The following is a 58,196-nucleotide window of genomic DNA, read 5'->3' on the forward strand; positions in this document are numbered from 1 at the left end:
AAATTAACCTACCGAAAGAATACAAAAGAAAGATCCGGCCACTGCTGTCTGACCTATTTTCACTTATTGATGTGCCCGAAATCTTAATTCCTTATGCAGCGTCCATTTTCTGAAGTAGTTACATTCTGAATATTGAAGAGTGAGACTCTGTAAAGCATTGGCCTGCTTTTCAGTGTCTGGTTGCCTCTTGTTTGCACGTGTGTGCAATGTCTGTTCACTGAGGCATGTGTGTGTGCATGCATTGAAATCTGCACACTCAGCACCGAAGCTCAGAAAGCCCTGAAAAATAGTAGAGCCACGGCCTGCGAAACGAATCCATGATCCTTCTGATTGGTAAAAGTCCATGAAGAACAACTATGCCCATTACTAATGGAAATAATCAGTGCCTCCTTCAGAGAAGCACAACTACCAAACCCTTTGAAAAACACAATATTTTCCCCAGTTCTCAAGAAGCCATCATTTGCCCTGAAGATCTCTTTTCCTACTGTCTTATCTCCATCCTCCCATTCTTGAGCAAAATAATTGTGATCATAACCAACAGGTGACATCAGCGACAATCGGGGATGCTTCACAGCACAAAAATGGCTCTGAAGGCATTAAAATAAAACCTTTCTGAAAAAAACCTCCACCATAAGCATAACACTAACACCCCCTCTAATCAAGAAACACCCAAACAAGAAAGGGAGAAGGAAATTAGTAAAATCTGAAAAAAAAAAAAAAAAAAAAAAAAAAAGGCAACCCCCCTGCTCCAATCAGTTTTTATCCCCAACAGATATCAGAGACTCCATGAAGTCCACTAGGGACTTTGCTGTTGAATTTACATGGAAAGCACACAGCTAGTACAAATGGGCGGCACTATAAACCTATGTTAGAAAGGCATCTGTGCATTGAGGTCTGTGCACTGAGATTTGTACGTGCAGGTGTTAGAATTTACTTACAATGGGATTTGTTAGTCCACATATGAGAATCTGTGTCCTGCACACGTGCACATTAATGTAGCGATATTACACACGCAGATGCAAGTGAACTCCTGGTTGAAGCCCCCACTGATAATCAGGCTCTTGGTCTGTTGAGGATTGTTTAGTTTCCCTGCTTTGCCAGTGGGGCCGTAGGAAAGCAGAGTGATGAAAACTTAACTTTAGCTGCAATGGTTTGTGCTCAGTGGATTCCACTGGACAAATCAAATAATGCTCACACCATTGTTTATTGTATGGAAAAAACGTGTTCTCTGTGGTGTATATTCTTAAGGTGAACTGCAAAGAAATATCAGTGCCATTTGCTTGTTCTTTTATGCTGTCTGAAGATGGTCTCATGAGTGTGCTCCCCGTACCCCGGTACATTCCCCCCCCCCCTCCTTTCTTACATTGGCAGAAATATTGGATTCTGATTTGGGGTGATTCCAGCCAGATCTTTGTGTAGGACCTGGATGTCGGCCTTCCATCCAGCTAAAATGTGATCTGCAGCTCTTCCGGCTGTACGTGGGACAAAGGGATGCTGAGTCATGCTCACTGTGAGACACAGCTAGTTTAAAAACAAATCAGAAACATAGCTGGCAGAAATGCTGGCTAATCTAAAAGCATTTTTCAGTCTGTTTTGAAATATGTAGGTTTTTTCATTTTCTGAATTTTCCAAGGAAATTGTTTAAAATAAGTTTTCCATTTTGGGAAAGAAAAAACAACCACCACCATGTAACTACATTGACAAATGAAAATTGGTGAAACAGAGAAACAAAAAAATATTTTGAAACATGACAAATGGGCTTTTTTTTTCTTTTTTTGTTTGTTTTTGTTTTGTTTTGTAAGACTTTCCATCCAAGTTTTGAGAGAGAAAAGTTTCAAAACGAATTGTAGTGTATTTGCAACAGATTCTGGCCTTGATAAATGACCAAATCTTGCCCAAGGGAAAAAACTTTTGATAGAATTTTTGTTTACCAGCTGCAGATTTGTATTCAGCATCCCTCATAGCCGTGATGTTTAGTTCACCAACTACTTTGAGGTCCTCAAATGAATGATGCTATGGAAGAATCAAATACTCTTTTATCCTACCTTTTAGTATTAGCTATATCCCTATAGTTGTATATTAGCTACCTGTATTAAAAAAAAAAAAAAAAAAAAAAAAAGGCTAAGGAGGGAATTGGCCTAGAAAGACTTGACTCAGAAATAATTTTTTTAGGGGCATTAAGGGGAAGACTTCTCACATCCCAATTTTATAAGAGCATCCTTTCAGAAACAATCATTAATTATAAATACTTCTATTTTGAAAACCCTTATGAGCTGTACAAACATATAATAATTCTTTTGGGCAGAGACTTTTTTTTTTTTTTTAACAATCTCAGCTGAAGGTGGGAGACAACCTGTGAATAGGACAGACAGGCAGAGGAATCCATGACAGAGAAGGGGTTCGCTTTTGTTGATACTACAGCGAAGGTGAAGCCTTTCCAGATCTGAAACTTTCCAACAAGAAGAGAGAATGGTTTCATGAAATTTTTGTGCACCCTCAAAAAAAAAAATCCACCCCCCCATTTTTTTTAAAACAAGGACTAGTTGATGTGGATCTGATTGTATAACCGTTTCCCTTGCCATTTTCTAAAGTGTATCATTTGTTGCGATTTCATACTGAGAGGGTGACTAGTTGCCTGAGATATCAAGGTTTTAATAGTTTAAGGGAGACTAATGCACATGCTTAACTCTGGGTCTATTCGTTTCCATGAGGTCAAACTCATTCATAAATCTTTACAGGATCAGGGCCTTAGTGCTAGTTCTAAGATAGCAATAATCAATGAATTCTGAAGTCCGTTTGTAAATCCTACCATTTCTCCAAATCAGCTGCTGCAGATTTAAATAAATAAATAAATAAAAGTTCCAAATAGGTACTTGATGTGCATATCCAGAAGGTAAAGGATACATATTTGCTAGGTTATTACAGTGCCATCTGTTAAGTAGGATAGAGGAACAAAGTCCCTGTCTTGTTTGTTCATGGTCTCTGCCCCCTCCCTTCTCCCACACAAACTCTGGGGAATCATACAAATGGCATCTTCCTGGGGATTGTTTTATTGAGCCTATGTGGTCTAATGAAGTGTTTCTCAACCTTTATGAAATCAGGGACCAGCTTTCTGCCTTCCTGAACTGTGTTAGGCAGATCTTAGGGACTGGCGCCACTCCATGGACCGGTTGTTGAGAAACACTGGTCAAGTGGCCAGGGTAACAGTTCTCGGGTCCAGAGAGAGAGAGAGACTCCCAAATTAGCCAAGGCCCAGTGTCACTTGCCTGCGATATGGGATTATGATTCAGACCAGGGACTTGGTATTCCTGGGTCTCCCATATGCCTGGTGAGTACCCTAATAACCTGGCTATTCTGTGGTGGCAGTGCAGGTGTCTGGTTTTTTTTCATGAAAATTTTCAAAAGGTCTAATTGATCCCATGGAGAACTGAAAATAAATATTGAGACCTCAGAGTTTTTCACAAAACTGAGTTCTTGTTTTCTAAACTATCCTAAATACAAATAATATTTAATAAAATAACATAGCTAATGTGATGCAGTAGGAACTGTCTGTGTGGGGAGTGGGAGAGCAGGGGAGGACTTTAGGGGATGGACGATGCCAGGGCCTGTAACCTGAGCTAGGTAAGGGAGGGGAAAGGTTAACACCTTTGCCCGGGAAGGGGACAAAGGAAGCGAGTGGCAGGAGGGAAGCAGTTTGAGTTTGGGCTTGGGGCTGTGTGGGCGGAATTCAGGGTATCCTAGCTAGGATCCAAGCAACCTGAAAGCCCAGAAGGACTTGGTGGAGGGGTCCTGACTGTGCCTGCAAGCTCTGCTGTAACCTGTGTTCCTGTTGTCTAATAAACCTTCTGTTTTACTGGCTGGCTAAGAGTCACTGTGGGTTCCAGGAAGAGGGGTGCAGGACCGGACTCCCCCACACTCCGTAACAGCTAAAACAAGACTAGCTGAGAAAATCCTTTTTAGTTTTAAGTACAGATTCCTTGTCCCTCCTTCCCAGCTCTGCCATCTGTATTACACATATTTTAGGGTGAAAAAAGACGTTTTCATAAGTGTGAAGGATTTGATCAGACAAATGAACTGTTAAGGTATATAGGATGGATTTAAGTGTATGTGTGTATTTTATAACATGTATAATTTAACCCGTTAATAAATCCTGAGTATTGTATAACATTGTCTCTTTCCATTATGTGAAAGTCCTCTAGAAATTAATAAGAATGAATAGGGATTTATAGAATTTACTCTAAGGCCCTATAAAATGTAATAGAGAATGGGATTTTTCTAGAGCCTTTTTGAGCCATCCTATAGACTTCTATAGCAGAGTTAGAATTCTCTGTTAAAATCTGTAGGAGAGTTCAGAAAGCTTGACAGGAAAATAATGATTTTTGGAGGGCTAGCCAAACAAAAAAACCACTCATCTGAAACTTACAAAATAAACCCAACTGAAAAGTATCTTTTTGTTTTTCAGTATTGGGGAAAGATGGATTTGAAAGCCTCGTTATTGATCAGAATTCTTATGGTACCTAAAGGCAGCTGGATCAAGGGACGTGTGCGGTCATTCTGTTTAGTTCAGCTGAAGGACTGTGTGTTCCCGTAGTTATGCAACACAAATGACTCTGAGGCCCCGCCTTCCTTCTGCCACGGTGGGTTGATAATCCCACCCTATCATTCGCACAGGCTTTCATCTAAGGAAGTGAAACAGGAAACCTTGAAAAAGTAGAAGTATGTCTGTAATTGGGATTAATCTATTTTTAGCTTATCAGCAAACTATATGGTGCCTTGTCCATTTCCCAGCTGAGGTGTTGCTTTAAGTCTGTTTAGCTTGACTCTGCCTCTGCAGATGCACCAACAAGCATGATAATTGCCTTGTCCTTTTAAAGTTTGTTTTTAGGTAAGAATTGGCTTTAAACATGTAAAATGGAAATCCTATTTTATGCAAGAATATACAGCAAGAGAGTAACATAGAGCTTGTCTGTATCAGAAAAGCTGCCTGGCTGTTACTAAATCAGTTTAAAACCAGTCTAATGACATCAGTGGGACTTTTCCAGTGTAGATCAGGCTATGGGTTACATATATAATCTGCAAGAACAATACATTCATTATTAACACAGTATAGCACCAAAGTTGGTTAGATTCTTTAGACAGATAAAGAAACATGGGGTCTGATTCCCCTACCCCCATTCCCTGATTCCCATTGACTTTAATTGTGTGTGTTGGATCTCTTTTTGGATCTGTAAATTGAGGCCCAAAGGGTTTATTGTTGTTGAAGGGGCACACTTTATACTAAATGTCCATTTATACATGGTTAATAGATGTCGTCATAAACATGTTACAGACATGAGTAGTAAGTAGACTTGGGCTAATAATTGATGTTTCAGTTTGTTGGCAATTGTGAAAAGTTGAGGGGGAGGGATTGATTTCAGGTTGGACCAATGAAATTTTTTAAAATTTTCAGCAAATTGAAAAACTTTGATTTTGAGCATTCTTAAATGGTTTTTAACTTTATAAAAAAATAACAGGGAAATTTTGAAATGCTTTGAACTGAAAAATGGAAATACTTTGATTTTGTGGGGGAAATTTTATAAACAAAAAAATTCTGTGAAATCAACAGGTGCTTGTGAAATTTTTTGGTGTTGCTAAGTTTGCATTTTTTCAGTGAAAAAATGTTTTGGTCAAAAATACTTTCCCAGCTCTAATTGTAAGCACATAAGGTGTTTATAGGTGGTTATAAGCTATGGCAATAAGCAACCTATTGACCTCTTGGTCATGCAAACAATTGATTAACCGTGTATTAAAACATTTATTACCTATGTGTTAGCACTTAATATTAAGATTCCGTTTACAAATATGTTATAAAGTGTGACCAGTAGAGGGTTAGCAGACAGGAGGCAATGGAAACTAAAGTGGATTGAACATGGATAAGGACTTGTTAGTCCTGAGGTGGTGGTTTGGTATGTTTTACTTCCTGGTAATATTTAGTTGTTTGCAATATAGCTTAGAGGACTAGGTCCTTTCCAGTGCTTGTGAAAGGCAGAGGGTTTAGGGAGAGAGTGCTGGACTGGGTGAGGAAGGGCTGTGGGTCTCAGTTCTTACTTACATTGAATGTTGTTTGGGATCCATTCCAAACAAGTCTGCCAGAGCTCTGTTTGTGGGTGAAAAGATCTGTTTCTCTCTGCAGGGGAGGCTTGAGCAGGGCTAGCTTCCTTGGTGTGGGAGGGGCAGGCCCAGTCAGATTCATGTGCTTCCCATCCTCAGTGCTGGAACAGTGAGAAGAGAGAGAGCTGGTGAAAAAATGGTGTTTCCTTCCATGGAAAATGTTGACTAAAACAAATTAATTTTTGTCTAAATTTTCTGTGGAAAATTTTGATTTGGGGCAGAAATCCAATAATTAGTCTCTTTTTTTGTTTGATAATACTGCCACTGTGCTTCATGGGAGTTGAAGTTTGAGTACCTCAAGTTACTATTCTCCTTTATGGGCCAGACTCTCTGGTGGGACTACATCTCCCATGATACACCATAGTTTTCCCTCTTGGATGGGGGAGGCAGTATATACCATTCCCTGGCCATGGGGCATCATGGGAGATGTAGTCCAGCCACAACAGGCAATCAAGCTACAGTTCCCATTGAGGTACTGCAGCAGTATTTTCAAATCAAAATATTTGGGTTTTCTGGCCTTTGGCTTTTCAACAAAAGATCAGATTTTCCATGGAAAACAGTCACTTCTCATGAAAAATTTTGTTTGGTCAGAAACTCATTTTTTCAGCCCCCTTAAGCTTCTTTTCAGGGCTTGGAGAGGGTCAGTTCTTGAACTGCCTCCACTTCTCTTCTGTGTAGCAGGGTATACGGGGGGCAATTTCTTTTCTGCCCACTTCACTCCATCAGTGGGAGGAAGGACAGGTCCACCATACCTCCAGAGGTGAGGAACGTGCATGGCTGGGTAGTATGAATGAGCTGGGTATATCTGCAGTAGACATCTCCCTTGGGAGAACTGTTATGTCCTGTGGAGCAGGGACAGTGCACGGTGGAGGTGGGAATTTCATGGCGAGAGGAGGTATGTCAGTGCTCCCATACTTTTTGTTATAGGAGAGGTGTTTCCCTAGTGGAAAGCAGGCTCCCAGCACAATCCTGCTGCCTCACTGACCCTCAACCCTCACCACAGAGTCCAGCCCAGTGACACATGCTGTCTGGTTTGTGTATGTCCCTTTTGTATGTCAGTGACTTGTGAACCTGCTGAGTGCAGAGAATGACTATTTCTGTGCTTCCACTGCAACTCCTGCTACTTGCAACTGTGCTAGCAGTGCAACTCAGTTGCTCAGAGCACCTCCATGGGCTCTATTCTTAGCAGCTAATAGCTGAAATAATTATGTTTGTCTCAGCACCATTTGCTCCTGAGATTTGGAAGTTAGCATACCCTCCTGCTCAGGAAGGCTTTCTGCTTCCTTTCATTGTCCCGTGGAGTGTGAAGTGGTCCTGGGTACTCTAGGGCCACACATGCCTACATCTTGGCAGGGCTTCCTTTACTGACTGCTGCAGAGTACAAAACACTGCTAGGTGTGAAGTGGAATGATGAACAGGGCTATTATCTTGAGATGCTAAGTGCCATTGGACACAACACCAACATGGGAGGTGGACTCTTCCCTGAAATGACCTGCATGTTAATGCATCACCATCTCATTGAAAGGGAGGGAGGGAGAGAGAAAGTTGTCTTCAGTTTGTGTTGCTCAGATTTAATAGAGTAAATTGTAGGATCATGTTTTCTCTAAGCTAGGGCCAGATTTAACCTCTGGGATCTAGTCTTCTAGCTGGAAAATGGAGCAGATTTTGGTGACTCAGGCACAGAGGGGAATGCATAAAACACACTGAAAAGTGCATATAAAGTATTAGTGCATGCAAAATTATTTGGGTCAATTTTGTGGTTGCAATTAGTTGTGCACTCACAAGCAGGTGCGTGGATTGAAGACCTTTAAGGTTATTTGCAAGTGTGTCCTTTTTGGTTTTTTTTGAACATTTGTGTTCATGACAGTGCTTTATGGTGTTAGCCATGACCACGAACAGAAATAAAATACTGTGAGCATAACAGAGAACAGTGTATGTGGCTTGGGATGGGGGTGATAAAGAGGTGGTATCGTTACTGCTTCTGACCTATCTTAATCTGGAAGGAACTGGAAATCTTACAGGAACCAGTTTCTCTGACATTCCAAGACCAAACTAGTTTTGATATGATGAACTTCTCAATCGAGCTGAACCCAACTCTAGTAGTAACTAGTCACTACTTTTCTAAAATAGGTGCAGGTAACTTTTGAATTGTAGATTAGGCTACCAGCCCCTTGGAATAAAATACAATACAATGTAGTCCATTATAAATGTTTCCTTGTAGACGACAGTATTTGCTCAAGTAACTATCCACCCATGTTTTGGAATAGCACATTTCCACGGTCATCTCCATGCTTCTGTGGTCATTTAAAACAGTGTCTTAAGGTGCTGTGTGTATGTAATTTTCCATCCGTTTCCTTTAAAAGCCACAATGTTCTGGTAGCTTCTGTTTCAAGCGAAGAAAGGTCTCTTTACCTGATTAGGTTGTTTGTTTTATAATTTTTTTTTTAAAAGGAAGGCAGATCGAAATCAAAAACTAAACATTTCTATTGATCTACCTAAACTATATTTAAAAAATTTTTTTTCAGTTCATGAAAGTTTTTGAGATTTTAACGTTTCATCCTGATTCAGGACTAGAACTTTTTTTTTTTTTTTTTTTTTTTTTTTTTTGAACTCTCAGAAATTTTTGTGGGAAAGGAAACTGTTTCCCACGTAACTTTCTTCTTGCATCTTCCTCTGAAGCAGTTTGATATAGTTAGCCAATGACTGTGTAGCCCTGAATTGGCACATTTTAATGGTGCTCATGTTTGCAAAGCACTCAGCAGAGTGGAAGAGCCATACCAGTACTAAGCAGTGTTATTAAGTTGCACATTTTTTCCCATTCTCTTTTGATCGCTTGCTTCTTCAGTTTACAGCCGATTGTTCCCCAAGGCACCATGCTGCAGCGTCATTGACACGGAGATTGAGGTCATGAGGTTGCACATACACAGCAGCTGCAATTCTCCATTTATTCTTGGGCAAGAATTTGTCTGGCACTGCTTAGGCCTGTGGATTATTTGATCTTGGGCTTTTAAACAGGACTTTTGCCCTGATTTTAATAATTGTAGTTTCCTGTGCTTGAGAGGTAATATGAGCTAAGGCTTTGCTAGTGGTCAGAGGAAAGTCCTGTGCAGTCATCTACTGTACCACTTGAGTCAGAATTTTGCTAACATCAGACCAAGGACCTCACTTAGTGAGTGCACAGCCAGGTTTATTTAGGTTCTTGTATCACCCACAATACCACTGTAATGTGGCCAAAGTATTACATGGGATCCTTAAGTGTTCATGTGTGAAATCTGGAGTTATGGAAGCCCATTGCTGCTGAGAACGTGTGCCCTGTGGTGGGGGGGAGGGAAATGACATGGGAGAGGGTGAGGAAGAATTTAAAATGCCAGAAATGTTTTTGATGAATTAGCATATAAATTTTAATCCTGCACTTGCCAGATTTACTGATAAAAGGCACCACTCTGCTTCTACCATGATGCCAGTGGAAAACTGCCAGCTAGTATCAGCTAGGTAAATGGCCAGCAGAGAGTCCTGATATTTGTTTGCTTGCTTATATTTACAAAAAATATATCACAAAACTTGTAAGCGTCTAATAGTGTGGTAGCTAACATGCCTAACTGCATTATGTGCATGATGTACCCTCCTCATTCCTTCTGATTGCTCCAGCCCATTGCTTCTTTTTTTTCAGTTGAATTGCAAGCTCTTTGGGGTTTCTTTATCCATGTCTGTACAGCACCCAGACTCTGGGGCCCTGATCCCTGCTTGGGGCCTCCAGGTACTACCAGAATATAAATAATTATGTTCTGGCAATGTGCCAGAAATGTTCCATGTTTGGTTATTTTAAAATGAACAGTTTCTGTCTGTGGAGACACAAATAAAAGAGAGCCAACCTCTCTCTCTACTCCCAAATACACCCTCAAAAAATACATTAAAACTCCACTTTCCCCCCCATCCTCACCTTTTAAACACTGTGGCACTGACAAAGTGTGTGCTAAGAGCAGTACAATAGTGCCCTGCTTTCTGCTGCTTTCCTGTCCTTTTCCTTGATCTGTTCACACAGTACTTAGCCCAATTGGATCTGTATTTTGATGGGGCCTCTAGGCATTACCACAGGATAAATAGTAATTATAAGGGCTTTGAGACAGGGACTTTTTCTCCTTGTGTATCTGCATAATACATCGCGCACTGCTGGTGCTATTCTAAATCAGCGGGATGCAGAGTGAGTGAAGAAATCAGGGTCTGACCTTGGAAGTTAGTGGGGTTCATGAGACACATAAGGGTAGGTGGAACCAGCCTAGCAAGCTGTCTTAAGTGTTTTCTGTGTAATACGTATACTGCTGGCGATAATGTCCATGTGACAATGTCTCTTTCAAGTGGCTGGTTCACGTCGCTGTAATACCGGCTGTTTGCTTTCATCTCCTTTAGCTCAGGTGACAGAAACTTGTGGCTTTGGTGATGAACGTCTTAGGCTCAGTCTCCACAGGTGACCATACGTCCGTCTGTACACATGCAGCCACGTTTCATTGCATCCAATTGATGGAAAGTAACCTTACTGGGTCACTACAAAGATCGGGATGCTCAATTTCTTTATAGCAGCTACAAAACGCCACCTATATTTCTTGTATTGGCTTCTGGCTGTTTGGTGATCTGGAGGGGCTATGCTTCTCACTCCAAGTCAATGTCTTTTCCCCAGTATAAGATGGTTCCTGTGACTTGCATCTTTTGTCAGAGTTTTATTTTATAAATTGGGACCTTGCAATTATTCTTGTTCATGTCTGCATGCAACAGGTGTCACTTTCAGTATAATACAGAGGAATCCCAAAATAGCTCAGACTCTGAAGGAAAAAATACTGGTTATTTCAGCCTCAGCTGTACTGAAAACCCAAAACTCACATCCCATTCTGAAATCTGGTATTAATATGGCAGGTGTATTGATTTTGTGGTGTTCGCCTGTATTTTTTTTTCCCCTACAGATGCTCTTTCTTGCGCAGATTCTTTCATATGCTGTTGGCTTTTCACTAGTATCCACACAGCTGTCTGGTTGCTTAAATGCTATACCTGCCTTTGCTCTTCCTCTGGGTTTCCCTAGCTCAGATGTTCTCAAATTGTGGTCTGCGAGCGCTGTTCAGGTGGTCTGCAGATAGTTCCCTCTAAGCTGTGCTCCTGGGCAGTTGCACACAAGAGAACGAAGGGCCACCCACCTAATTAGTGGAACCACGCAGGCGTGCCTCCACTAATTAGGAGTCTGGATCTGGAGAAGACGCACCTGTAAGGTGAGGTGGTAGCCTTGGGGGGGAATAGGTGGTAGGGGCAATGGGGTGAGAAGAGGGGTTGGGGGGAATTTGGGACATGCAGGGCTGTGGCAGCCAGAGAAGGAGGCTACTTTCCCCCAGCTCCAGGGCTGCGGCTGCTGGGGAGAGACGGCTCTCCTTCCCAGCCCCAGCTTGGGGGCTGCCATGGCTGGGGAAAGCGGGAGAGACCCTCCTCCTTCCCAACGCCAGCTCGGGGGCTGCTGCGGCGGGGGAGTGAGAGCACATCCTTCACATTAGAAAGGTAAGACTATTGATACTAAAATATGAGTTGTGTGCTTTTATTTGTAGAACAAAAAAGTTAATTAAGTTTTTTTATATAGTGCTTTTATCCAAAGCGCTTTACAATATTTAGCTAATGGTACAAACAACATTTGGAAAGATCATTAAGTGGTCTGCTGAGACCCTCAGCAATTTTCAAGTGGTCCACGAGAAAAAAGTTTGAGAAGCACTGCCCTAGTTCTTGAAGAGAAATAATCTGAGCGTCCAACTTTCTTTGCCGAACATGGGAGCTAGCTGTGACTCACTAGGGTTAACCTTCAGCCTGCTGCCTGAGGAGCTGTGTCCAAGCCCTCTGGAATGTTTTGCTTGCCTAACCCATGCAGGGTTGTGCTGATGTTTTTAGCTATTATGAAGATTCTTGGACTGTGACTAGTAGTGCCGGTGACCCAGGCAATGTCGTCATGAGCCTCAAAATCTTCACTCTGGGCACAAGCATTCACGTTATCTGGTTAACACATTTTTGAAGTCTGTGTGGATGGAAAGGGAAGAGCTTACAATTTTCCAATACTTATAGTAACCCACACTTACGTAGTTTGTCTCTTTGTCTCCCTCAGGTGGCTAGGAGTTCTGCTGTTATAACACAAGAGGTTGATGAATCTGCTACAACCTTTGGGCTAATGCAGCTGAGTCTTTTAGGTCAGGCAGTTGAGGCTCATGCTTTCAGATCCAGAGGTCCAAAGTTTCATCCCTGCTGCCAAAAACCCATCCAGGGAACATCTGGTGACATCCCTGTTTTACAAACGCTTACATACACACTTAGCGTTACTCAAGCAAGTAGTCCCTTTGAAGTTCCATTGTGCGTAAAGTTAAACATGTGCGTAAACGTTTGCAGGCTCTGGGCCGAAGTGCTTTACTTTCCAAAGTCAAACCGTGTCTCCTATCCCTGAAAGAGTTAATCAAACAGCATTAATACGCCATTGGAATGTTGTTGTTGTTTCTTTTAGGAGTGGGAGAGGATTTACCCTGGTTTAAAAAGAAAGAACGCCACAAAGTTGTCCATGCTGTCAGTGGCACTTGTTCGAGATTTGCATTGCTGACTACCGACCCCAAAAGAGTTAACCGAGTAGGTGTGACTAAGCAGCAGAGAAAAAGATGCAATCGTGCGAGGTTTGGAACCAAAGCAAAAAAACGGAGGTGAGGAGCATTAATAAAAACAAGAAAAGGGCAGAGGTGCAGAGTCCAGCAGTGATTGACTTTCTTGATTTGACTGGCCCTGGCATTGTTGGCATCAGCTCTCCTGGGAAAGCTGCAGTTCCGCTGTTATAACACAGGGAGCAGCCTGGAGAATTTTGAGCTGCGTCACAGAGCTCTGAGAGAGTGAGTGAGTGTGAGAGAGAGAGCAAGCTCCCTCGATAGGTCTACTAGCAACAGCCCTGCTGCAGCAAGGGGGGAGAGAGAGAGGCAGCAAGAAAGAGAGAGACAGAAGTAATAACATCATGGACTGGGCTTCTGCAACCGGCCAGCTTAATTTTTAAAAAATTTATTTTGGCTTAATTGATATTGGAGGGTTCGCCCATTGACGATGCTGGAGACATGATGCGTTCAATCCCGCGGGGAGGGAGGGTGGGCAGACGTCGGAAGGGTTAACGGGAGGAAAATTCTGGAACATTCTATTCTGCGGCGCTGCACAGCGAGCGAACGAAGGGCTACGGATTGCGCAGATGTTTAACGGGCAGAGGTCTTCGGCTCGGGGTCCGTCTTTCCCACGTACGTATCCTTTGATTGGGATTGGGTTAGAACTGCATCTTATTTTATTTATTTACAGGTTCTTCTCCCCCCCCCACTCCTCTAAGTTCAAACCCCGGAGTGGCTTTATGATTTTGGCTGGATGTTACTGCACTGTTCTGCGTCAGAGCCGTTTTCTGAATGGAACGATGGCACAAGTGGTACGAATGTCGCTCTTGCCTGTGGTGCTGTTATGCAGCTGGGGGTGGTGGTCGTGGGGGCAGATGACAACTTTGCAAAGGCTGTTGTTTTAATTTTTTTTTTTTATTCCTCCCTCCCACCTATTTAAAGGCTGGCACGTCGGCCAGGGCTTGGTGCAGGGATTAACAGACACTCTGCATTTTAAAGCTTGGAGGTTTGTCACTGCGTAGTTCAGAAAGTGGTAAATGGTGACGCAGTGATCATTGGAGGGCATGTTGTCCAGTTTTTAAAAGCATCAGGGGGACAGGTACACAGCGCCTTTCAGAGGCTTCCAGACTAGCAGAAAGGGGTTAAGGATGAGTCGAGAAGGGAAGCTAGGGTTTAGGGATTAAATGTCATCATTTTGGCGTTGGAAAGTTGTTTACCTTGCTCTCTCCGTGTCTCCATGTTGGCAGCCTTCCAGCTCACATGTGATAGTCTTGCCTGTACTGCTGCATCATTAACTAAGTGGCTGAGCTTGCACATGATTGGCTGGGGAGGGTTCTGAGCCTGAACACTTGATCCTATTGGTAGAAGGGGTGATGGCAGGTGAAAAGCTCACTTGGATTGGCTGAGAGCAGGGTGTCAAATCTAAATGTTGATTTCACTTGCCTCAAATCAGTTCCAAACACTTTGTGACTAAAATCACCTGTTTTTTTTCTTTTTTTAAGGCAGACATTTGAAATCTCTTTCTCTCTTGCAGGGTCAGTTATGCAAAGTAACAAAAAGCAAGGGAAGAATGTGACAAACTCTTGGAAGTGGTTTGTTATGTTATTTATGCAAATAACACAGCCAGAACCAAGTATTTTATAGCTTGAATTACTTCAGTGACAGGTGAGTTTCCTGTTGTTGCAAAATAAGCCACAGTGACATGTCAGTCAGGCCAGAGGAAAGTGATAGACTTTTATGCATCTTTCTCTTCCTTCTAAGGATATTAAGTTCTTGTTCTTGACCAACAGCACAAGTCTAGGAGGGACCTGGAAAAGAGGGTAAGGAGAGCCAAGACAAACAGCAAAAAATAGTTATGAAAAAAATGTCTTCCTATCTTCACATCCTCCCCTGCCTCCTCGAAGTGATGATAATGAAGATTTCAGTTCTGCTCTGACGTTCTGTGAACAAACCATTTGAGCTTGGGTCGTCTTGCTCAGAAAGCCATCCGGATTCTGAAGAGGAGTAGTAACTTGCTTGATCATTCAGCAGGGAGAGTTATTCCTTATCCCTTTTTCATGTGAAGTGACTTCAAGAATATGGGGGTATAAGCATTTAATGTATAACTTACCGACATCTAAAGGGCCAAGTACAGATCAGATGTATTGTATTCTCTTTCTTGATTTCTTTTATAATAGTTTGTCTCCTAAGGTGCATCCTGATTTTTATATAATGTAGATACATGCGCACACACCATTCCAACACTGATTTCATCAGGTCTTAAAGAGCACCTGCCTTGCTCTCTTGTTTCCAGCTCAATGTCTTAGGGCAGTAAAAAGGAGGGAGTAGACCATTTCCAAAGAGGGAGAAGTGGTAGGAGACAGGAGGAGGGAAAACAACAAGCCAGAGGGGATAACTGATTTGCTCCCCTCTTTCCCTCCTCATGTCCATCTCTGTTTTTCGCCTCTCCGCCCTCTTCCACGGTTCACGGTGAATTTGAAATGCTCTTACTGCGGTTGCTACTGCCCCTGCTGACTCGCTGATCCCTCACCCTGTGGATTTGTCTCCCGTGGAGTCTCCTTGCTTCCTGCAGTGCCAGGTCCGCAGAGCAGCGGAACGGCAGTAACAATATGTGTCTGTTCGTCTTACTGCAGAGCACACAATACGTATACGTATATAGGCACAGTACTGCAGTTGCATTTGTACAAGGCAGCAGCTGGGTTAAGAGCTGTTGCTTGGGAGAATGGTGAGTTAAGTCTATTTTGCTGAATGTCATGTATACGGGTGCCCCTTGTATTTCCCACCTATCATTGCTGGGGGCTGTTTATTAACTTGCAACATACAGCGCCCAATAATGATGTTTGTCATGCTGTTTGGGGTTCCCACTGGGAATTGGATTTAGAGAAGGAGGCAAAGAGCAAGCATCCTTTCTGAGCACCCATATTCAGGCATGGAGAGTGGTTCCTTTTTATTCCTTTTCTCATTTCTCAGCCACTTACAGAGATGTTTGCCTTCGTGACTTATTTTTGTTGTCTTATTTTAACCTTTAAGTTTAGGTTTACTGCTAAACACATGTTCACGTGGGAATTGAGATTACATGCTGCAGCTAAATCTATGGGACTCAAAGGATCATCTGAAATAAGGCAGTGGCAGAGGCATGGTATTTTTCTGTAGGGTGATGGGGAAAACTGACTCATTCAGATCATGTGGCTGGAGTTATTAATGTAAGTGTGTTAGAGGTATGAACAATGAATTGGTCAAAAGTGGTCTAGTGGTTAAGCACTGAACAGGAGTCCGGAATTTTGGTTTCTATTCCTGGCTTTGCCACTTACTTGCTTTTGTGTGACCTTGGTCATGTCACTTTGCCTCTTTGTGCCTTGGCTTCCTCTTCTGTAAAATGGGGTTTATCATAACTGCCTCAGAGGGTTATTGAGCAGCTTTGTTCGTTAATGAGCTGAATCATTTAATCTTTACTCAAGCAAAACCCTTACTGATTTCCATAGCAGTGTTTACCGTTCAAGGAGTCACAATTTGGGACCCTGTTGTAAATCATGTTCAGACCTTCCAATGGACGGCATTATGCATTTGAAAGCATTACCTTAATGTTTTTCTTAGTCCCTTCTGGCCTTGGAATCTATCACGATTGTCCAGTGTGGTCTCCCCTATAACATAGGCCATGGAAATTCCAGTGTTGGTTTTTTTTTGTTTGTTTTTTTGCATTTGAGCAGGGCTCTGAATGGGCGGCCATGGTTTCTTCCTGCACTTGTTTTGCTGATGGTCGTGTTACATCTGTGACGCATTCTGTTTTGTTGGTGATGGGAGTCTCTACTTTGTGGAGCAGAGTGGTGAGGGTTAGAACGGAGATTCGTGGAGACATAAATTTAACGTCGGTAGCATAGTGTGTAACCATAACCAAAGCAGCAGTGGTATCGGCATCCACCATTTTCACCCGTCGTAAGCAGCAGAGGAATCCAAATGGAGGCAACAGCACCGCTAGCCATTTTGTTGCTTGCAGAGTAGATTCTAATCCTGCAGTGCCGCTGCTGTTAATTTCCATGTTGTATAAATACAGCGTTGGACTCTGTGACAGAAGCTTTGCTGATGCTACGAGGAGGTTATGTTCTTTCAACAAATGATTTTGTTGTTGTTTGGAGAAATCTATTAAAAAACATCCAAATACTAGATTTTTGTCCCCTTCCCAACCCACCAGAAATCACCCCGCAAACCACTGAAAAAACCACAGCTTGCTTTAGGATTTTTTTAACCCTGTGCATTGTGTTCTCTTGTAGTTGGTATGGGTGTGGCCAGGGATTACCAGTCTTTGATGCCTGAGGTTGGGACGTATGCCGCAGTGGTTAGCTGTAGCTGAGACGTAGGGCTGGTGATGTGCCTGATTACAGGGTTTCCATATAAAATGCCAATTCTGAGTTGCTTAGATGCCCTGGTTTATAGAGGGGAAATTGATTCCATTGTTTCTCCTGCCCTCCCGCCCCCCCCTATAATTTTTCTGGAAAAGAGCAATGGATACTTACGGTGGTTCATGGAACGGTTTTACTAGTATTAAGAAATACTGATTGTTTTTATATAATTTATGCAGAGATCGATCTTGGAATAACTGTGCTCGTGCCCAGAGAGCGGTACCTTCCACAGCAGGGTGGACTATCAGACCACCTCCTGCAAGGTCATTCAGCTGTCCCACCATCAACCACTAACAGGTACTAATACCAAATGTCCTTGAATGTTGATGATGATGATCAAGCTCTGCACCTGTTTCTGAGTTTTGCAAATGGTCTCTACTTTTGTAATGGGCCAAACCAAAACCCTAAATCTAAATAACCATAAAAAATGGTGGTATTTTGAAATCCAGTTCTGAGTTTTGTGCTCTGAGCTGATCTTCAGAGCTGGTAAAAACCCTTTTTCCTGGACTAGTAGGCATGCGGGAGCGGATTTTTAAACATAGACACCTAAGTTGCACCTATGCAAAAAATAAATAAATAAAAAGCCATCCATATTTGTATATCTGCTTACATATTTGTTATCACTCAAATTCCTTGGGTTGCTGATTGTGCTTCTGCCAGTGACCATCTAGTTAGCACAGTCCCTTGTATATTCTTAGTGCTAGTCACTGCTCACTGGCTTTTCTGCTCCTTGCTGCTCTGCTGCCTGACCAGCTGATTCCTGATTCTGTGCAGGTGTTTTCATTTGCACAAGCCAGTGATATTTTCAAGTAGCTCTGGGCCCCTAGTGTGTAGTGGCATTGTTACTTAGTTTTCATGGGAAAGGAACCCAGCTGCTAATTCTGATGGCAGTGCTGCCTCTCCACCCACAAGAAAACCTATGTGGTAGTTTGTCTGCTGAAAAACCAAGCCAACACAGCATGATTAAGCTTTCCAAGAAGCAGATATTTCCTAGTTAAGTATATCCCTTCATCTTCAAGCACAACACTTTCTGTATAGGGCAAATGGGTTAGAAGGTTTGTCCTGACGCAGCCACTGGCTTCATATTTGATTATGAAATTCATTCACTTCAGAGTTGCTATTGAACCATTGGCACATGTGTTAGACTGACAACATTTGGATACTGGCAGCTTGGTTCCCCCATCCTCAGACAGATACGTGGGATCCATGGTACATGGCGTCACAACTGCCTGCATTCTTGCAGCCCATCCGTACGTGAAGCACTGGCTTCAATCCCCTAAGTGCAAGGATAATTTCTGTGGAGGAAAAGAAAATGTAATGGTTCAAGGACCAGCTCAGGACCACACGGCCCGAAGTGTGAGACTTGTGGCCAGAAAATGAAAGTTCTGAGTCTCTTTCGTCAACAGTTTCAATTGGGGGATCTGCAAAATAAAGCAGAAGGAGTGGTTCTAATATGCGTTGAACTACAGATAGCATGTGGCTATATGGCCTTGCGTCAAGGGCTTGTATGGCAGCGATCATTTTAGGGGCATTACAGTACCTACCTTCTAGAACCCTTCTGTGCCAAGCCACTGATTGGTGGCATGCATGTATCCCACCTTCCCTTCAAGGGCACAGGGAAGGGCTTGAATTGCCTTGCTATTGCTTAGAAACAGACATTTCATAGAAGTTAGCAACTGAAAAAGACCCTTTGGTTTCCATCTAGTCCCGTGGAGGATTGTTCACTACAGTATATTTTCTACCATGTTGTTCAGGCCAGCTTTAAATGGCTGAAACAATGAGTCTGCTAGCGCTTTTCTTGGATGCACTTCCACAGTGTAGTAGAGCTAACCGCTAGGCATTTCTCCTTAACAGCTGCAATTTCCCTTCACTTAATTTCAACCCATCGCTCCTTTTAAAGCCTGTGGTAAGTCACTGACTTCAGTGGAATTTCATCCTCATAAGCCAGCTCTGAATTTGACCCCTTAGATTTTAACCCACTAAGGCAAAGTTATTCAAGCTTTTTTAACCCTCTCCATTTCATCTAGACAGAGAAGATAATGTGGCCCCCTATGGCAAGGTCATAAAATGTGGGGTGAACTTGCATGCCATATGAGTTGGTGTGTCTAAATGCAGTGAAGCGAGTTAGCATTGGCTTACAGTTGCATATTATGTCATTTATTTTTTCTAGGCCTGGCATGAGACCAATCAGAATGATACTGTTATGATCTATGACTAGTGGATCATAGTGTTCTACTGGGTTGTCTTGTCCAACAAAAAGCGTATTGGTCAATATTAACTCTTTTGTTTGACTCCTGCATGGGAGGGCTGGCAGGGTGTTAGGAGGCTGCAGATAGATGTGACGCAGAGCTGGGCTCTGTGGGCACTCCTTTCAGGTTGCTGCAGAGAGTGGGAGGAGCAGGCACAAGTGGGACTGCAATAGCATGGCTTCCCCAGATTTTCCGCCGTGCTAGCCTTGGCAAATCTACTGCCGATCTGCAGCCCGGGCAGTGGGATTCTGACCCATGGAACACTCTGCTGTGCTAAGCCACATGTTCTTGGTCTGGTGGAGGGAATAGGACTTTTATTTGGTGGGGGATAATGCTATACAAGCTCAATACGCCATTTTAAAAGGTTTTAATATGGCTCTGATCATTCAAAAGCTGCTTTCCTGTTTAAAATTGACCTTGCCTAACAAGAATTGAAACCACTAGCCGTATTAAACGACTTGGCAGAGCAAGGGTTAATCATGCAGTAACATGGGTTCAGTGCAGCAGTTACGCATAAGAGAAATTGCTTTGAAATGTGACTGCGTAGCAACCACTTTTTGAATATCTCCACCATTTCAAAAAAATCTTCCCGCCACTTCTGCCTGACAGTACCAAACTTTATTCAATTCTCTCCATGTTTTTTTAAAAATATATATATATTTTAAAATATTTCTTATAAAAACTAGTGACTGGCCAAACCAAACCCTTGTCTGTTACTCAGTTAAAAAAATCTGCATCTCAATCTTTCTGCCCAGTTAGATATTTCCAAGGTAAATATGTGTGGGTACGCTGGCATCTTGGAGACTAACTTTCACTTGAACAGGAGTTCAAACCGCTGGTCTATTTGGAACAGAAATGTTGGCTCTCCTGTTATTACGTTAATATAGACTGGGACAAAAAGCCCTACAACCTTTACTTGTGGGAGGTCTCATGGGCTTCTGGGATTACTACTCTGAGTAAGGTTTGCAGGATCAGAGCTCGATGTTGTTTTAGTTCAGTAGCTATATCACAGTAGTAGGGCAATGAATATAAGTGTAGGGTGCTGTCAGGGCTGTAATAATTAAGGGCATGCTCTCTTGTTTTTATTCAGTCCCTGCTCAAGAAGAACTCCCACTGGAAACTTTTGAACCAAGTGGGAAGATTGTCTCGGCCTGTTCCTGTCCTGTGAATAGATAATGCTGGAGTGTGGAAGGCTATCTGTCGCTTTTCATCAGCATTAAGTTCACTGAAACAAAAATAGTAATGGCTAGCCTATCTCTGACTTTTCACGTTCAGCCTAGGTTGATGAGGCTGCTCACTGAAAGAGGTACGGTGATCTAATGGTTGTAGCAGAGAAGACCAGGAGTCGGGTCACATAGTGGTTGAGTGAGGCAGAGGGGGACAGCGTGCCACATTGAGTGGGCATGAGTTACACATCTCCTCACGTGGAAATCTCAACCCAAGCTTCAGAAGTTCACCCAGTTCAATTCTCTCTCTGTGCTACTGCTTGTTACACCAGATCCCCAGGTCCTGTGCCTGGCTCTACTATTAACTCATTATATTACCTTGTGTGTAATTCACATTTCCTCAGTGTCTTAGTCTCCCCCCTGTAAAATGGGGGTTTTTCCTTTCAGAGGTGTTGAGAAAATTAGGGTCTGATCCTCAGTTAACACTATTTCTGGGAATGGATGGAGGATGGTGCCCTTAAAGCTACCTTTGTCTCTGTATTCTGGGATCATTGAGGAGCCTGTGTGGGTTGCAGTGTAAATTACAGCAGCCTCAGGGCTACTTCGACATATGCTCTGCTTTCCATGGCCCCCTGTGGGCCCTGGGAAGAAGAAAATAGCTTTAACATGGTGGACTCTGGTCCTGCCTCCAGTCTGCCATCTGTACTGAGCCAGTACAGAGTGTTTATGCCAGCTAGGAAGTCCCTGTGTAGGGGTAATTCTCGAGGTGGGTTCTGCCCAATTTAAGGCCCCTTCATGCTACCAGAGTGTTGCAAAGGGAAGTTAATGTCCATGAAGCCCTTAGGTCCTGAAAGAGGCTGTGTACATGCAGAGCATTATTGGAGCTGGCTGAAAAGTGTGAAAAAATACATTTGTGGAAGTTCCACACCCACCCTCTGTTTTTCGCTGAAAACTTTTCTGCAGAAATATTCCAGATAGATCTAATTGGTTATATATTTCTCAGAGAGGGGTGTGTAGATACTGTGTGTGCACACGCTTACTTCGTTAGGGTGAATTCTGCCTACACGTAGTTTCTGTTTCCCAGGCAACTGCTAACCTATTGCAGAATCGTGAACTGTTCTGATTTTTTCTTCTTTATATTTCCCCTTCCCCAGTGCTGCCTGACCTCATGGACATCCTGTATTAGATGCCCAAGCAAGCCACAGACTTTGGAAAGAACAGCATCAGCTATCAGAGATTCCTCTTTCATGAAAGGAAACTTGGTAAGATACAGGAAAGCTGACACTGAACAGCATCTATATTGAATTGAATTCTGCTTTAAAACAATCGACTGCCAGTTCCTACTGACATGGGGTAAAGTAAAGGATTATGGCAATTCAACTGAGATTGAAAACAAATGAACCATTACACTTTTCTGTGGCTTCATTGTGTTTTTGTAAATGTTAGTCCACGTTGTTGATGTTCCTCTTCCCACTGTCCTGTCCTTTCTCTGACTACTGCGCTGGGTATGGTTTTGATTAATACAATAACTAACTGGAGTTGCTGTTTTGTGAAGTCATTTTGGCTCTGCTCCTTTTCTGTGGCTCTATCATTGGTTGCGGTCAGAGACCTTGGAGCACGAACAGTACAAGACTGATTAAAGTGCCCTCTAATCTTTAGTGTGTGAATGTGCAGCTTCTGTGTTCTTAAAAAGCTTGAGACTATATTTCATTCAATGTGGTTTCCCTTCTCAGATTTCAGATGCAAGATTTAATGAGGTAACAAAAGGGCTTCGATAATGCTCCAGCACTTAAGGTCAAGAATTATTTCTTACATTCTTAACACATTTTGTGGGAGAGATTTTCTTTAAATGAAAGCCTTGGAGTGAAGGCAAAGATTTGCAGACATTGAATTACTTAGACATCTAAATTAGAACATGGTCTCAAGCCAACATGCAAATCTTACTTATTATTCCTCTTTTCATTTTTCTACCCTCATCTGTTTATTCACAAAGATTGTTCTGATATGATCTCTTCCTGCTCCTCCTCCTCCTCCTCCTCCTTTTTTGTCTTCTAATATTTCTGTTCCCCTCACACTTTTAGGTGCAGTTTGACAAAGGGACACAATATGTGAAACTAACAAGGATGCTCAGAGTTAAGAAACAGAAGAAAGGCTGAAGATAAGAAGGTTGCATTTTTGTCTGCTTTCTGAAAAGCCTTGAGATTGATTCTCCCCTGCCTTTCCCTTTGTGTCATCATTAATTACTCCGGTGCATAGTGAGACACTATTATTCTGATTACATGCTCTCTGTACATACAAATGACTGCGTAAGGTTCATGGCAATAAGAATCAGTCCCCTTGGTTGTGATCGGTGAGAAAACACAACTAGTTAAGCATCAAGATGAGGAAGTTTGAGGGCAAAATAAATCGGATGGCATTTAGAAGGGGGTTAGAGGTCATTTTATTGCATGCTGTGGAAATCTGAAATTCCATGTGTCATGATGTTAATCTTCAGTAATTACGCTTTCCCATCATTAGTAGTTCACTAGACTAGTTCCCATCTTAACAACTAGAATGTACTATGGGGTTCCTGCTTTAAAAGACTGTCTTATGATGTACCACTTTGGTGTATCATATTTTATCAAGTAATTGTTTTCTGATACGATGACTTGAAAATATCAGGAGGACATAGCTGTTACAAGAGGGGTCTTAAATTAAGTAATGGGGAAAGCTTGCAGCAGCAACTGGCCATCTTGAAAGAGATGAACAATCTGAAATGAATACTAGTTCATGCTAAGGGAATGGTTGCTAGGTGTGACAGTTAGTAGCTATGAACTTAATGAGACATGAGTAGCACTGTGGAGGAGGAGGAGGAAGAGAAGGAGGGCTCTTTGGAAACTTGGCATTACTCTTTTTTTTTCCTTACTCATTTATTCCAAAGTTTAATGTGACTGTTTCAGTTAACTCTTTCTTACTCAGAAAATATTCAGTGCTCTGCTATAGTGCATCATAATTTCCCTTTCTTTAAGATGTTTTGCTTCTGGTAACAGTAGGTTTTTTTTGTCCCCTGCATTTATATATAGAATATATAATTTAGTGTTAACGAAAGGCTGTTAACAGAACTGGCAGCCTATCGAAAAGGAGCAGATATAGGCACAAGTTCCCCATCCTCTGGCCCTCAGGATGGATGGCAGCTCTCTCCATCAGTCAGAGGGGAATTCAGTCTTCATGGTCCATTCCTATGCTGGGCCTCTCTGCTGAGACTGGGTGTCAATGAGAGCAGGGTGTAGAGTTGTTCTTGTGATTTCAGATCAGATCCTGCACAGACTATTGGCCTCACTTTTTAAAAGTGGCTAGTGATTTTGGCTTCACCTGTTTTGTCGGTGCCCAAACCGAGATGACTTGAAAGGGGCCTGAATTTCAGGAAGCGCTGAGTGTTTGCCTGTGAAAACCAGGCCCCTTTAAGCTGGGCACCCAAAAATTCAAGTGACATTTGAAAATGCAGGCTTCTTGTCCTTATATCTTACTCTGCAGATCCCCATTGGTTTTGATGAGACTATTGTAGTAGTAAACACTGTACGCAGCGGTTAGTAGAACAGTAAGATTGTAAGATGGATTCAGGCTCTAGCTGTCCAGATGAGAATTCCTGTGGTGGTGAGGAAATAACCGCTTGCAGAAAGCCAGCAGAACAAGCCCCTGGGCTAGCTGCCTGTAGCTGCCGTGGCATAGGGGATATGTCGGGCAAGATGGAGCTCTGCTAGTTCTTCTTCAAGTGCTTGCTCATATCCATTCCAGTTAGGTGCGCGCGCGCCGCGTGCATGTTCGTCGGAAGGTTTTTACCCTAGCAACACTCGGTGTGTCGGCTGGGTCGCCCCCTGGAGTGGCGCCACTATGGCGCTGGATATATACCCCTGCCGACCCAACCGCTCCTCAGTTCCTTCTTACCGCCCGTGTCGGTCGTTGGAACAGTGGAGCGTGACTTAGCTGTCCTCCACTTCCCTAGCTACTCGTAGTTTCTTCGATATCTTTGTTGTATATAGTTGGAATTTATATAATTACAGTTAGTTTGATAGTTCTTTAGATAGTTAGTGTATATAGTTAAGCAGGGTTTGGGCAGTAGCCCCTTCCCCGCACCCGGTGCCGGGCGGGGCCCATCCCTGGTTCACCGGGATTCAAACCTTGCTCAGCCTGCCACAAGCCAATGCCTACAGGAGACCGCCACGACTCCTGTCTTAAGTGTCTCGGGGAATCGCACATTACAGATAAGTGCCGTATTTGCAAGGCATTTAAGCCGAGGACGAAGAAAGAGACTTTCGCTAAAGAATCCCCTCATGGAGGCAGTTCTGAATCCTCTGCCCTCGGCATCAAGCGCTGAGCACTCTGCTGGAAGCGCTCCTCCGGCACCGAACTGTGCCGGCACCGCTAAGATGCCGCGGCATCGGCCATCTCCGGCGCAAGGACCTACTTGGCATCGATCTCTGTCCCTAAAACTGAGGAGGTCGAAGTCTTCCAACTAGCTCTGTGCCCTCTGCGCCGCAGACGCAGCCTCGTTCAGACCGCCCGGCACCTACTCCTGCCGCGTCACCGACTGCTGCGGTACCGTCGACTCCGGTCCTGCGAGGGCCGTCGAGTCTGGTCCCTGAGAGCTCCCCGCCGAGGCCTGTGGTTGATCTTACGGTCCCCTCTACACCGGAGACATTCTCCACAGCCGGGGACCTCATAGCTCTGACGGAGTCCGTCCTGCCTCAACCCCCGGCACCGCCGGTGCGGGTATTACGCTCGATAGGCAAGCCAGCCCTAATGAGACCGCCTTCAGTCGACCTGGCAGATTGGCACCGATCATGATCCAGGTCCCGGCGCCGTTCGCGGTCCCATCGACGATCACGGTCCCAACACCGCTCGCAGTCCCGGCACCGCTCTCCTCTTCAGTACCGGTCATACTTGCTGCATAGATCGACGTCTCGGCCTCCGGCTCAGTACTCTCAGTACCACTCCAGCTCCCGGCACTGCTCCCGGCACCAGGACTCTCGCAGCCATTCCCAGGCGCAGACCTTCGAGATCCAGGTCGACCTCCTGGCATCGTGCAGGTCGCAGGTCCCGATCTCGTTCTCGGTACCAGTATGGCTCCAGGTACCGATCCCCGGTGCCGAGGAGATCAGCAACGGCGAGAGAGAAGGACTCTTACCAGGGGCTTTCAGCTCCTCCCTGGCCGTCCCGGCACCCGTCAATGTCTTTGCAGGCGGACAGTTCGTATGCCCAGGACAGAGACTCTGATGTGCCCGCCAGGATATTCCACAAGCCCCAGGCCCAAGATCATGGCCCTCACTAGTGGGCATTCTGGACACCTTGGGCATATCATCAGGCCCAAGGTGCATATCCAGGCCCATCTCACTCTGCCACATTGGAGCACCGGGTGCCAGAAGCCACTATAAGCTGCCCTCCTCCTTCTACTCCAGAGGAAGTGCCGGTCCAGCCACAAGACTCCCAGATCCCAAGGGAGACAGAGGCTGGCCACCAAGAAGAGGCGTCAACTGACCCGCTTGTCCCTGGTCTCTCCTCATCCTCCTCTCCTGACGAGGCGGTAGCCGGAACATCATCTGTAAGCCCTCTGCCAATTGACCTGAGGGCCCACCAGGACCTCCTCAGGCGTGTGGCAAGAGGGGGGCATCCCTTTATCTGGACGATCAGGGCCAATGCCAACATGATCTGGCAGTCTCTGGCCTCTATCCCACCTGCTGCCCGGGGAGTGGAACGTAAATATATGGTGCTTTCCAAGGGCTACGAATACTTATACGTCCATCCCCCTCCCTGCTCCCTCATTGTCCAGTCGGTCAATGAGAGAGAATGCCGTGGCCAGGGGGCCCCAGCCCTGAAATCAAAGGAGGCGAGGCGCATGGACTTGCTGGGGCACAAAGTCTATGCTGCAGGGGCGCTCCAATTCCGCGTGGCTAATCAGCAAGCCCTCCTTAGCCGCTATAACTATAATACCTGGGTGGCGGCGGACAAGTTTAAGGAGTTGCTCCCGCAGGACTCCCGGCAGGAATTTGCGGCCCTCCTGGACGAGGGGAAAAGGGTGGCTTGAACTTCCCTCCAGGCTTCCTTGGACGCAACGGACTCTGCAGGTAGGACCCTATCCTCCGGAGTTATTATGAGACGTATCTCATGGCTGCAAGTCTCAGGCCTTCCCCCGGAGCTCCAGCATGCAATCCAGGACCTCCCCTTTGAAGGGCAAGGCCTTTTCTCCGAAAAGACAGACCCTAGGTTGCAAAGCCTAAAAGATAACAGGGTCATTATGCGCTCACTAGGCATGCACACCCCAGTGACTCAGTACAGGCCCTTCCGGCCCCAGCCACACTGCTCTTACCCTCAGTCCAGACAGAGGCAGGACTTTGGCAGAAGGTGGGGTAGAACCGGTTGTCAGAGGCACTCAGGCACCCAAGGGGGCCAGAACCAAGGTCCCTCCAAACCACCCACAGGGCCAAAACCCACCTTTTGAAGTTGCGCCCGAGGATGACGTACCAGTTTCGTTAAAGGCTCCGTTCCCTCCTTTCTCCAGCCGCCTCTCCCTTTTCCTCCCTGCGTGGTCCCAGCTAACATCAGATTGCTGGGTCTTACGCACGCTGGAATTTGGGTACCACCTGCAATTTATTCCCCCTCACCCTTCCACCCGCCTTCCTCGTCCCTCTTCAGGGACCCCTCTCACAAGCAATCCCTCCTTCAGGAGGTGCAGACGCTCCTTGCCAAAGGAGCCATAGAGGAGGTACCAAAACACGAAAGGGGCACGAGGTTTTACTCCCGCTACTTCCTAATCCCCAAGGCAAAGGGGGATCTCAGACCTATCCTGGATCTGCGAGAACTCAACAAATTCATGATAAAGTTGAAGTTCCACATAGTATCCCTGGGGACCATCATCCCATCCCTGGATCCCGGAGACTGGTATGCCGCCCTCGACATGAGAGATGCGTATTTTCACATAGCCATCTACCCTCCTCACAGGAAGTACCTCCGGTTCGTAGCCAACCGCCAACATTTTCAGTTTGCGGTCCTACCGTTCGGCCTCTCTACAGCCCCAAGAGTATTTATGAAATGCATGGCTGTAGTCGCCGCCCACCTCCGCCGCTGTCGGGTACACGTTTTTCCGTATCTAGATGACTGGCTTATCCGAGGGACCTCCGAGGCACAAGTCACCCATCACGTTGGCGTTGTCAAGGACCTTTTCCTACATCTAGGCCTGATGATCAATGCGGAAAAATCCACTCTGATTCCCACTCAGAGAATAGACTTTATTGGTGCCACCCTGGACTCCAATCTCGCCAGAGCCTGCTTACCGCTGCCCTGGTTCCAGGCAATGGTGGCCATCATCCAGAGCCTGCAAGCTGTTCCGTTGACTTTGGTTCGCACTTGCCTCGGTCTCCTGGGTCACGTGGCGGCCTGCGCGTTTGTGACAAAACACGCCAGACTGCGCCTCCGTCCCCTCCAATCGTGGCTTAACTCGCTGTACCAACCAGGCAGAGATGCCATAGACATGATAGTCACCATTCCCCCAAGCATCCTAGGCTCCTTCGAATGGTGGCTGACCCCCTCCCTGGTGTGTGCAGGGCTACCGTTCCATCCGCCCCAGCCCTCTGCGTCCCTGACGATGGACGCGTCATCTCTCAGCTGGGGTGCTCATCTTGGACATCTACGCACTCAAGGCCTTTGGTCATCTCAGGAGCTGGCCTTGCACATGAGTGTCCGGGCGCTGAGAGCAGTCCGCCTTGCGTGCCAGGCTTTTCAGCAGCACTTGCAAGGCCGTTGTGTGTCAATATTCACAGACAACACAACAGCCATGTACTATATAAACAAACGGCGGGACAAGGTCCTCGACCCTTTGTCAGGAAGCCACGCGACTCTGGGACTTTTGTATAGCACACTCTATAGACCTCATAGCGTCCTTTCTCCCGGGGGTTCGAAACACTCTGGCGGATCGCCTCAGCAGATCCTTCCTTTCTCACGAGTGTTCACTTCGCCCGGACGTTATTCTTTCGGTCTTCCGGAACTGGGTATTTCACCGTGTAGACCTCCTCGCGTCCCGCGAGAACAGGAAATGCCAGATATTCTGTTCCTTTCAAGGCCTCTCCCAGGGTTCGATAGCGGATGCTTTCCTGATGCTATGGATGGCTCACCTGCTCTACGCTTTTCCACCGTTCCCGCTCGTCCACAGGGTCCTGCTGAAAGTACGCAGGGACAGAGCCCGCTTGATCATGATCGTTCCAGCGTGGCCCAGGCAGCACTGGTACACCATGTTGCTCGACCTGTCAATAGCCAACCCCATCCCTCTACCTCTTCACCCGGACCTGATAACTCAGGCCCACGGAAAACTTCACCACCCGGACCTACAATCCCTCCATCTCATGGCATGGCTCCTAAGTGGTTGACCCAGTCTGAGTTGTGTTGTTCTGCCCACTGCAACAAGTACTCTTGGGTAGCAGAAAGCCTTCCACTAGATCAACATATCTGGCCGAGTGGAAGCGTTTCTCATGCTGGTGCAGAGAGCAGAACGTTCTTCCCGCTGAGGTCTCGATCCCCACCATCTTGGACAACCTCTGGTCTCTTAAACAGCAGGGCCTAGCGGTATCATCATTAAGGGTACACTTGGCTGCCATCTCTACCTTCCACCCAGGGGGGAATGGCTCCTCAGTGTTTTCACATCCTATGGTATCTTGATTCCTCAAGGGCTTGGAGCGCCTATACCCCCAGGTACGCTGCCCCACCCCAACCTGGGACCTCAACCTGGTTCTTACCAGACTTATGTCGGCCCCTTTCGAGCCGTTAGCAACTTGCTTCCTTCTGTACCTCTCCTGGAAAACCGCTTTCCTCGTGGCCATCACATCGGCAAGACGAGTTTCCGAGCTTCGGGCTCTCACGGCGGATCCTCCATATACTGTGTTCCACAAGGACAAGGTGCAGTTGCGACCACATCCGGCCTTTCTCCCCAAAGTGGTATCGGCCTTCCATGTTAGCCAGGAGATCTTCCTTCCGGTCTTCTTCCTAAAGCCACATTCATCGCGCAGGGAGCAACAGTTGCACTCAGTAGATGTCTGTAGAGCACTCGCTTTTTATATCTAGCAGACAAAGCCCTTCCGCAGAACACTCCAACTCTTTGTCGCGGTGGCAGAGTGTATGAAGGGCCTACCCGTTTCCTCACAAAGGATTTCATCCTGGGTGACATTGTGCATCCGCTCCTGTTACGACTTGGCTCATGTCCCCTTGAGCCACGTCACTGCACACTCTACCAGGGCTCATGCTTCATCTGGTGCCTTCCTGGCTCACGTGCCCATCCACGAGATATGTCGCGCAGCTACCTGGTCCTCGGTCCATACCTTCACATCTCACTATGCCCTGGTTCAGCAGTCCAGAGATGACGCAGCCTTTGGCTCCGCAGTATTACACTCTGCGACATCTCACTCCGACCCCACCGCCTAGGTAAGGAATCACCTAACTGGAATGGATATGAGCAAGCACTCGAAGAAGAAGAGACAGTTACTCACCTTTGTAACTGTTGTTCTTCGAGATGTGTTGCTCATATCCATTCCAGTTAGGTGTGCGCATGCCGCCTGCACGTTCGTCGGAAGATTTTTACCCTAGCAACACTCGGTAGGTTGGCTGGGTCGCCCCCTGGAGTGGTGCCGAGTGTTGCTAGGGTAAAAATCTTCCGACGAACGTGCAGGCGGCGTGCGCACACCTAACTGGAATGGATATGAGCAACACATCTCGAAGAACAACGGTTACAAAGGTGAGTAACCGTCTTTTCTCCAGCGGCATAAATCTGTACCATACACTGGGGCTGGCATAGGCCGGCTCACAGAATCAGGGAGCCATAAGACTCGCCTGATCCCACCTTCCCCTGCGCTCTCCTGTACCAAGCAGAGATTATCAGCAGAAGAGAATCTGTCCCTTGTTCTCTGAGAAATGGGCCTACACTATTGAATTCATTTTGCATGGGTTCCTTCAGTTGCTATCGGCTCTTGGTCAAAACCAGCTAGGCAGGTTCAAATATGCATTTTCCTCGGCATCTTCTGCTTATTTAGATGTTAACTTAAAACAATCAGTGGTGATCTGATGAGGCAGTCCTAGGTGCATCTGCCCCACAATTCCTTTGTGGATGTGGAGAATATGAGATTTGTTTGAAAAATTAATTTGTCTTTTTGGGCAAGTTATTGTGGGATTTTTAAAAAATAAATAAAGTGTGCCCCTGCCCTCTCTTCATTTGAACATAAAAATCTGGCAGTAGAATCGGCGGCCTAGGCCAAGTATAACTGAGGCCCACAGTATGAAACCTCAGCTCACTTTAGAACTGTAGTGCTTGGACTCATAGGCAGTCAAGCGAAATGTAAATTATTCTTACCGCCTGAAGAACTGATAGCCATAAGTCATTCAGCTAATCAACTCGTGTATGAATCATCAATGACGTTATTGACGCAAATTTTTCCCCACTACTGTTGCCATATAAGAAGCAAAACACTGTACGTAGGTGAAAACTGGTGGGTTTTAAACTTTTAGCTATGTGACCATTTTTTGGCCAAAATAGATGCAGGCAAAGTCACTAAGGATCTCAACCACAAAGTTTTTGCAGTGGACAAATGCACACCCTTGATGTTTATAGTTACATGAAGGGTGGGTAAAAGTGTGAGATGTTTTTCCCGTAGCTGCATGAGCTCCTATGGGGTTAACAGGATTAAAGATCAGCGGATGTGACTCAGAGACACAGGGAGCAGCAGGAGCCATTTGTACATGGTCTCTTTTTAACCCTAAAAAAATGCTTTAACGTAACCGATACCAGGTGTAAAGGATTGAGGGTGAGAAGTTGGTTTCACTGTTGTTAGTGATCCTTCCCAACACAAGAAGCTTTCTTTTTCTGAAAAAAAGCGGATGTGTAGCTTTTAAAATTATAATGTTTCAAATGTCTCTTGTTCAGACCCGCACCCATCGCTTCCTCTTTTGTTCTGATGTTCAGCCCTCCTGAAAATTCCCTTCAGAGTTTTGTGTTGCCATTATTCTGCTTGTGCTCTGAGCTATTCAGGCCATTGTGGCATGAGTGGCGGGTATCATAGGCTGGGGAAGCCTGCGCCTTCCCAAACAGCCAGGGGTGGCCCTGCCCACGCTCTGCTCCCAGGCCCCCCTCCCCCCTCTGCTTCCCGCTCTGGCTCCAGTTCCCCTGTGCTTGGCCCTGGCTCAGGCTGGGGCTTCCTGTGCCACCCGGCCTCCTGGCACTGTGGGGCAGGAAGACTAGAGAAGGTGGCTGGTGGCCATGGTGGGGGGCAGGGAAGGGTCTCGGGCGGAAGGGGCACATAGCAGGCAGTCCATGTGTCGCCCATACAGTTCGGTTATATTCTTTAGTCAGGTGGCTCTTCGTGGTATGAAGCCTGAGGTGAAGTGGATAAGCCACCGCCCATAGGCAGTGGGAACAGTGAAGGGCTGCTTCTCTTACTTGATCCTGATTTTACACTAGCGTAAGATCTGGCTCTGGCTCTGACCAAGCTAACATGGAATCTGTGCACTGGTACAATAAGAGAAGGAAAGACTGAAACTGGAGGAGGAGCCTCACTCCCCTTAGCTGAAACTAGCTGCTGCCTATCCAGGGAAGCTGGTTTTTTGTTCTCTCTTTTGGTTGCAGCAGCTTTGAATAGCTGGCATAACATCAAATAGAAGTTGGCTGAACGGGTCAACAAATGAGGATGAAGCCTTTAAAATGTAGAAGTTCTGCAAGCTTCAGTGTGTGTGCAGATAAAATAGATAAGAATAGTTATAATAGAGATAAACGTTGTAAAAATTCAGGTTCTGGGATTGGTCAATGAAGGTGATCAGAGAGATCTGAATAAATCACCACTGAACAGTTTAATAAAACAAATAATAATTGAGTCAGTGCCGTGGAAACCACTTCTAGTGCTATTGTTTGTTTAATAAAATAACTTCCCTTTCAGCAGGGGGTTGGCTGGAACTAGGACTATGATTTGCATGTCATGACGCATTGCAACAGTTTGGGGCTTTCCATTTCTCTTCACAACATAGGTTCACTGGTTCAGAATCAGATCCACTCTTTGTTTCCTTGCCCACTTCCTGTTTGTCTCTTAGGGCTGTAAGTGTTGAATATTGCAAGAACTCAAATATTTAATGCACAGTTCTTCTTGTTTGTTGTTGTTAAGCTTGCTACTTTCCTTGGAAAATCAGGGTTTAAAAATTATATTCTGCTTTAGTGACTGTCGGTATGTATTGGTACTTTGCAAACATAGAACGTAGGAAACCAAAAATCTTGCTGCCAGGAGCTTTGCATTCAAAGACAAATCTTATCTCTACCCATGTCTGCCTTGTGGAATTCACAATACTCATGCCTTTGCTGGCTGTTCCCCACCAGCCCATGTCAGCTGAAAAGCTCCTGCAGACTGTCTAGTGCTGTCCCTTCTTCAGGGACACTGTGAGCAACTAGGGAAGTAGCGTCTTCCCTGATAATATTACAGAGGCAATAGGATGTTATCCAGCAGGGTCATTTCAGGGCGTGTGTAGGTTTATGCTATAATTGCCTAATCTGAATTGGGATAGCTCTCGCACATGAGTTGTTCCACACTCCATCTTTCCCCTTTTCCATCCAGCAGAGGTGGTGGGTATTGGGAATTAAAGGTGAGCAATATTACCAGCAGTTCCACAGGAGAGTGCCAACTTGGATCTGTGCCTTAAACCACTCTCTAGCAAGTACTCTCAAATTCAAAGTTCCACAAAGTGTATTTCCTTCCTGCCATACAGACGGCTCTTTCAGGATAACAGGGAAAATCATTCATATGAACTGTCCTTCCTTATCCAAGTGTCTTACTAATACTGGAGGCCATGCTGCTGAACCGTGTCTATTGGGCAGTCTACAAGGATACACAACCACTGAAAATTTCTATGCAATTACTGCATTTCTCCACCATATTAAGATTACATGACATTTCTAACTACCGCCACTAGAAAACAATCCTGTAGTATTGCCAGGTGGTTTGTGGTGATAAAAATATAACTAACATTCTGGTCAAGTAGCCAAAGCCGGACAAGATACTTATGTATTCCAGATGTTGGGAAGTAATCCATTTTCTGAAGTTTGCTTACTGTGTGTGTATGCAGAGCCACGTTTTCAAACAATGTTGCCTAAATTAAACCTTCAAAATATGTACATTCACTTTGTGAAAAGTGAATGAGTATAATGGGAAAGATTTAAACAGTGCTTTAGGTAGCAGACTGTTTTGCAGTTTGGGGGAAAATGCCTGTGATGTGATATATTGATATGATACAATTATTTCAGCCACTGAAATTAGGATTCCAGAGACAAAAAGGGCACTTCCTGTTTGCACTGCTGAAAGTGCACATCCTCATTGGTCCATCCAGTCAGCCTCTAGTCTAACCAGCAGATCCTGCATCATCCTTGGAAGACATCCAAGACAAGACCATAGCTGGTGGGGATGAAGAGTGCCCACAAGGCGGAACAGAAGCCATGGAGTCTTTTTGCTCCAAGACACATTTTCTTAGGTAAGCAAACTACAGAAAGTCAAGTTGTCTCCCTGTTTTTGTTTCTAAATCCAGTGTCTGAGTCAAAATAATTATTGGAAAGCAAAAGAAAAATTTGACGGTGCTGACGTTTGCTTTAGGCTTTTCTTACTCCTTTACAGATCACCTTGAATATGGAATGCGATTGTTTCCTGATGATTCTGAGGACTAGGATGTGAGATGTATGGAATCGTGAGTGCTATGCCTTGTTGTCTTTCTGAGTGCAGGGTAACCAGGAAATGCTCCATGATAGCATTCTGCAAAAGGTCTGGCTAATTATATTTGAGATATTAAACCATAGCACATCCACGTGGTTCTATTACCTGAGCCTCTTATCAAAGGAAAACATTAGTCAGGTTGTTGCCGAAGAGTGCTTCCTTGCTCCATAGAGATTATCAGTTTGCAGTGATTGATTTAGATTAGGAGTAATGGGAAGCATGTAAAAATTCTATTTCACCAGCAAGGGATGCCAAGGCATTTTGCAACTGAAGCGCAGTCACTTCTGGGATGAAGGCAGCAGACAACTGTCCGAAATTTCCTATCTTAACCGTGAGCCAAAGAGACATGGGTAAACCACTCAGCTCCTACCAAAAGTGTTATGGGATTATTGGTTTCTAGGAAGAGTGCACACAAACTGTTTCTTAATATCCATGAAAGACCCCTATGCCAGTGAGCTGTGTGGAATGCAGACTTGAAAGGATGAAAGACTGAGTCTATTTTGACACTGCTGATTTAGAATTTCCCAGTAGGATAGGTAGTTCAAGCTTAATCTTCAGCTCGTCTCCAGTCTCCTTTGAAGTGAGCTCTGATCTGGAACATCTAAGAACAGACACTCAGCTGGGGGGCAGGAGAATGAACCAGATGAGATGGTGTCCTCTTTCCTGGTTCAAGTCTGTATAGCTGCTCCCACTCCATCCTGCCATAATAGGAGATGGTTCCTGGCTGTGATTCAGTTTGAGGTGGCCCAGTGTGTGACCATTCTAGTGGCTGGGACTGAAGAGAGTAGAAGGGACCTACCTTCTGTTGTTAATTAGAGGCAATCTTATTGGGCTCAGATAGTGAAGTTACATCCATTGTAGTAAAAAATTCTTGTGTTCCAACCCTGATGCTACGCATGTACAGTATAGATGGTGACCCACTATAAGTCTACAACACATAAGATTATGTCTGTTACTGAAGGGTCTGGAGCAATCAACAGGACCGGTAAAACAGTAGAAGAATAAAGAGAGGACCTTAATGATTGTGGGTAGGTTCTGCTGTCTCATTGATCTCCCTGCTGTTGCCTCAATCTATGCATATGTTTTTCCAGCCTGATTTCTTGTGTTATCTGCAGGGCTCTCATCAGATGGCAGGTCTCTGTGGCTGCCACCAACAGTGTTCCAAGTATTAGAGGGGTAGCCTTGTTAGTCCGGATCTGTAAAAGCAACAAAGAGTCCTGTGGCACCTTATAGACTAACTGATGTTTTGGAGCATGAGCTTTCGTGCTCCAAAACGTCTGTTAGTCTGTAAAGTGCCACATAACATTGTTCCAGGTGCTCCAAGAGCAGGAGCTCTGTTCATTTGAAAGTGGCTGCAATCTAAGGCCTTGAAAGCAGAGATGAGGAAACACCTGTGAGGCTAGGTTTACGCCGCATACCTTACAGCGGCACAGCTGTGCCATCATAAGATACACAGTGTAGCCACTCTTTGTCGGCAGGAGAGAGCTCTCCTGCTGACAAAATAGCTACCGCCTCTCGTTAGGGGGTGTTTTTTTTGGTGGCGGGAGAGCATCAGCCATCAACAAAGCACTGTCCACGCTAGCACTTTTTGTTGGTAAAACTTTTGTCAGTCGGTTGGGGAGGGATGTGTGTTTTTCACACCCCGACCAAGAAAAGTTCTGCTGATGTAAGTGATAGTATAGCTGTAACCAGATTCTCTGCTTTTTAATGTCTGTGTTTTAACTGAAACGGCTTTACTTGAAGTATGCCGATTCTAGTTCATAGCATCGACATCACAGATGGTGGGTAGGTATCTAGGCTAGACCCTCAGTACTGATGGCCCAGAAGCTGTGTTGGTTTACACCAGCTGAAGATTTGGCCCTGTCTGTGTGTACACACACATCTCCCTATGTGCCTACTCTAGCAGGAGAGAGCCTCTATCTCAGAGCTGGAGGCGCTGTCACTGAAGCAGTGGAATGATTCCCCCACACCACTGTTTGAATTTGGCTCTCGAATTTCAGCTTGACAAAACAAAATGGCTGCTAGTTCAGCTGAATGCTTTTTGAATAATGTATCTTGTCATCTGTAGCGCATGAATCACACTCGCTTCCTATTAACGCAATCATTTTTCAGAGAATGAAACTGGAATTCCTTTTCTTTTCTGTTCCAAACCACTCTTTGCTGTTTTCTGTCCATGCTTGTCTTCAAATGGACTTTGGCCTTTAATTCCTTTCAGCAGAACAAAATAAACGCAGTGCATGCTGAAACACTATGAAATAGCATTAGTCCTCACATATTCCTTGTTGCATTTATAAGCGCTGCTGTAAAACAATACAAAAACCTCTACTTTCGCTGGCTGCATCTCGTAGAAGAATTCCAATTGTGGTCCAATGGTTAGAGGAGGGCACGGAGAGTCAGGACTCTGCCACTTATTTACTGTGTGACCTTGATAAAATCACTGTGCCTCAATTCATACATCTATAAGATGAATAATTCATACCCACCTCCCAAAGGGGTCGCTACATTTAATTAACATTTGTGAAGTGCTGTTATGTGTGAAAGGGGCTATAAAAACCCAACTTGATGGTATTTTTATGCTAGGATGTTTGGATGCTATATGATAGCCGTGGAACGCCACGTCGAATCGATTGCAAACTTTCAGGGAATGTTCTAGGCATCGATTGGCAGAACCCTACTGATTTTGGTTAAAGTCAGCAGAGGGAAATTGGAGATACGTGGAACCCCTAACCTCTGGTTAGCAGAGCTAGCAGCTTCAGCCACCTCTGTAATTGTCTACAGATCAAATAACCGGTGGATGGCAGCCATTAACACATTAAAGCATAACAGTATCTACCCCTCATTTTAGCTCTGCCTGTCCTCCCAATTCACTTTAAAAATGTTGACTGAGAAATAAAAGAAGAATGGGTGGGGAAGGGCACACACAACCCCTGGCAGAGGGAGAATGTGGTACCCTGGTATGGGGAGAAGGGGGGTTCACATAGAGCATGAAGAGGACTGGGGGTGCACACAGTCCCTGGCATGGAGTAGAGAATGGGGAACACAGCCTGTAGCATGGAATGGAGGGATTGCAACAAGTCCCTGAAATAAAGGGGGATGGGAGGATGGTGTGGGTCGGGGAGGATGGAGGGATGCAAGGACCCCCTGGTGTGGACAGTGAGCTTCACTGACAGAAGCAAAAAAAGCATGAGATCCCCTAGTTATTATGGCTTGCAGTATTTCTGCTGCCTCCTTTGTCTGTTTTCTGACACACTTCATTTCAGCTCAACCATTAACATTTTTGTTGCCTGTCAGATGGGCATATTGTAGCAAGGATGGATTTGAAATGCATCAGGAATTCAGCTTATAATGATAGTTTTGCACTTAACACCTTTCTTGTCCAAAAATCAAAAAGTGCTTTATTAAGGTAAATAAGTATTATCCCTATTTAAAAGATGGGGCAACTGAGGCACCAAGATGTCTCGTGTGACCTTGGACAAGTCAGTGTCGAGTTAGTAACAGAACCCGGGTCTTCTGATACGCTTTTACCTGCTTTCATTACTAGATACTGCCTCTTCCTATTATGTAGTTAATATTGTAGATCATTGGTGGCAGGCAGGCAAATTAGTTTGGCTAATCTTATTGTCTTACTCTGGGCAATGGATGGGGCCTGTTCAGTGCTGCCTGAGCAGCTTTTAACGGAAGCCCAGTTAACATACGTGTGTGTGTGTGTGTGTTCGTGCGCATGTGTGCTGGTGTTTGCTTTTATCCCTGTAGTTCCCTAGCTGAGAGGCACTCACCAAAGTTTATTGTCAAGTCATTTGTAAAATATGTACTTGCTGCACTTGAAACTATTTGTTTAGCTGGAGGCCATGCTAAATGACTACTGATTAACCTGATGTGAAAGAGGAAGAATTACCACTGACGTGCGTGAAATAGCCTGTGCATTTCATACCTAGACACGTTTAGTACATGAAAACAAACACAAACCTGTTACTTTTAGTATTAAGCTAAAGCCGAGGTTCCCAAACTTTTCTTATCACATCTACCAGCTGCCTGCATATCCCCTTCCAGATCTACTAGTTGCCTGCGTTCCCTTACCTGTCTGACCACTGATAGTTTGTGTTCTTCGTAGCATTGCCTGTCTTGAGCCATTGGCCCATATTTCACTGTTACGTATGAATAGAGTTATAGTGCGATGTATACAATTGGAAAAAACAACCCTGACTAAGTTCTACGCTCAGTTAAAATTGAAGGTGAGGGCCCTGTACGCCAGTGTCTCCGTGACTCAGTGTTCTCATTGATACATCGTAAAATCAATGAACTACCATATTTTATATAACAAATTCCCACGAGTTGTAAAGCTTTGTCTGAATAGTCTATTAGAAAAATGCAATAAATAAAATAGTAAACCCCTATTACATAATTTCTTCTTCGTATCCCCGGAGATGTCTCATGTACTCCCAAGGAGTATATGTACCACAGTTTGGGAATCGAAAGCATTGGTTCCATGGAGGCAGAGAGCCGGCTGAAGTATTCTACTGAGATGTCCAGTGTTTTTAAAGCTATAAAACTAATTAGGTCAACCTTAAGTGAATGGGACTGTTAGCCAGGCATCCATGAGACTATTCTATGTTGTTAGTCTGCTCTCTTAGCTAGGTGCCCCAAAAGCCTCCCTTTATTGGATATTTCACTTTCTCAGTGCAGTAATTCTTCAGAAGTCCACACAGTTTAGCACCAGGGGGATGGGTAACTCAACCTGTGTCTATGCTGCAAGTACAACAGCAGATGCACTACCTACATTGACAGAAGGGTTTGTTATTGGGTTTTTTTGGTCCGTGTACTTAATCTACCTCTCTGAGAAGGGACAGCTAAATGTAGCTGCATCTATGCTGGTGGTTAGAGTGTCCTAACTACGGCATGTGGAGGCAAAATTTTTCACAGCCCTGAGTGATGTAGCTCGGTCAATACGATATTTAAATATGGACCAGGCCTTAGAGCAGGGGTAGGCAACCTATGGCACAGATGCCGAAGGCGGCACGCGAGCTGATTTTCAGCGGCACTCACGCTGTCAGGGTCCTGGCCACCAGCCTGGGAGGCTCTGCATTTTAATTTAATGAAGCTTCTTAAACATTTAAAAAACCTTGTTTACTTTACATACAATAGTTTAGTTATTTATTATAGAAATATAGAAAGATCTTCTAAAAATGTTAAAATGTGTGGCTGGCATGCGAAACCTTAAATTAGAGTGAATAAATGAAGACTCGGCACACCACTTCTGAAAGGTTACCGACTCCTGCCTTAGAGTTTGTTATAGGACTCCTAACCCACTGTCTTGCAGATGAACCTGTTTAAATCCATTTCAGCTTGATGGCTATTGAAAGCTCTTTCCGTTAGATGGATGCTTGCAGCCCACATTAAATTATTTGGTGTCCTCCGTCTGTCAGTATCCCTGTCACAAAAAACACCAACATAATGGGCAGTCTCAGCACAGGCCAAGGACTGAATGGATTGTGGAGACTGAACTAGCCACTCGTTCCCAGCTTAAAGTGCAAGGTGGAGCAGGATGGGGGCTGCCCAGGCTGCACCTGGTTTATGAGTAAAGTACTCAGCCTTAAGTAGTTCTCATCAGCATAAAATAACTTTTTAGGGGGTTAAAAAAAAAAAACCAAAATAGAATCATTCGCAAGTGTTTTCCTAGTTTGGTGTTAACCTTGCTACCTGGCTGTTCAGTTTAAAAGTTATTTCTCTCCAGAGAGAGTGGTTGCAAGGTAAAAGTGTGAATTCCTAAACAAAGCAGTAGCTTTCACTTCACCTTTCTAGTGGTTTAATATGTTTCCATGACTTATGAACAGTGCGTATAATTGTTGTATTTCATAACCTCTTCTGGGTCTCTCTCAATTGAAGTGAAAAATGATGCAGTAAAGCTTAGTGGTTGCAAAACATTTTACACGGTAATGTAATTTACATACACGATAGGAGTCCGGGAAGTCAGCATTGCCCAGTCTGTGTTGACACTTTTCATGACCTTCACAGACCTTGAGCGGAGAGAGGGAAAAGGGAGTGGAGAAACAGAGAAGGTGAGGAATTGTTTTGTCTTTTAAAGTAAAACGTGGAGCCCTTTACTAATAAACACAACTTACAAAATCAGATAGACTATTTTTAGTGTTCCTTTAAACACCATCTGTTTGAGAAACGCTTATTTTAAATGTAGCCCACAAGCTTCTTTTTTATCATCACCAGTGCTAATAAATAGCTTGATACAATATCTCTGTGACAATGGGGACATTTCTTTCTTTTCATACTTAAACGTTTAAAGCCAGATAATGTAGCTTGCTGGATATATTGCAGGAAAGGTATTGCACTTGAGCTGCCTAAGAGATCCAAGAGCTAAGTACATTTTATTTTCTTCTCCCACTCCTCCCACCCCACTTCCTCCTCCAGGTATTGCCGTTAAGACCAGCTCATCAAGCATTCCCTCATCCCTAATTGTTCCCAACATCTTGTTTGCCTGTGTTTGCCATGTCGTACTTGAACTGTAAATTAATCTGGGCAGTAAATATGTGGGCTTAATTCTGATAGGTAAAGCCTTATATGGCAGCCTGGGGTTGAACTCACCCTGCTAATGTGAGTTAAAAGCCAAGTTGCCATGTCTTCACTGGTGTTTTAACCTGAGGTAAGAACATACCATTTTTTGTACATAGACACGCTGTGTGTAGTACAGCACCACTGAACTGCTGCTACCTTGGAAAATGGTATTCAGAATGCTGCACAATATTGGTAGGATCACAAATTCTGGCCGGGGCATCAAGGCAAAATGCCACTCTAGAAGATGCCATGGCAATTTTCATAAATGTCCATGAAGAACAGACAGCGTCTCTCCTTAAAGGGCTTGTCTACACTTAAAATGCTGCAGTGACGCTGCTATAGCACTTCAGTGAGGATGCTATCCTTCCCGATGGGAGGGCTTCTCCCATTGGTGTAGGTACTCCATCTCTCCAAGAGGCTGTAACTGTGTCAGTGGAGGAAGCCCGCCTGCTGTTTACGCTGCGAGTAAGGCGGCTATACTAGCATTGCTCGAGGGTGTGGAAAATCCACACTCCAAAGTGATGTAGTTATACCAACATAAGTTGCGAATCTAGACAGAGCCAAACTTACATATGAAAGACAGCTAATTGTATGGATCTCAATTTACTTACTGAAGAAGGACCATGGACTAAGTTGACCTTGGTAGGGTTTGAACCTGTGATTCCAAGGAAATGAGATGTTGAAACCTTAATGCTTGGCCTCCTACAGCATATCCTCCAATTTAGGAACCACTATCCATTAATGTAAATATGTTATGCACAATTCTATGTTTATTAATTTATTTTTACACAGAGGAAGATTATTTTTAATTTTTGTTTTATCTTCAGTTTGTAATTTTCATATGTAAATGTCTCTATTTGGGTTAAGAATGACCTCAACAGTGCATGCTTAGCATTACCTTTGGCTCACTTGACGTGGTTTGGCTTGTGTCGAAGCTCAAGGCTAGAGAATTATAAGGAGGAAGAAGCCAAAGCAAATATAAACACTTTTGAGAACTATTTTTCTCTCCCTGTGCAGGTTATAAAATTGCTGCGTGTCTGATGAGCTTGGTATTTCCCACTAGCATTAATCTCTGCGAGAGTGAACCAACAGTTTTTTAAAACATTTTTGGTGGAGGGAAAAGAGGCTGATTGAACAAGCTTTTGGTGAATGTAAAAGCAGCGCTGCAGCATAGTCTTACTTTGGATCAAACCTCTCTTCTGACCTGATACAGCCTTCAAAGAGGAGTTTATAGAAGTTGAAGGCAGTTAAATATGATTAGCTATTAACATAAAATGTGTTTGTAGTTTGGATCCTGCACTGGAAGAATTGGTTGGGCATCCTGTTGCATGTGCTTAACTACAAACATGGGATTAGGCTTAAAGTTAAGCACATTAATAAGTGTTCTGCTGGATTGAGACCTTAGTTTCTAATTCCTTCCCTCCATCGTTTTTTCACCTGTAGGACTTAAATTTGATGGATCATCATTTTGTGCTGAGAACAGAAGCATAAGCTACATATTTAAAAGCCAGTAGTTTCTCTCTTTGGTTTGAGGAATATCAGAATTATTTGTTAATATTGGAAAAAGGAGGAAGAATTATGAACTTTCAATAGTCTCACTATAGATACAGAGAAAAAACTTTATTTTCAGAGTGTTCTTGCATTCCTAATAACATTTTAGAATGTTCCAGCACTGACTCCAAAGTTGCCCAGCATCTGAAAATTCAGTTAACTATACACAGTACTGCCACATCACCATTACTCCACTGCTCTGGGTTCTGTGAGGTTTGAGTGCCTTCATTTTCCATTACGTGATCATTGCTTTGTAAAATTAGAACCATGGGAGACAGAACCCATTTTTACAAAAGTTGACCAACATCTCAAACTTTCCATCCTCCGTTTAAATGCCTGTAATTTTTTTCCGAGTATTTTTTTTAATGAATACTTTCCCTGACCCCCATACTCGATCTGCTCAATCTCTTTTGGGTCTTGTGATGATGGTGGCCTTTTAATATATTGTTATAAATTTCTACTCTTCTATAATTCATCATAATTAGAGTGTAATGGGATAAGAAGAACATAAGAACGGCCAACCTGGGTCAGATCAATGGTTCATCTAGCCCAGTATCCTTTCTCTAACAATTGCCAGTGCCAGATAACATTGTGGATCACACAAAACTGCCCAGTTCTGTTTATTCTCTATCTGTTGTGTATTCCTCACTTCTGGCAATTGAAAGTTTAGGAACACCCAGAACATGGGTTTGTATCCTTGATCTTTGTGGCTAATAGCCATTGATGGACCTATCCTTCATGAATTTACCTAATTCTTTTTTGAACCTAGTTATAGTTTTGGCCTTCACAACATCCACGGGCAATGAGTTCCACAGCTTGACACTGTTTTGTGTGAAGAAATACTTCTTTATGTTAATTGTAAATCTGCCTATTAATTTCATCAGGTGACTTCTAGTGCTACGCGAAGGGGTAAATAACCCCTTATTCTCTTGGTCGTTGCCATTTCGCGGCTACTCTTGAAACACAGCCATCAGTACCGTCAGTCCCACCAGTAATCAGGAATCTGGCCTGTTTTTCTGAGTGAGAGGCTCCACAGGACTCTCTGTGGCGCAGAGGAGAGGTGGCCCCAGACAGAAGGCCTAAAAGGTCAGGGTTCTAATCTCCAACCAGACACAAGTGGCAAAGGGCTTGCTTGTATCTTATGCCGTGGGTTTCCCCCCCCTCCAGCGGATCCATCTTGCTGACAATACTAGGGGCTGTGGGAGTCCTAATCCAGACAACCAGGATCAGTGCATGAGTCCTGTTTGCCATCACCCAGCCATATGCAACCAGCCCCATCAGTATATTCAGAGGAGGAAGGGGAGTCGGTTCCAGTGGTTCCGGGAACAATCTTGTCATCAGATGAAGAGGTCACTCCATATCCTTCTCTGCCAGAACACCACCAAGAATTAATGCACACGATAGTGGCAGAAATACAATATAGCTGGAAGGAAATTCAGGCTCCTCAGCACAGCTTACTAAACATTCTTCAGCCCTCTGATCCCAGTCCAGTTGTGCTCCCTATCAACGAGGCCATCATAGACCCATTGTGTTTTTGAGGAACATACCTGTTCTAGAGATCTGTAGAGCAGTTCCTTGGAGCTCTTTGCGTACTTTCACAAGACATTATGCCCTGGTACAGTCATCAACTGTGGCTACGGCTATAGGGACAGCAGTACTGCAATCAGCTATCGCTTCTGTGTCCTTGCACCCATCTCCTATCTGACTACTGCTTGTTAATCTCCCACATGTGGAATTAACATAAGGACCATCACTCAAAGAAGAAATGAAGGTTACTTACCTGTAACTGGAGGTTCTTCGAGATGCATGGTCCTTATCTGTATTCCGCTACCCGTCTTCCGTCTCCTCTGCTGCAGATGGGAATGGGAAACTGGAGAGGCGTTGGCCCACACCGCCCTTAGTGCCCTTGGAGGGGCGCGTGAGGAGAGCTAAGGCATTTGTCCCAGACAATGGACACTGCTTGCAAGAAATTTCAGATGCAGGCACGTGGTGCTCATGCGTATCTCTTGTGGAATACGTATAGGGACAACACATCTTGAAGAACTTCAGGTTACAGGTTTGTAACCTCCATATCTCTTTCTTGAGAGATAACAGCTAATTTAGACCCCATATTTTGTATGTAGAGTTGAGATAATTTTTTCCAATGTATATTACTTTACACTTATCAACATTGAATTTCATCTACCGTTTTGTCATCCAGTCACCCAGTTTAGTGGTGTCCCTTTGTAACTCTTCACAGTCAGCTTTGGACTTAACAATACTAAATTACTCAAGATAGCTAGCAGATTTTACCACTTCACTGTTTACCTCTTTTTCCATGTTGAACAGCAGTGGTCCCAACAGAGATCCTTGGAGGACTCTGCTATTTACTGCTCTCCATTGTGAAAACTGACTATTTATTCCTACCCTTTGTTTCCTATCTTTTAACTGGTTACCGATCCATGAAGCGACCTTCCTTCATATCCCATGACTGCTTAGTTTGCTTAAGAACCTTTGATGAGGGACCTTGTCAGAGGCTTTCTGAACGTCCAAGTACACTATATCAAATGGATCACCCTTGTTCACATGCTTGTTGACTTTCTCAAAGGATTCTAATAGATTGGTGAGGCATGATTTCCCTTTACAAAAGCTGTATTGACTCTTTCCTGCCATATCATGTATGTTTTGTGTCTGATAATTTTGTGTTTTTTACTATAGTTTCAATCAATTTGCTTGGTACTGAAGTTAGGCTTATGGTCTGTAAAGATCACCTCTGCAGCCTGTATTTAAAACAGGTGTCACATTAGCTATCCTCCAGTCACCTGGCACAGAGGCTGATTTAAGAGAGAGATTATATACCACAGTCAGTAGTTCTACAATTTCATATATGAATTGTTTCAGGACTCTTAGGTGCATACCATCTGGTCCTGGTGACTTATTAATGTTAAATTTATCAATGTGTTACAAACGATTTCTATTGACACCTCAGTCTGGGACAGTTTCTCAGATTCGTAACCTAAAAAGAATGGTTTGGGCGTGGGGATCTCCCACACATCCTCTGCTATGAAGACCACTGCAAAGAACTCATTTAGCTTCGCCACAACAGCTTTGTCTTCCTTGAGTGTTCCTTTAGCACATTGATCATCCAGTGGCCCCACTGTCTGTTTGCCAGGCTCCCTGCTTCTGATGTACTTAATTTGTTTTCTGTTAGTTTTTGTTTCTTCAAATTCTTTCTTGGTCTGCCTTAGTGTACTTTTTACTCTTGACTTGTCAGAGTTTTATGCTTCTTTCTGTTTTCCTCACTATGATTTGACATCCAATTTTTTAAAAGGCCTTTTTGCTTCTACATGCATCTTTTACTGTGCTGATGAGCCATGGTGGCATTTTTTGGTCTCTACCCCAAATAAAAAACAGTAATACATTTAGGTTTAGCCTCTATTGTGGTGTTTTTAAATACTCTCCCTGCAGTTTGAAGGCATTTCACCCTGGTGACTGTTCCTTTTAATTTTCTTTCAACTAGCTTTCACATTTTTGTATAGTTCCCCTTTTTGAAGTTAAATGCTACTATGATGGGGTGTTTTGGCATTTTTTCCCCTACAGGGATATTAAATTGATTTACATTATGGTTGCTATATTCACCTCTTGGGCCAGATCCTGCATTCCTGGTAGGACTAAATCAGGAATGGGCTCTCTCCTTCTGGGTTCCAGGACAAGCTTCTCTAAGAAAAGGACGGTTACTCACATTTGTAACTGTTGTTCTTCGAGATGTGTTGCTCATTCCAGTTAGGTGTGCGTGCGCCGCGTGCGTGTTCGTCAGAAGATTTTTACCCTAGCAACGTGCGGTGGGTCGGCTGGGTGCCCCCTGGAGTGGCGCCGCCATGGCACTGGATATATACTCCTGCTGACCCAACCACCCTTCAGTTCCTTTTTGCCGGCTACTCCGACAGTGGGGAAGGAGGGCGGGTTTGGAATGGATATGAGCAACACATCTCGAAGAACAACAGTTACAAAGGTGAGTAACTGTCTTTTCTTCTTTGAGTGCTTGCTCATATCCATTCCAGTTAGGTGATTCCTAAGCCTTACGTAGGCGGTGGGGTCGGAGTGAGATGTGGCAGAATGTAAAACCGCTGAGCCAAAGGCTGCATCATCTCTTGGCTGTTGAACCAGAGCATAATGCGAAGCAAAGGTGTGGACCGAGGATCAGGTAGCTGTGCGACATCTCCTGGATAGGTACACGAGCCAGGAAGGCGGCAGATGAAGCCCGAGCCCTGGTAGAATGCGTGGTGATGTGGCTTGGGGAAATACGAGCCAAATCATAACAAGTGCGGATGCACGCCATCACCGAAGATGAGATCCTCTGAGAGGAAAGAGGTAGGTAGGCCTTTCATTCTTCTTCGAGTGATTGCTCATATCCGTTCCAGTTAGGTGTGTGCGTGCCGCGTGCACGTTCGTCGGAGAAACTTTTACCCTAGCAACCCAGGCGGGTCGGCTGGGCGCCCCCTGGAGTGGCGCCGCTATGGCACCCAATATATATCCCAGCCGACCCAGCCACCCTTCAGTTCCTTCTTACCGCCCGTGTTGGTCGTTGGGACTGTGGAGCGCGGCTTCGCTGACCTCCACACTGTCTAGCAGCTCATTTCTCTATCGTTAACTACTGTATAATTATATATATATATATCGTTAATTGTTGTGTGTATATATATAAACGTCAGTTAGTTAGTTAGTGTTAATAGTGTAGTTATTAGTTATAGTTTGAGGGGATCGGGGACCCCCCCCCCCTTCCCCGCACTGGGAGCCGGAGCTCATGCCCGGCTCATCGGGTTTCAAGCAGTGCTCGCCTTGTCACAAGCCTATGCCAGTTGGAGACCCCCATGACTCCTGCTTGAAGTGCCTTGGGGAGTCACACTTATCGGCTAAGTGCTCAATTTGCAAGTCTTTCAAGCCGAGAACCAAGAAGGAGCGAGACATTAGATTAAGACAGCTCCTTATGGAAGCGGCCCTGACACCTCCACCCTCGGCACCGAGCACAAGTCAGCCGGTAAGCAAGGGCACCGCCACGGCACCAAGCGCTGCCACCAAGGACTCACGCCGCCGGCCTCCGCCGGCGCCGAAACCGGCTCTGAGCCGCTCCCTCTCCCTGAGGTCGAAGACGGCGAAGGCGCAAATCATCCTGCCAGCAGCTGCCTCGCAGTCAGAGTCTGTGCCAAAGACGGACCGCCCGGCACCGATACCTGCCGCGCCACCGTCTAAGCCAGCACTGTTGACTCCGATCCCACGAGGGCCGTCGAGTCCGGCACCTGGCGGCTCCCCGGTGCCCACCGCGGTAGAGCCTGCTTCGCCATCTACCCCGGAGACGTTTGCCGCAGCGAGGGATCTGATCGCGATCACCGATGCGCCACTGCCCTTACCCCCGGCACCGCCGGTGCGGGTACTACATTCAATGGGCAAACTGACCCTGACCAGACCAGCTTCGGTCAGCGTAGCAGATCGGCACCGCTCCAGATCGCGGTCCCGTGGACGCTCTGCATCGAGACGTCGCTCACACTCTCAACGGCGATCTCGGTCTCGGCACCGGTCAGACTCCTGGCACCGATCACCTCGGCACCGTTCAGGCTCTCGGCACCGGTCAGGCTCCCGGCACCGGTCGACGTCTCGAGCGTCAACCCGGTACTCGCGGTACCGCTCCAGCTCACGGCACCCCGGTGGGGGCTGCACCTCCAGGAGCAGGTCGAGACAGAGAGACTCGAGATCTTGGTCGACCTCCCGGCACCGAGCCGGTTGCAGGTCCCGGTCTCGCTCTCGGCATCATCACCAATACTGACACCGGTCACCACAACTCAGAGGTGTAAGGTCTGTCGGAACCTCGGCTCCAACTTTCGCTGCTCCACCATGGCCGTCCAGAGGCACGTTGGCATCCTCCCATGCGGGTAGCTACTATGAATGGGACCAGGATCCCGAAGTACCGCTGGGAGTGTTCCAGGACCCCTGCCCGCAGGACGTGGGTTCCCAACAGTGGGGTGTTTGGACACCCTGGGCATATCATCAGACCCAGGGTGGCCCCGTGCCCCAGACCCCTTCTGCCCCCTCAGAACATCGGGTACCAGAGGCCACTGTTTCCCGCCCCCCCGCGGTTGAGTCGGATAAACAGCCGCCACCAGACTCCCCGGGTCAACTGGAGCAGGAACCGGTCCAGGAGCAGGAGACCACACAGGATGTCCTCATCCCCGGAGTATCCTTCTCCTCGCCAGATGAGGCCGTGGCTGGGTCTTCAGCGTCAGGGCCCCCACTGATAGACCTCAGGGCCCACCAGGACCTCCTCCGTAGAGTGGGCCTTAACATCAACCTACTTGTGGAGGAGGTCCCAGAGGTTGAGGACCCAGTAGTGAGCATCCTCTCTGCGGACGCACCTACCCGAGTAGCCCTCCCATTCGTCAAGACTATCCAGTCCACCGCCGATAACCTTTGGCAGTCGCCAGCCTCCATCCCGCCGACGGCTAAGGGAGTGGAAAGAAAGTACATGGTACCCTCTCGGGGGTACGAGTACCTGTATGTCCAACCTTCTCTCTCCTTCCTAGTTGTCCAGTCTGTCAATGACAGGGAACGGCACGGCCAGCAGGCACCGGCCCCCAAAGCCAAGGAAGCTAGGCGAATGGACCTCATGGGTCGCAAGGTGTACTCAGCTGGGGCCTTGCAACTCCGTATGGCCGACCAACAGGCCCTATTGGGCCGATATAACAATAATATATGGGCGGAGGTGGGTAAGTTCTCCGAGCTTCTACCCCAGGACTCACGCCTGGAATTTAATGCGTTCCTGGAGGAGGGTAAGAAGGTGGCCAGGACCTCTCTACAGGCCTCCCTCGACGCGGCCGACTCAGCAGCCAGAACCTTGGCCTCGGGAATCACCATGAGGCGCATTTCCTGGCTTCAGGCCTCCACCCTACCCCCGGAACTACAATATACCGTCCAGGACTTACCCTTTGACGGGAAGTGTTTGTTCTCGGACAAAACGGACTCCCAATTGCAAAACCTGAAGGACAATTGAGTCATCATACGCTCGCTCGGGATGCATACACCTTCCACCCAGCGTAGACCCTTCAGGCCCCAAGCACGCCGCCAATACTTCCCACCCCACCAGAGGCAGGACTTCAGTAGACGGCGTGGCCGGGGAGGCTGCAGACGCCAATCGGGCTCCCAGGGAGGCCAAAACCAAGGGCCCTCCAAGGCACCACTGGGCTCCAAGTCCGGCTTTTGAAGGTGCGCCCGGGGATGGCATACCAGCCTCAAGACAGGATCCTTCCCCTACCTTCTCCAACCGCGTCTCCCACTTCCTCCCGGTGTGGTCCCAGTTAGCTTCAGACCGTTGGGTGCTACGCACGGTGAAGCAAGGATACCACCTACAATTTGCTTCCTCACCCCCTTCCCAGTCCCTCTTCAGGGACCCCTCTCACGAGCAAACCCTCCTGCAGGAGGTTCGTTCTCTCCTCGCAGCAGGAGCTATAGAGGAGGTACCTCTAGACGAGAGAGGAAAGGGGTTCTACTCCCGATATTTTCTGATTCCCAAGTCCAAGGGAGGTCTCAGACCCATCCTAGACCTGCGGGGCCTCAACAAATGGATGCTCAAGTTGAAGTTCCGCATGATCTCTCTGGGAACCATTATCCCATCCCTGGATCCTGGAGACTGGTATGCCGCCCTCGACATGAAGGACGCGTACTTCCATATCGCCATCTTTCCACCGCACAGGAAGTACCTTTGCTTCACGGTCAGACATCAGCACTTCTAATTCGCAGTCCTACCCTTCGGCCTCTCCACGGCCCCGAGGGTGTTTACCAAGTGCATGGCCGTCGTGGCCGCCCACCTCCGTCGGTGGAAAATCCACGTGTCTCCGTACCTGGACGACTGGCTTCTAAAGGGTTCCTCCCAGTCGCAGGTGCGGCAACATGTCGAGGTGGTTACGGACCTCTTCTCCCAGCTAGGCCTGCTTCTCAATGCTGAGAAATCCACCCTGGTCCCCACGCAGAGGTTGGACTTTGTAGGCGCGACCCTGGACTCTACTCAAGCAGGGCTTACTTACCTCAGCCCCGTTTCCAGACTATCGTCTTGCTCATACGGAGCTTGCAGGCCTCCACGATAACCTCAGCTTGCACCTGCCTCACACTACTGGGGCATATGGCCGCATGTACTTATGTGACGAAGTATGCCAGGCTCCGAATGAGGCCCTTCCAAACGTGGCTTCATTCGGTATTCCGCCCGGGCAAGGACCACCTAGATGTATTGGTGACAGTCCCCTCCGATCCTCTCCGCTCCCTCAACTGGTGGCTGACCCCATCCTTAGTATGTGCGGGGATGCCGTTCCATCCACAGCCACCGTCGATGACTCTAACAGCCGATGCACCATCCCTGGGGTGGGAGTCCACCTAGGGCACCTATGTACCCAGGGCCTCTGGTTGTCCCAAGAGCTGTCACTCCACATAAATGTCCGGGAGTTGAGGGCAGTCCGCCTCGCCTGCCAGGCGTTCCAACAACGCCTGCACGGCCGTTGCGTTGTCTGTGAGTACGGAAACACAACGGCCATGTACTACATCAACAAACAGGGGGGAACCCGTTCGTCTCCCCTATGTCAGGAAGCCAGTCGACTCTGGGACTTCTGCATAGCCCAGTCGATAGATCTCGTGGCATCCTTCCTCCCAGGGGTCAGGAACACACTGGCGGACAGACTCAGCCGATCCTTCCTATGCCACGAATGGTCGATCAGACCGGATGTCATCCATTCCATCTTCCAGAGGTGGGGATTTCCCCGCATAGATCTATTTGTGACCAAGTCCAACAGGAAGTGCCAGGAGTTTTGCTCCTTTCAAGGTCTCTCTCCGGGGTCGATCACGAACGCATTCCTCCTACCATGGACCCACCACCTATTGTATGCCTTCCCTCCGTTTCCTCTGGTGCACAAAGTCCTGTTGAAACTACGCAAGGACAAAGCGCATCTAATCCTGATCGCACCTGCGTGGCCCAGACAGCATTGGTTCACCGCCTTGCTGGACCTGTCTGTGGACCCTCCAATCCCCCTCCCTCTCCACCCAGACCTGATCACACAGGATCACGGCAGGCTCCGTCACCCGGATCTACGAGCCCTACACCTCACGGCGTGGCTCCTGCATGGCTGAACGCGGCGGAGCTCAGCTGCTCCACACCGGTCCAGCATATCCTCCTTAACAGCAGGAAGCCTTCCACTCGCGCTTCCACTTGGCCTTGTACGTTGAGCTTCTCTTGCTGGTGTGCTGCTCAGGGTGTGACCCCTACGCAGGCTCCGATTCCCATGGTCCTAGACTACCTCTGGTACCTTAAGCAGCAGGGCCTAGCGACATCCTCCTTGAAGGTGCACTTAGCGGCCATATCCGCCTTCTGACCAGGAGAAGGTGGCCGCTCCGTATTCTCCCACCCCCTAGTCGCTAGGTTCGTTAAAGGCCTGGAGCGTCTCTACCCCCACGTACGCTGCCCTGCTCCTACCTGGGACCTTAATTTGGTCCTAAACAGGCTCACGCTCCCACCATTTGAGCCGCTGGCGACTTGCTCGCTCACGTACCTGTCATGGAGGATGGCCTTCCCGGTGGCCATTACATCGGTCGGACGGGTCTCCGAGCTGAGCGCTCTCACAGTGGACCCACCCTACACCGTTTTCCATAAGGACAAGGTACACCTGCGACCCCACCCGGCGTTCCTCCCTAAGGTTGTGTCTGCCTTCCATACCAACCAGGACAGCTTCCTCCCAGTCTTCTTCCCGAAGCCCCACTCTTCTCGGAGGGAACAGCAGCTACACTCCTTAGATGTACGCAGAGCGCTCGCTTTCTACATTGAGCGAACAAAGCCGTTCCGGAAGTCTCCTCAACTGTTTGTGGCGGTCGCAGAACGGATGAGGGGTCTACCAGTCTCCTCTCAGAGGATTTCCTCCTGGGTGACTGCATGCATTTGTGCATGCTACGATCTAGCTCATGTCCCCTGTGGCCACCTCACGGCACATTCCACGAGAGCTCAGGCGTCGTCGGCAGCCTTCCTGGCGCACGTGCCTATCCGGGAGATATGCCGTGCAGCGACCCGGTCATCGGTCCACACGTTCACCGCACACTATGCAGTAGTCCGACAATCAAGAGATGTGGCGGTATTTAGAACTGCTACGCCAAAGGCCACATCATCTCACTCTGACCCCACCGCCTAGGTAAGGCTTGGGAATCACCTAACTGGAATGGATATGAGCAATCACTTGAAGAAGAAAAGACGGTTACTCACCTTTGTAACTGTTGTTCTTCGAGATGTGTTGCTCATATCCATTCCAAACCCACCCTCCTTCCCCACTGTCGGAGTAGCCGGCAAGAAGGAACTGAAGGGTGGCCGGGTCGGCTGGGATATATATCGGGCGCCATAGCGGCGCCACTCCAGGGGGCGCCCAGCCGACCCGCCTGGGTTGCTAGGGTAAAAGTTACTCCGACGAACGTGCACGTGGCGCGCACACACCTAACTGGAGTGGATATGAGCAACACATCTCGAAGAACAACAGTTACAAAGGTGAGTAACCGTCTTTTATATATGCTTTCCTTTGTGGGTGACCCTGCCTGCCTCCTGACGCCTGACTCATGGTTTGCCCTCTGGCCTGTCCCAGACTCTGGCCCTCTGGGACCCAACTCAGTCTGACTCCTGCTGTGACCACTAGATTTGACCACCCATCACCCCGTTCCAACAGCTCACTCCTGCATCTACTCTGTAATATTTTGTAGCAATCTCTCCTAGAAACCAGGATTTGAGGGAGGGAGGCATGTTTCCAGCCCCTTACCGAGTTGGATTTGCAAGAATCCAGCCAGTTACAACATGTCCAAGAGCTCCAGCTGCCCAAAACATCAGCCTTTTTGTGTCTCTCTTAAATCAGCCTGCAGGTTTGCTTTCTCATTTGGGCAATCCAGATGGCTTGTTGTGACGCATCTGTATTCATGTGCTTGCTGGACAGAACCGCCTTTTCAGGGCAGTTTTCCCACAAGTGCGTATTTCTGTGTGGTTGGTGGCAGGTATACACAAGAACAAACAACTACTTTGAGTCAACTTCCGTATCTGTTAAGAGTTCAGTTTCCATTGAAGTCAGTGGGAGTTTTGGGTGTGTAAGGAGAGTCGATTTGAACTCATGATTAACTCTGTGACAGATCATTCTTCTTACAGTCTATGATAACATAAAAAGCAATACATATATATTACATATCAGACAAATAGTAGATTCTCCATCTGCATACTTTAAAAGTGCATAAATCCAATTTGAAGAAAATAAAAGGAAACTCCATCATCGTACATTTAAATCTGGGGCTAATCTATTGTTTTTGATCTGCAGCCAACTATCCTCTTACATACTAGGTAATATCGCCATCAACTGTGTGCTATATATTACTAGCACGAACAATGCACAGTACACTTTTCAACTAAACTTTAAAGTTCAAAACATAAAAATGACAAAGCAATGAACGTCTTGCCTACCATATTCTCTAACCTGATCTGCTATATTTTCTCCTTTTCTAAAAGTGTGAAGTGAGAGAAACATAGTTAACATTTCCAGAAAAGAAAGGCGAAGGTGTGTTTGCAAAGCAATACATTGATTCTGACTTCTGTTTTGTTTAAGAGTTTAATTAGTTCCACAATATGCATTCCCTCCTCTCTCCCACTTCAAAGGTTTTACAACAGTATTGGTTATCTGCCAGATGGAGAGAAACTCTGGGTAAACTCTGCTGGTCTGTGCTTTACCTTAATAACTGAACCTTTGACTTGAAGAAAACATGGATAAAAAACCCATTGGTCTCAGTACGTTACAAAAAGGAGAGTGAGAAACGTTTGTGAAAAACTCCAGAATCGCAGAACGACACACTAACAGTGGTTAAACAGTACAAAAAATTATTTTATTTTTGTTTGTTTAAGAATCAGAGGAAAGGTAATATTTTGTTTTCCGTTTTTAACACACAAGAAATGTCAGACTCGGCTTTTGAGGTAGTTTTCAATATAGCAGTAGGGAATACTGTAAAGAATACAGTTTCAAAAACGTTCTGTTTGTCAAACTTTGGCTTTTCATTTCACTAGCATTCAAGTGCTTTTGTCAAGAAACCCTGCAAGAATTAAAGACTGTGATTAGGTTAAATAGGAAGTTAATATGCTGATATGTTTGAAAACAAAAACTAAATTCATCTGATATTGGAACAAAATTTCTTTTAAGCAATACCTTGGTTTAATAGCTGAGGTTTTTTACGTGTCAGAACCAAACTACTCCTATTTTTGGAATAAGAAAAACAGTGAAAAGGTTTTTCAAGTCAAGCCTCTAGGCATGATGTAATTAATACTTCTCTTTCTGTTTATCACATCTTTCAATTATCTGAAAGTAATGCAAATTGTGTGTAATAATGTACAGTAGAAACTCATTAATTACGAGGCCCATTGTGGATCACTGAATTTTGTGAATTAGTATGTTTGATTTTCTTTTTATATAAAATCCAGTTATTAGCTATTTCACAGAATTCATATTGTCCTTAATTTGTTTTGACAAATTTGGGTTTGAGGTTTTTTTTTAAAAAGTTGTCTGAATATCGTGAATTTAGTTACAAATACATTTTAGTACCTCATGACCTGTTATGTTGTTTATTTTGTTGGGTCTTGAAACAATACAGTACTTTTAGCCATTTATCTTCGGAGGTGCTGTTCCTTGCAATATAAAGTAGTCAATCAGTTCTAAAGGTAGATGTCCCTTGTGTAGAGGTAGTGATGGAGTGTTTGGATTTTAATTATGTATAAGAATTTTTAGCACAAATGTACTGTGCTGTAATTTGTAGAAGTAGACATGTTAGTAAGATGAGCCCTTATTAAAGATCTGCTCTAATTCCCTACTGAAGGGCAGGTGACTCTTCCCTTTGGTTTCAGTGGGTGTGTGACTGCGCCATCATTACTTCTCGGTAAGTGTTCAATAGCAGAGTGAGACTTTTGAAAATTTTGTCCAAATGTGGTTAAAAGTTAGGCTCCTTTGGTTTAGTTAGAAGCCTAAGTCCTGTTTTGAGTAAGGCCTAAATCACAAAGTCACTTATGCATATGGCTGTGATTTAGTCATGGAATCCAGCACCGGCTGGGAGCTGCTGGGTCCCCTGCTGCCTGTGGAGACAGGGAGATGCGGGCAGCAGGTGGACCCCCACGGCTCCCAAGCAGTAGCGGGGACCCCCAAAGCTGCTGGCCACTGCAGGTGGCAGGGGGGACCCTGGAGCTCTGAGCCCCCATGGATATTTTTAGTAAAAGTCAGGGACAGGTCATGGGCAACAGTGAAAAATTCATGGAAGCCCATGACCTGTCCCTGACTTTAAGATTTTGTCACGAATATTTTTAGTAAAAGTCAGGGACAGGTCATGGGCAACAGTGAAAAATTCATGGAAGCCCATGACCTGTCCCTGACTTTTACTAAAAATATTCGTGACAAAATCTTAGCCTTACTTGTGCACTTTGAAAAGTAAACACACAAATTAGTGGCCTGATTTTCAGAGGCGCTGATGTAGTCACATTGAAGTCAGTAGGCTCTGTGAGTGTTCAGTATCTCTGAAAATCTGGCAGTTAATGTTGGTGGTTAAATATGGAGTCATAAGGTCTGGATTTTCACAAGTATCTAGTGATTCTGGGTGTCTAAATTTTGGTGCCCAAGTGAGAACTGTACATTCAGTTTCAAATGTTACAATTACTGGATTTAATAGCACGTCCTGCAGTGATCATTGTGCTGTTTTCTATTTAATCCACAGATGATGGTTACCTCTGCTCGTCACCTTCCTCTTCCAGAATCCATAGTTATGGCTAGCACCATGCAGTATGGTAATTTCCAGGGAAGGAAAGGAAGAAAAATGATCTGCAGCGAAAGATATGACACAATCCAATGGCTGGAGGTTAAAGCTAGACTCCAAAATCAGAATGGAAATAACTATTCTCTCTGTTAAGAAGGTACACCTTCACCATTGGAACCACTGACTAAGGGCTGTGGTGGATTCTTCATTTTAAAATGAAGATGGGATGTTTTTCTAAAATATGCTCTAGGAATTATTTTGAGGAAGTTCTATGGTCAGTGTTATACAGGAGGGCAAAACTGATAATTCATAGATTGCAAGACCAGAAGGGATCATCTGTGAACAGAAAAAGTTTCAACTCCACCTAATAATTTTGTTTCCCCCCAAACAACAAAGAAGTTCATTAGTAAAACTGTTTGTGTTCAGGGAATTGTGTCAAACTGACCCTGATAGTCCTAAATAATTTAGTATGAGCCAAGGTAGAGCCAAGCTCAGGAATAATCTAAAGATGGCTGTTATCTTGCGTGGTACTGATTTTGGAGTGACAGGCCTATAATTACCCAGCTTTGTCTTGTTAACCCTTTTTAAAAAAAGGCACGGTATTAGCTTACTTCCAGTCTTATAAAACTTCTCCTGTGTTCCCAAACTTGTTGAAAATCAATATTAATGGTGAGCGTCTCAGCCAGCTCTTTTAAAACTCTTGGGTGCAAGTTATCTGGACCTGCTGATTCAAAAATGTCTAAGTTTAGTAGCTGCTGCATAACATCCTCCTATGATACTAGTGAAATGGAAAATGTTGTCATATGCTTTTTTTGAAACACTTAGAAAGAATTTAAAAGTATAACAATCTCAGCATAAGTGCTCTGTTATGAGTTTCCCCCCCCTGCAATACAGAACAAAGGTACTGGTCCATTACTAGATGGAAACGGTAGAATTGTCAATAATAAGGCAAAAAAGCATATTAGGAACAAAAAAGAATCCTATTGTCCTTGCATCTGCTGGTGATAGACTACTCCTGGGGGAATTTGGTGCCAAAAAATTAAAAATGCTGCAAATTTTATTTGTCAAAAGAACACCACATAATCCCGCCAATTTCAAGTATTTTGATAATTTATTTCAAAATACCTGTCAGCAAGAATGTGTGTAACAAACAAAAATTTACCCAGGAGTAGAGAGTTAAACAACCCTTATGACAACGCAGTTCCTGTTTTTTTTTTTTCTCTGCCCCCCGCCCGACAGAATCCAGCTGGGGGGTCAAACATCCACAACCCCTCCCGCCAGAGCCCAGCTGTGCACCCCCTCCTCGCCAGTACATCCAAACTCCCTCCCCACAGAGGTCAGATGTGGGGCCCCCCTTGTCCAGGTACCTGCACCCCATCCCCGCAGAGCCCAGCCACAGGGCCACCCCTAGCCCAGACACCTGCCTTCAAAGCCCAGGGATCCAGAGGGAGAAACAGCCTGATGCTTGGTCCCAGGCTTGTGTAGCGTTTCCTGTGCGCTGCCATCTCCTTCTCTCAGAGTGTGCGGGAAACTGTGGCTGCTGGGTACCCTCCAGCTCCTCCTCCCCCTCCCCCTGACAGTGTCTTCTATGTGCTAGCTGGGCTCTGCTAGGTCCAGTGGCCCCTAGTGGTGAATAGCAGCACTGCAGCCCATTTGGTGGGGGTGGGGGAATTCTGTATGCACAATTTCTGCAAAATTCTGCATTGCGCAGTGGCGCAGAATTCCCCCAGGAGTAAGATTTCTCTTTATGACCCTTTGAAAAAAGGGGAAGTTGATAGTAATGCGTATAAATTAGAAGCTAGAAATTGTCAAACATTGATAATGGAAGCAATTTGTTATAAGTTTTTGTATTTTTTTATAGCTGCTGTCACTTCCTTTCTAAACCAGGCAGTTTTTTAATCCATACAGC

At 45.5% G+C, this 58,196-nt stretch overlaps 1 long non-coding RNA gene across 4 annotated transcripts; it reads left to right on the forward strand.

Annotated features, from left to right (window-relative positions):
• The first annotated feature begins 14,688 nt into the window (after window positions 1-14,688).
• Window positions 14,689-34,435, forward strand: LOC127051594 (uncharacterized). Of its 4 annotated transcripts, none has more exons than XR_007774547.1 (7): window positions 14,689-15,522; window positions 17,374-17,491; window positions 19,049-19,100; window positions 20,534-21,871; window positions 22,691-22,775; window positions 33,904-34,127; window positions 34,268-34,435. It is a non-coding gene; the product is annotated as an uncharacterized LOC127051594 (long non-coding RNA). The 4 variants fall into 4 exon arrangements; XR_007774545.1 differs by lacking the exon at window positions 22,691-22,775 and having other exon boundaries at window positions 20,534-20,749; window positions 21,764-21,871; XR_007774544.1 differs by lacking the exon at window positions 22,691-22,775.
• The last annotated feature ends 23,761 nt before the right edge of the window (window positions 34,436-58,196 follow it).

The sequence above is a fragment of the Gopherus flavomarginatus genome, chromosome 5 (assembly GCF_025201925.1).
Source record: "Gopherus flavomarginatus isolate rGopFla2 chromosome 5, rGopFla2.mat.asm, whole genome shotgun sequence".
NCBI classification, from domain to species: Eukaryota; Metazoa; Chordata; order Testudines; family Testudinidae; genus Gopherus; species Gopherus flavomarginatus.